The 55634-nt window shown below is 54.8% G+C and overlaps 3 protein-coding genes across 34 annotated transcripts; 1 reads left to right on the top strand and 2 right to left on the bottom strand.

Moving 5' to 3' along the window:
* Positions 1–2827: 2827 nt before the first annotated feature.
* Positions 2828–11101, bottom strand: SH2B1 (SH2B adaptor protein 1). 5 transcript variants are annotated; one of them, XM_059154098.1, is made up of 10 exons: positions 10999–11101; positions 8041–9053; positions 7651–7752; positions 7316–7407; positions 7023–7198; positions 5056–5268; positions 4659–4870; positions 4351–4522; positions 3791–3890; positions 3463–3615 (listed from the first exon to the last, which is right to left on the bottom strand). In XM_059154098.1, exons 2-10 carry the CDS (start codon positions 8977–8979, stop codon positions 3597–3599), a joined length of 2025 nt encoding a protein of 674 aa, XP_059010081.1. In that variant the 5' UTR covers positions 8980–9053; positions 10999–11101; the 3' UTR covers positions 3463–3596. The 5 variants fall into 5 exon arrangements, with proteins under 5 accessions (XP_059010077.1, XP_059010078.1, XP_059010079.1 ...); XM_059154097.1 differs by having other exon boundaries at positions 3476–3615; positions 4295–4522; XM_059154094.1 differs by lacking the exon at positions 3791–3890 and having other exon boundaries at positions 2828–3615.
* Positions 11102–21819: 10718 nt separating this feature from the next.
* TUFM (Tu translation elongation factor, mitochondrial) lies at positions 21820–25067 on the top strand. The gene is made up of 10 exons (XM_059154567.1): positions 21820–21948; positions 22050–22244; positions 22547–22713; positions 22897–23001; positions 23088–23252; positions 23396–23528; positions 23613–23717; positions 23834–23985; positions 24082–24201; positions 24703–25067. Exons 1-10 carry the CDS (start codon positions 21906–21908, stop codon positions 24874–24876), a joined length of 1359 nt encoding a protein of 452 aa, XP_059010550.1. The 5' UTR covers positions 21820–21905; the 3' UTR covers positions 24877–25067.
* Positions 25068–26841: 1774 nt separating this feature from the next.
* ATXN2L (ataxin 2 like) lies at positions 26842–39278 on the bottom strand. 28 transcript variants are annotated; one of them, XM_059154549.1, is made up of 24 exons: positions 38860–39274; positions 37173–37209; positions 36929–36985; positions 36773–36844; positions 36277–36427; positions 35396–35520; positions 34461–34552; positions 33845–34045; positions 32842–33017; positions 32567–32680; positions 31698–31910; positions 31538–31609; positions 31008–31078; positions 30537–30832; positions 30388–30457; positions 29763–29909; positions 29566–29638; positions 29285–29472; positions 28890–29019; positions 28682–28803; positions 28307–28519; positions 27920–28163; positions 27612–27648; positions 26842–27499 (listed from the first exon to the last, which is right to left on the bottom strand). In XM_059154549.1, exons 1-23 carry the CDS (start codon positions 39156–39158, stop codon positions 27617–27619), a joined length of 3195 nt encoding a protein of 1064 aa, XP_059010532.1. In that variant the 5' UTR covers positions 39159–39274; the 3' UTR covers positions 26842–27499; positions 27612–27616. The 28 variants fall into 28 exon arrangements, 25 of the variants coding, with proteins under 25 accessions (XP_059010532.1, XP_059010533.1, XP_059010534.1 ...); XM_059154550.1 differs by having other exon boundaries at positions 26842–27367; XM_059154551.1 differs by having other exon boundaries at positions 26842–27344.
* Between the last annotated feature and the right edge of the window lie 16356 nt (positions 39279–55634).

Raw genomic sequence — 55634 nt, 5'->3', positions numbered from 1 at the left:
AGACCGAGACGGGCCGCCAGGGTCAGAGGGAAGTCTGAGGAGCAGTGGGGAAAAGGGACAGCGGGGAGCCGGCCCGCAGCAGCCAGGTGGGTGGGGGCCCAGGGCTGGGTGCAAAGCCACGAGTTGTTGCTGAGCGGCTGGCCCTGGTGTCAGCTTCCTTGTCGAGCAGCTGCTCCGAGCCCCCCACCCCCACCCCTGCTCCTAGATGGGGGCGTCTTTGGGTTGCTACCAGGGCAGCTGCTGGAGGAGCAGACAGACGGTGGCCTGGGCTGTGGGGCAGGGGAGGGAAGGAGCGTAGGGAAAGGAGAGAGTTTCGGTGAGAGTTACTAGTGGCAGGTGGGGGGGGCTCCAGTCCTCCCGGCATCTAGGCCTTCAGCTTCCGAGAGGGACAGTCAGAGGAGTGTGGGCCACTGAAAGGCTTCTCCGGGCTGCTTCCCCCACTGGTGCTCAGGTTCCTAAGCAGATGATGGCAGGGGGACAGCGAGAGGAGGAAGGGGAAGCCTCGCTTTTGGCTAGCAGGCAGGCCAGGCCCGCAGGGGGGGGCGGCACTTAAGGATTTAGCCCCCCCATGATTGTTCCCTCCTCTGCCTGGACCTGGGGGGGAAGGGGAGCTTCTGGGGTGAGTTGAGGACACGGTGCTCCATCCCTCCTCCTCTGCATGGTTCCCAGGAATCCCTCCCTGGAGCTGGGACCTGAGGAGGGGGCTCAGACAATGGAGGCCACGTCCACAGACACCTCCCTGTGGCCCAGCACCCACCTTCTTGGGCCAGAGTCTGACTCAGCATCTGCCAAGCCTTTTGGTGCTCTCTGCCTTCTCCCTGCCACCACCTGCAGGACTGACCGGGGCACCGAAAGGAGCAGGAATGCCCAAACATGGAGAGGGGGAGAAGACTGGAGGGGTCCAGGCTTCAGGGGAGCTGCGAGCAGGACTGAGGCCAGGGGGCAGGCTTTACAGGACGCTGCTGCCAGCGGGGGCCCTTTAAGGTGACCCCTCCCACCTCCCCCAACTTCCCAGTGGGGAAGCTGGGACCTGCAGGACCTGCAGAAGGCTGGCCACCAGCGAGGCTGAGGGTGTGGACTGGGATGGAGGAAGGCACTGGTTCTCTTGGATCCCTCCCCGGGGGTCTCCAAGCCCACAGCTGGAAGGTGTTCCTCCCCTCCTAGGAGGGCTGAAGCTGGGAACAGAAGCTTGGTTCTGAAGGACAGGGACACAGGGCCTGGCTGGACCTGACGGGTCCCAAACTTCAGCTCAACCATCCTTAAAGAGAGGCTTAGAAGGAAACAGTCTCTTAGGCTTCTCTGGCCAAGACATGCAAATCTTGGGGTGGGGGGTGCTCCTCGGCCCCCTCCCCCCCACCTTCAGAAGGCAAGTCCCTGAAGCTGGCAGGGTTTGGGAGGAAGGGGAGCCTCACAGCACCAGTTGCTGCTAGATTAGGAGGAGATCAGGTCCTGCTTACCCCGGGGCGCCACAGCCTTCACTCACCACCGCCTTTTCCAGAACACAGCACCCAGCTCCCCAAACCATCCCCTCCTTTGCAAGGCCAATTCTATCCCCAGTCTCCTGAGATCATGGTTTGAGGGAGCCCCAGGGATTAGACAACACTGGGAGAGCCAGCCGGCTTCCCGAGCTCGCCCCCAGCCTGGGTGGCCTGTGAGCCCAGCTGTCTCCTGTCCGTCTCCCAACAGGACGCAGGGCCCAGAATAGCAAGGTCATAAGCGTGGCTAGGGCCTCCTGGAGGTGGGGACGGTGGCTGAGGGGCTTGAGAATATAGGCGCCACGCTGCACTGGGAGGAAGCTGAGAGGCGGCAGTGGGTGGAGGTTAGAAAGGGGGAGGTCAAGGGAGAAGGGCCCCTTTAGAACCCGGCCCCTCCTTGTGGGCACCCACCACCCGTAGAGCTGGGAAACCCAAGGGTGCCCCCCGTTGGAAGAAGGCGCGGCTGCAGGTCAGTTCAGAGAGCAGAGCCGGGGCTGAAGGGGGGGGGGGTGTGCCTCAAGGAGGGAGAGATGTTGCAAACTCATTCCCACGGGGCTGGGAAGGTCATGTGAGTGCAGTGGGCCAGTGGGGATGGAGCAGATGTGGAGTGTGGAAGGCGGAGCTCGTGAGGCTGGATCTCTGGATTTTCAGGAGAAGCCGGTCAGCTGAACTTCTATGTGAAATCCCAGTGGAAACACTATCCAGGCCAAGCAAATTATGTGTGCAGCGCCAACCCAGATAAAACTTCCCACTTGACAGATGAGGACAACTGAGGCCTAGAGAGACGAACACCTTGCTGAGGCCAAACAGCAAAGCAGAGGCAAAGCCAGGCCCGGAAGCCAGCATCCTCTGTTCTCTACCGTCCAGCTTCCCAGCTTGGCCCCAAGAAGGGGGGCAGCCAGACTGCCCTAGGGCCCCTCTGCAGTCGGGCTCTGTGGCCGCCGCATTCAATCTCTCCCAGTACAGCCGCTGCGCCCCAGCCCTGGCCCCACAGTCTCTCTGCCTGTTTTGTGCCTGAAGTAGGAAGCCTTCACTGAAGAATTCTGAGCAGGAAGGGGCCTCCGACGTGGTCCGTCCTGCTGCTCATGCTCGGTCCCATTAAGAGAACTTGGCCGAAGACCCTGGGAAGCGCTGTTCGTTGGGCTCCGCACTCGCCGCTGCGCCAATAGCACAGCCCGCAGGAGAGCCGGAGCTGAGAGCACAGCCCTGGAGGGCAACCGCGACTTGACCTGACACAGCCTTCCAGCCTCTCCGCTCCCAAGGGGGCAACACTGAGCGGGCTGCCTTCCTGACCCACCTGTCCCGGCCCCCACGGCAGACACGCCAAGACACGCCACAGCCCAGCCCAGCCGTCCGATGGAACTGAGATAAACCCTTTTATTTATTTATGCTTCTCCATTTTGTTTAAAACAACAACAACAACCACCTTAAAGTAACTGACAGCCCTTCCCCCTCACCCTGCTTCGGGCTGGGGGTGGTTAGTGGGGAAATGGCCCCCAGGGGTGGGGCTGACCGTAAGAGCCCCTCAGGGAGGTAACGGAGCCCAGATCCCCTGCCCAGGGGATGGGGCACCTGTAGTGTATGGACTGGGGAGTGAACAGGGCTCTCGAACCTCTTCTTGTACCAACGCGGATGCCCTTGGCCGTCAAGGGTCAGGAAGCACGTGGGGAGGGGATTCCTACCGCTGCTCTGCGTCCCCACCAGGCACGATGTCACCAGCTAAGCGCTGGGGGCCAGAGGGGCGGAGGACCAGCGGGGCAGGCTCACACGAAGGAGTACTGGTTACGAACGGCTCGGGGATGGGCCCCTTCGTCTCCGCCGACCCCTAGTGGCGACTGCTGGAGCTGCACCGTCGGGGCGGCCCCGGGGTCCCCACCAGAGCCAGCGCCGCCCTCGGCCGCGGTGCCTGGTGCTACGGCCTCTTCCAATTCAACCACGGGGACCAGCTCGACCACGGGGACCAGCTCTTCCTGGACCCCTCCACTGCCCGCTTTCTCTTTCTCTTGCCTCTCTTTGGCTGCTGTGGCTGCTGCTGCCGCCACTTCTGGCGCCCCCGACGCCTCTTCTGCCCCAGGATGTGGGGGATCTGTCCATGGAGGGGGTTCAGGGGGCTGGGGTGGGTCATGGGAGGTGTTCGGTTCTGGAGACAGGAATGGTAAGAAGACAGGCTGTGGAGGGGGCCAGCTCTTGCGACTGGCCTCCCCTGCACTTGTTCCCCCGGGAGCCATGTGCTATCTCCCCCACATCCCGTCTCCTGAGCAACCCCCCGTCCATGGAAGATGGATCATGGGCGGCGGTGAGAGGAGCACACTTACACACAGTCACTCGCTCCGGAGGGCATGAGGGTGGAGGAGGCATCGGGGTAGCATCGGTCTCCCTCGCACACCCCTGCATGGCTCCCGGCCTGCTCCCGGCCTGGGGGGGGGGGGGGGCAACGTGGGGACAGGTGGGACGTTGGGGTGGGGAAAAGGGAGAGATCAGACAGGGACATCAGACGTCAAGGGAGGAGGGGGGCGGGGGATCAAACCAAGCACCCCAAGAAGGACAGGCCCGAGGCAAGACTGCAACCAAGGGCAAAGACGAGGCCGAGGAAGATGAATCCAGGAGACACACGAGTGATGGAACACAGGGTCCGATGGAATGGCGATGCACCAACCCAACTTCCTCCCGGCTCCGGCTCGGAGCCGCTGCCTCCCTACGTGCTCAGTGTCCTGCCTCCCCTTGGAAAGCCCCACCCCCAGGGGCCTCCACTGCCCTGCTCTCCCTTGCGAGGCTTCTCCTCCTCACAGCCCCCCGCCCCGTCTTTCTGGCACACACACCTCCTCACTTCTTGGGTGCACGGGCACCTCCTCCCCTGCAGACCTGCTCTGCTCACCCTGCTGCCGCTGGGAGGACACGACATAGCTGACAAGAACAACGTCACTGGAGCCTCCAGACTCCAGAGGGATGGGGTGCACCCGGAAATGCTCGAGCATATCGAAAATGGACTGGAACCACAAGTGCTGGACCCGGCACTGACCCTCCTCGTTCAGCGACAGGCGCAGGTGCTGAGGGCAGGGCGAGCAAGGTGAAGCAGGAGCCCGCGCCCCTGCCCCTACCAGAAGCCTCCTCCCCGGGACGGCCCCGCGCCCCCCGCCCCACTCGCAAGCTCTGGGCATGGAGCACAGCCTTTCCCTCACTCACCTTGGCCTTGCCCTGGAAGTTGAAGGTGAGGACGTACTCGCCCCTCCTCGTCTCACTCTGCCGCACCAGGAACACCCCGTGGGAGCCAGCACCGCCCGCCAGCACTAGCTGCGCGGCCTTGAGTCGAGAGAGCATCCCGTGGAACCAAGGGTGCCCTGAGAGGGGCTGGTCCCCTTCTCCTCCCTCTGACTCCCCCTGGAACAGGAATGATCCTTCAGGGAGGAGAGAGGGAGGGAAACCGGGGTGTCAGGGAGGCCTCCCCCGTCCTGGGAGAGAAGCAGCCTTGCTTTCCCGCCAGCTGTCACTTCCGCTCCCCTGGGTCCGGTCCCTCAGGATCCTGAGACCAGAGTTTCGGGAAGGCGGGCCCCTGGGCCTGGAGGCAGACGCGGGCGCTCACCTCTGGTACCTGCGGCCGTTTCCGGAGTGTCCAGGGGCGGGTAGGGGGCTGAGAGGGGGTGAACGGTGCCCGCAGGGGGCCCCTCTTCAATGGGGATGCGGGGGGGCAACTCTGGGGGAAGCAGTTCCATGGAGTCAAAGTGGGAGGCGGCAATGGAGGCGGAGCTGGGGGAGATGGACGCTGAGGGCCGGTCTGCAAGGCCCCCATAGGCCCCTGGAACAAAGGGGGGGGAGGGCAGAGTTGAGAACCGGAGACACTACCCTGCGTGCTGGCAGTCAGCGAGCCGAGGCGCCGGCCCCCTTCCTCGGCCAGGGGCCCATCGCTCCGACCCACGACCCTGGACAGGCTCCAGGCACTGAGGGGCTGTGGAGTGATGAGGTCACCCCGGGCTCCGAATGGGCCCCTGTTCTTTCTGAATCAGCTGAAGTGACAGCAACTGTTGCAGGGCGTGCGGACGATCCCTCAAGGACTCGTGTATTAAGAAGCATCCTTTTTCGGCTTACAGGACAAAACCCCCAACGCTCAAAGGCATCAAAGACCCTCCTCCTACTAATTGGCCCAATCCAACCACCCCGAGCACCTCGATTGGTCTGTAGTCCCAGAGCCTCCACACGGGCCTGATGGTCCGGTCCTGCCCTCCCACAGCTCCAGGGCTCTCCCCACCTCGCTTCCTCCAAGCCCTGTTCTTTTCTCTCGCCTCCCCTGGGTGAAGCCTGTCTGTCCCACCTTCCCCGATGCTCCTCCTCCTCTGAGCTCCCAAGGCGCTTCCTGCTTGTGCTGCTCAGAGGACCCCAGGCACAGGCTCTCCGCTGCGGAGTCCTGCTTTTCAGAGGGAGTGAGAGCTTCTCAACTCAACTAGACCGGGAGCCCTCAGAGAGGGCAAGAAGTGCGTCTTGGGTGGCTCTGGGTTCCTCCGTCCTGCCCCAGAACCTAGCACAGGCTCGGGAATGCACTCGGGCATTCCCAAATGTCTACTGTGTGGCAGGCCTGAGCCCACAAGAATGGCGTAGCTACACGTGGGGTGCAGAGAGCAAAGGGGGGGTGGGGAGCGAGTGGCCCAGTGCTGGTCTTGGTCAGGGGCCGCTGGAAAGCCACTGACCCTCCTTGGTCTTAGCTGCCTGTGGGGCCTGGAAACGAGGGGATGGAGCCCATGGCCGGTGAGGTCCACCCCGGCTCCAAGATCCTTCAGTCCGCGTGTTTACTCGGTGAGTACGGCCAGGGGGCCACGCACCAAGAAACCGAAACTAGAACAGAGGAGCCGGACAAACGGGTACTGGCGTCTGGAAGGTGAGCGGGGCCGGGTGGACGCAGGTCCCTGGAGTGCTGGGTGGGACTGGGCCTGCACACGTTAGGCCGAGAAGTGAAGAGTCAAAAACATCTAATAGTGGGCGCCTGGGTGGCTCAGTGGGTTAAAGCCTCTGCCTTCGGCTCAGGTCATGATCTCGGGGTCCTGGGATCGAGCCCCGCATCGGGCTCTCTGCTCAGCGGGGAGCCTGCTTCCCTTCCTCTCTCTCTGCCTGTCTCTGTGCCTGCTTGTGATCTCTCTCTGTCAAATAAATAAATAAAAATGTTTTTAAAAAAGAAAAAAAAATTTAAAAAAAAAAAAACCCAACCATCTAATAGCATCAACATACGTACAGAGACGCAGAGTAAAAGCAAAACAAAGGTGTGAACGAAGTGTTCCAGAAGCCTGGGGAAGAGCCGTTCTCTCCCGCCAGCATGGAGATCTGCCCGGGGCTTGCGGAAGAGGAGGAGAGGCCGGGCACGGAAGGCCGGGCGGGCATTGGCGTGGGGCTCGCGCCAGGTGGGGACGGGGATGGTTCTGAGCCGCCGACTGTGGCGTGGCACGGCGGGAAGGGGTGGGCAGCTGAAGGGCAGGAATGGGGGCGCGGTCGCAGTCGGGAGAGAGGGCCTGAGCCTGGCGGGGGGGCTCTGAGGTCCACAGCCCTGCAGAGTTCCATCCTTACCCTGTGACAGGCGGTCATTGCTCTCGCTGGCTCCCAGCAGCAGATCCTGGCTGGGCAGACTCTCTGAGTGATTCAGGCAGGGCAGCTCCAGGCTGTCCGTGTTCTCCCTTGTAAGGAATGAGGTCCCAGGGGCCAGGGGGAGGGTCATGGGGCGGGGACTGGTGGCAGGGCAGGGTCTGTAGAGGGGCGGGGGAGGGGGGGGGGGAGCGGTGAGGAAACTCAGCAGGTGAACAGCCCAGGGCTGCTCCCCAGCCCCTCCTGGTCCCCTCGGTGACAGCAGGCAGGTTCCTCACCCCGGACTCAGGCATTCCTGGATGTCAGACACCCAGGCCTTCACGTGTAAAGCATCGGCTGTCTCCAGGATGTATTCTGAGGGGCCTTCCACCTACGAGGCCAAGAGGAAGCCCGCAGGCCACGTCCAGGTCCAGAGGCCGGAAGCCACCCCTGATGAGAACAAGAAGATCCTCCCCCTCTTCCCTCCTCCCAGGGAAGCTACAGCCCCAGGGACACACTCTCAAGGCAGTGGACCCACAGGCACCTCCTCCTGTGAGGTCCCTGGCTTCCACGCACTCCAGGAGCTCCCTCCCCAGCGCGAGCGCTCCCGGGGGGCAGAGCCCAGAGCCCCTACCTTAACCACAAACGTGTTCTCCCGGTCAGGCATCTCCAGGGCCGTGGTTGTCCGCACGTCCGTGATGGTAGAGCAGGGGATGCTGAGCCGAGGCCGAGACGCCTGGGTGGGCCACGAGAACAAGATCCAAAGGCTGGTGAGCAGGGGGGCCTGTCCATTCCCTCCGGAGACGCCGCGCCTTCCCTTCTGTGCCCGAGGGAGTCGGACCAAGGGTCTCAAGGCTACTCTGTCAATCCCCCCCGAGTCAGGAGCTAGCTCCACACACCCAGGTGAGCGCGGACGCAGAACTAAACCCATCCCCACCAGAGCGAGCCAAGCTAAGCCCGGGGGCTGTTCCACGCGGGTGGCTCGGTCGCCCGCTCCCAGTCCCCCACCCTCCGGGGGGCTCACCTTGGGCGGCACAAAGAACTCCAGGCGACTTCCTCCTCCTCCTTCTCCTTCACTGCGGAGCAGCAAGCGACACTTCTGCCACTGAGGCTGCCCTCCTCCCCCTGAGGTCGGCCCAGCTGCCCCTCCTCCCCGGCCTACTCCAGCTGGGTCGGGGGCTGCCTCTTCAGCCCCCATGAAATTCAGCAGCTCTTCCCTCTGCACGGTCCCTGCTCCGTCTTTCAAGGCCCCCCCGCCCCGACTGAGTCTCAGCCGCTCGAACCGGTGAGTCCATCGGTCCCCAGGGGATGTTCCGTCACTAACCAGTCCCCTGCCAACGGTCCCGGCCCCCCCAGAGGAGTTGGAGTTGCTGTTTCCACCCAGGACCGGGGGGCCCGATGAGGTCTCGAGGGTCCCCGCTGGGGAGGGAGGGTCCACGGCCCCCCGCCACTGCAGGATGCCACGGACTGAGCCGCGGACGGAGCGACCCACTGAGCGGAGGGAGAAGCGTTTCTTGAGCTTCGGCTTCGAGGAGGTCGTCGAAGAGGAAGAGACCGAGGAAGGGAGGGGGCCGGCCAGGTCCTCGGATGATCGAGAAGGGCCCAACACAGCCAGGGGCCCACCCACCCTGCAGCTCTCAAGGGACAGGTCCTGTGGCGGGATGTCCACACCAGGACTCAGGGGCGCCAGGATGGGTGGCGAGAGGGAGCCGGAGGCCCGGGCCACCTCGGCTTCAAAGTGCTGCAGGAAGAGCTCAGCAAACCGGCGGGAGAAGGCGGCCTCGGCCCCCGGCCCCGCATACTGAGGGTGGGAGGCCAGGTAGAGGCGAAAGCGGCGGGCAAAATCCAGGGCGGCGGCCCGGGCGTGCGACTCGCAGAACTCCCGCCAACTAGGAGGAGGGGGAGGGGGCAGCGGGGGAGGAGAGGGGGAGGCCCCATCCTCCGGGGACGGGGATCCATTCATGATGGCCCCCAGGAGGCGGACCGGGGGAGCCTGTGGGGAGGGGCGACCAGAAGACACGGGGCGAGCGGCAGCAGCTGCGGAAGGAAGAGAGGCACATACACCGCGTCACTGCTGAGGTGGGAGCGGGGCGAGCCCCACCCCCAGCCGACTCCCCACTCTGGTCAGGACGCCTTGGAAAGCCACGGGGAACAGCACACCGCACCCCTTCCCTCTCCCAGATCCTCACGCCCCCCCCTCCACGCCCCAGTCGGCACCTACCCTGCTGCCTGCCCAACCCCACTGCCCCCGGCTCTGGTTCCAGGAGTGACAGACCGCCGGCCGTGGAGCACCTTCCTCTAAAAAGGAGCCTTTATCGCGCACGCCACCTCCCTTCTCGAAAACAGGTCCTTCAAGCTCTATCACATGCTTCCCATGTGCTGTTCTTACCTTTCCCTGCAACAGGCTTTAATAAGCTTGACAACAGAGGAGGAAGCCGAAGCCCAGAACTGGACTCCGAGCCTACGGTTTTGCCCACTGCATAGCGCTCGTCCCCGGGGCCTGGCTGCCCCGGCCTCCGGCACAGCCCCTCCCTGCCCCAGCGCTCGGGGGAGGTAGGCCTGTAGTGCTTACAGACCCTGCCTCACGGGTCCTGAGGTCCAGCTCTGAGGAGGGAGGCTCCTCAGGATGCGTGAGGGATTGAAACCGCACTCGTCCTGAAGGCAGACCCCAGGGCCCAGCACCCCTACACTGTACCGTCACAGTGGACAGAGCCTCGAGATGGCCACCGTCCGATTCTTTGGGGACCCTTCAGCCTGGGGCCCAGAGGCAGGAGCACCAGGCAGGGAAAGGCTATGGGCTGGGTCAGAGCAAGACTCCGTCGGCCACAAAATAAATAAGACATAACAGGGAGCTTTTCCACTTCCTCTTCTTTCACTGGGGAGTGTGCCCTAAAGGCTGGTTAGCCTGATGGTTAAGGCTATGGGCTCTGGAGTCAGACTTGGGATGAAATCCCTGCTCTGCCACCTATTAGCTGGGTGGCCCGGAGCAGACTGGATGTCCTCTCTGAAGTGCAGATTTGTCGCTGTCAAGCGGAGCTAATGATCCCTCACCCCTAGAGTCACTGGGGGAATCAAATGGAACATGTCAGGGCTCGACACAAAGTAAGCACACAATGGACCACCGCCGTTAATACTATCTTTCTGGGTTCCGAGTCTTCCGGGAGAGCAGTGAAAGCAGAGGAGGCTTCCCAAGAGCTTACAATTAGCAAGTGGCAGAGCTGGGCGGGACATTTACCACCCATGGCTCTTTTGTTAGGGTTCCTCCCCCATAGTATACTGGAAGATGACTGGGACCCGGACTGGGGGGCGGGGGGCCGGGGGCGAGGGCAGCTCAGGGAAGTCTCCCCCAACCTCAGACCGACGATCAGCGACCCCTGCCCTGCCTCCCTGGCCTAGACCCTACCCATTCAGACGGCTCCCACCGCAGGGACCGTTCCCCACCAACGAGAAGAAGCCAAGAGATGCAAGAGTCATGGAACACAGGGGACCCGAGCCAAGAGGTGCAGACACAGCAGAGACCGATCTCCAGGCAGAGGCCCACCCAGCCCTCTGCACCACAGGCAGACCCAGCCCCCTTCTGGCCCGCTGACCCTGCGGCTCCCGAGCTGGTGACTCAGTTTCTCTCCTGCCAAGCAGGACCCAGACCCGTCTTCCCGGTGCACCTGCCTCCGGGCTCAGATCTGAAATCCCCCGAAGGGCGGGTGGTGGAGGGGGCAGGCTCCGCTCCCGGCTCCGACCCCCCCGGGCCCGGTGGTCCGCGCACTCCGACCCGACCCTCCTCCCCGGACGCGCTCGACCCGCCCAGTCCCCGGGGCCGCAAGCGCCTCGGGAGCAGCCGGGGCCGCGGCGCTCTGCGGGGCCGAGCCCCCTCCTGCCTCTGCCGCCCCCCTACGCCCGCCCCCACCCAGACTCCCGGGCGCCGGGGCCGGGTCGCGAGGAGGGAAGAGGTACTCGACGAGGGGGGTTCCGGTTCCGGTCCCACCTGCATCTCGGTCCCCGCGGTCGGCTCCGGCGGCGGCGGCGGCGCCCGCTCCCTGCCCCTCCCCCCGCCCTCCGCGACGGGCGCGCAGGCCGCGTCTGCGCAGGCGCCGGGACCCCTGTTTCCGTCCCCGCAGGAAGCGACCATAGAGAAGAGCGGCGGGAGGGAAGGGCCCCTCACTCACTTCCGCCCGCCGCCCGGGGCGCGCGAAGCCTCGGGGCGCCCGCCGCCGGGGGCGCTCGGGGGGCTCGGGGGGCTCTGCGGCGGCGCCTCCGAGGGGCCGCAGGGGCCACCGCGGCAAGGGGACCCCCCCCCAGGTGCCCTCCCGGAGACAACCCGGCGAGGAGACGCCCGCTGAGGGGGTCGAGTGCCGACGCCCCCCGTCGTGGGCCCGAGTAGCCCCCCGGGGCCGACACCAGCGAGGGGGAGCCCCTGGGCGGGGCGCGCCGCCGCCTGAGCGCCTGGCCCCGCGGCCGAGGGGTTCGCGGGGCGCCGCCGCCCGCGAGCCGCGCGGGGAACGACGCCCTGACCTTGGGGGGGGGGGCCGCGAAGAGGCGGAGCCTGGACCGGCGACCCTGGCGTGTCTGAGCGACGGGCTGGCGGCCCCGGGGGCTTCGTCCGAGACGGGGAGGGCAGGCGGTCCCGCCGGCCGCGCTGGGGACGTCGGGGCCGGCGGGCGCTCGGAGCCGACCCGTGAAGGCGTCACGGCCGCGTGCGGACGCTGGGGATCGCTGTGGTGTAGACGTCGTGGACACCGTGAGCACGAGGAGGTGCGGACGGCCGGCCGGCCACCCGGCTGCAGCCGCCCGAAGGGGTAGGGGAGCCTGGGCTGAAGCAGTTGGAAAGGAGCGGATCGAGCGCTCTCGGGGACTGGCGAGTGACCAGCGCAGAGCTGTGCGCGGCCTCTGCTTCCCTGCTCCGGCCCCTCCGCGCCCGCGCGTTTGGCGGCACCGGCGGGGAGGCCCGTCTCCGTCTCCGTGGCCAAACGGCTCTCCGGGGCGCCACACCGAGCCCCAGCAGCTTCGAACTCAAGAAGGGACCTGCTGCTGTTCTGAGGCTTCTTGCAGTAAAATGTCCAGAACTGACCCCGGCTGGTTGGCTTCGATCAGATACTCCTCCGGGAACACGACAGACTGGACACGGATAAATGCCCCGACTCGCCCAAGCACGGCGGCTCAGGGCTGAGGCTGCCCGGTGGAGTCGGAAACTTCACTGAGGAGGGCAAGTTGGGGCCCAGGCAGCCGTCCTCCCGCGCTCTCCCCTGTGCTAACCGGCCCGAGATCGCTCTCAGATGGCCCAGTTCGGGGGAAGATCTACATGAAAAAGACTAATTCTGTGGCCCCTTCCCGCCTGCCTGAAGCCCTTACACACCCTTTCTCTGTAGTTTCCACTTTCTGTGATTTCTGCCCAGTTTCTAAGAGAGAGACACAGTGGGGACTAGAGGAAGGCCACAGTCTGGGGTTGATGAGTTAGGTTTGGAAATGCGTCTAAGCTGTCCAATAAAACAGATGTTCTGTGTTGACACGCTCCAGGATGGTAGCTCCTGGGCACTTGAAATGTGCTGGTGGGACTAGGGATTTAAACTTGAATTAATTAAAATAGCCACATGTGGCGAGTGACTACTGTGTTAGAGCAGGGGCGGTCTGTGGACAGCTAGCCGGAGCTGTCCAGCAGAGAGAGCTGCCGTGTGAGCTGCATAAAACAGTTTGGGGATGATCAGAAGTGAGAGTTGAAGCTACTGGTTGAAACCATGGACATGATCGAGATTGTCCAGGCAATTATCTGTAGAAGGAATAGGGCCCAGGACCTAATTCTGGAAAACAATCCACACTTATCAGGTAGGCAGCCAATGAGGAGTAGAAAGTGCTGAGATGACGTCTTGGGTCAGGTTTCCCAGAAGCAGACCTGGAGGTGACGTGTGTGCAAGTGACTTCGTCAAACAGTGCTGCCAGAAGAAATTGGTAAGAGAGTGGGAGAAGCAGGAGAGGGAAGGAGAGAAAACCAAACGAGTGATTCCAGGCAAAGAGAAGTTCAACTTGATCCTACAGGGGAGCCCTAGATGAAAGATGCGTGTCAGATTTGTCCAGAAACAAGGGAGCGGGGCATTCCCTATACCTACAAGCCTTAGCTGTTCACCAAGCGACGCTCCTGGAGATGTCAGTTCATCAAGACAAAGCTTCCTGGAGTGTGAGGGCATCCCCTCGAAACCAGAAAAATAAATCTGGACACGGCATTGGAAGAAGAACCACACCACAAAGACAATGGGGTATGGGAGTACAGAGCATGCGCGTGGGGGCACTTGGTCAGACACCTCACGAGCAAATGATTATAAAGGGACCCGTGGCATTGCCGCTGCCTCCTGTTTTAAAACATCGGTGATGGAGGCTGTGGGGTCGCGAGTGGACGTTCAAAAAAAAAAATTCTTGAGATGTTTTTGGTGCCAAGAAGTGCATTTATTGTTACATGGCGACAAAACTCGGGCAGAAAGAGCCTTAGCTTTGCTGTATGAAGCTGGTGGTTATATGCATCGTGTTCAAAGTGGAGGGGACATGCAGGGAATATTAGATCATAAATGTTTTCTTCGAATTTCTGCCTGTAAAACTACTTTCGCAAGATTCCTCTGGTGCTTATCATTCAGTTGGATGTTAACTATCGGTGACACGTACAGACAGTCATGAGACCCTTTACAGTGTAGCAGCCAGCACGTATTTGATCCTTATCAGAGCTACGCAGGCTTTAGGTCATCTTTCTGGGCTAAAGGTGAATATTTTTCTGCTTCTATCCCTATCAACTAACACTGTTTAGGAACTTTAGTGAGAGTAGCTGTTTAAAGATTTTGTTTATTTGACAGAGACACAGCGAGAGAGGGAACACAAGCAAGGGGAGTGGGAGAGGGAGAAGCAGGCTTCCTGCTGAACAGGGAGCCCGATGCGGGGCTTGATGCCAGGACCCTGGGACCATGACCTGAGCCGAAAGCAGATGCTTAACCAATTGAGCCACCCAGGCGCCCTATGGTGAGAGTGGTTTTAAGGAAGTGGCAGAAGGGGCGCCTGGGTGGCTCAGTGGGTTAAAGCCTCTGCCTTCAGCTCAGGTCATGGTCCTGGAGTCCTGGGATCGAGCCCTGTATCCGGGCTCTCTGCTCAGCGGGGAGCCTGTTTCCCTTCCTCTCTCTCTCTGCCTGCTTGTGATCTCTGTCTGTCAGATAAATAAATAAAATCATTTAAAAAAAAAAAAAAACAAGGAAGTGGTAGAAGCAGAAGCCAAATGGTAGTGGGCTGAGGAATAAATGGAAGGTGATGAAACGGGAGGAGGAGCCAAAGTATTAACGTAAAAGGGAGAGATACTTGCTTCTCAGGAACAGGGTATGTGACAGGATGCTTTTAGCTCTCAGTAATGAAACCCTTCACCCACTCCCAATGTCGGGGAGCTTCAGCGTGAAAAGAGGGGGCGCTTTCTGGCTGACAGAATTGAAAACCCAGAGGTAGAATGACTTCGGGCGTTTGAGCGTGGTCTCGGTCTCTCAGCTCTGCTTTCCAGATTGTCCCCTCACAGGTGGCAAGATGGCTAGCAGCAGCCCCAAGCATACACCCTACTAGCTCCACAGTCGTAGTGGGAAAAGATCATAGCCTTCCCAATGGCTCTGGCAAACACAACAGGACTGAGTCTCATCAGCTCTGCCTGGGTCACCAGGTATAATGAAGAACTTGGTTTTTGTCTCCGCTTCCTGGCGCATAACTTTGAAAGTACTTGGAAGTTACCAAGTGATAGAAGTGCCCTTTAGATCCCACCCAAGTTTTAGCTCATGAGGTCACTAATGGCAAGCCCGTGGATAGCTTCAGGACAAGGGCTGGTCACCAGAAAGACGATCCTGGTGACTAGAGGGTTGCGGTTTTTATTTTACTTTTTATTTATTGACATATAATGTATTATTAGCCCGAGAGGTACAGGTCTGTGAATCGCAGGTCTATACATCTCACAGCACTCACCATAGCACACACCCTCCCCAGTGTCCATCAGCCGCCACCTTGTCCCTCCCCCTATCCCCAGCAACCCTCAGTTTCTTTTGCGAGATTAAGAGTCTCTTACGGTGTGTCTCCCTCCCGATCCCATCTCGTTTCGTTTTTTCCTTCCCTGCCCCCAAACCCCCCACGTTGGCTCTCAAATTCTTCCTATCAGGGAGATCATATGATAATTGTCTTTCTCTGATTGACTTATGCTCAGCATAATACAGAGGGTTGGGATTTTTAAAAAGATTTATGCATGCATGTATGTTAATCTCTACACCTATCACGGGGCTTGAACTCCCAACCCCTGAGACCAAAAGTCACATGTTCTTCTGACTGAGCCAGCCAGGCACCCCCGAGGGTTGGGATTTTGAGCTGCTTGTCCAGGGAGAGGAGGGGGATCCAGAGATTGGGTTCAGTCACGTGGCGATGACGTAATCAGTCACGCCTAAAACACGAAACCGGGTCTCCCAAACCTCACTCTGTCTCTCTTCCTTGAGCTGTTCCTGACTTGTATTCTCGACGCTAACTGTAATCATACGTATAGTGTTCTGCATTCTCTGAGTTGTTCTAGCAAATTCTCACACCTGAGGGGGCTGCGGGGTCACGGGAAACTCCCTGATCTGGAGCAGGTTGGTCAGAACCGAAGATGATGGGGTTCCCCACTTGCACCTCTCCTCTGAAATGGGGGCCGTCTGGGGGGGACTGAGCCCTTAACCTGTGGGGTCTGAGTTAACTTTGGGCCCTCAGTGCCGGAACTGAACTTGAGTACACTAGTACTCGACAGTGTGATCACAGGGGATAGAGTTTGCTGACTGGTGAACCCTGGCTCAGAGGCCAGTCGGAGACCGGGATGGGCGGAGCACAGCAGAGGCAGCTCTTCAGAGGATAACCGGGGTCTCTGACAGAAGGGGAAGTGGTTGCTTGTGGGATTCTACTGGAGGCTCACCGCACTCCATCCCCAAGAGACGGGGATTTCTCCTCTTTTGTCTCCTGGGATGTCAAATCCAGCTTTGGTGCTTTGGTCAGGATCCCCTGCCCCAAATCCAGGGCTGGCACGGGGGGCAGGAGGGGAGGGAAGCAGAGAGGAGACTGGGGTTGTGGTCCAGGACGGGCTGGTGCTGACCTGGCTCGGGCACTACGGTGGGGTTAGTAGCAAGGACAATAGCTGAGGAGACACTGCCAAGGCTGGCTCGTGGGGGAAGAGCGAAGATTGCCCTGGAGCTTCCAGTACGTCCGTTGAGGGGCGTCGAGGACAAAGTCCTGAGCCCGAGTGCCCCAGCTACTAAGTTGCTGACCAGCCTAGTGCTCATGTCAAAGACACCAGACCCCATCCTCTAAAGAGCAGCAAGAAATCCTAGAAAATCATCAAGTTTAACTTCCTCACTCCAATCCCCATTTTATAGATAATAAAGCAGAGACTTCAAAAGTTACGGTGGTTCACCTTTATTTTCAACGTGATTGTGAATACAAAATTTGCTTTCCACTGAAAACATCAGGATACTTAACAAGCCCGACGTATAGGCTCAACTGAGATAATTCAGCACATAATTCCTTCAACCAATACTTCTTCACCGGAGTGTTGGTTAGGCCCTGCTCAGAGTCACAAAAACAAGCTCTTACTGCCATGACCTGGTGAGACCGGGAACAGCAACAACCCCACAAACCAGCCAACAAGCTGGTAAGATAATAAGGTAATTTTAGAAATTTAGGTGCTCTCGGGGCACCTGGGTGGCTCAATGGGTTAAGCCTCTGCCTTCGGCTCAGTTCATGATCTCAGGGTCTCAAAATAGAGCCCCCAGAATAGAGCGAGAGTAGAGCTCTCTGCCCGGCAGGGAGCCTGCTTCCTCCTCTCTCTCTCTGCCTGCCTCTGTCAAATAAATAAAATCTTAAAAAAATTTTTTTAGGTGCTATGAGGAAAACCAAAGAGGACCAGTGAGGAGAGGGTGACGGGGGGCTACTTTAGATAGAAGAGGTGACACTGATATCGGAGGTGGGGCTGAATGATGGGACAAACAGCTCTGGGAAAGGCTACAAGGAAGAACAGGCCAGGGAGAGGGAAGAGCATCTACAAAGATCCTGAGGTAGAAACAACTGGGGGATGTTTGCAGACCACAGTGGCCGCCGTGGTTGGCAGCGAGTAAGAGGAGAATCATACTGGATGAGGTCACAGAGGCGGGCCGCAGGGAGGGGTCTGGATTTTTATAGAACAGCTTTACAAGGTAGAATTCCCCTGCCATACGGGTTGCCCATTTAAAGTAGGAGCTGGGGTTTTATTCTAAGTGTAGTACGGAGTCACGGGAGGGGGGTGTGTGTGTGTGTGCATGTCAATTTCTGATCCAAGCTTAACTAATTAATTACAAATTGAAAGGTAATCTTTATTTTTATTTATCTATTGATTTCACTAATCTCTACACCCAATGAGAACCTCAATTTCACAACCCTAAGATCGAGAGTCACATGCTTGGGGTGCTTGGGTGGCTCTGTTGGTTAAGTGTCTGCCTTTGGCTTAGGTCATGGTCCTAGAGTCCCGGGATCGAGTGAGGACCCTGCTTCTCCCACTCCTGCTCCTTCCTCCCTCCAATCCCCTGGCTCATGCTCTCTCGCTCTCAAATTAATAAAAATTAAAAATCTTAAAAAAAAAAAATTGCATGCTCTACGGACTGAGCCAGCCAGGTGGCCCTCTGATCCACATTTTCAGGGCTGATCTTTTTTTTTTTTTTTTTTTTTTTTTTTTAAAGATTTTATTTATTTATTTGACAGAGATCACAAGTAGGCAGAGAGGCAGGCAGAGAGAGAGAGAGGGAAGCAGGCTCCCTGCTGAGCAGAGAGCCCGATGCGGGGCTCGATCCCAGGACCCTGAGATCATGACCCGAGCCGAAGGCAGCGGCTTAACCCACTGAGCCACCCAGGCGCCCCTTCAGGGCTGATCTTGACTACTGTGTGGGCATGGGTTTGCAGTATTGAGAACAGGAGCTGGGGAGCCCCTGTAGAGGCTGTGAGCTAGCCTAGGTGATAGAAGATCCCACACTGAGCCACAGGGTCAGCAGTGGAGACAGACAAACAATGACATCCAAGACATACTTTGGACAGCAAACCAGCAGGACTGGGTAAGTGGATTAGACACCAGGGTTGAGGGGAGGGAGAAAGGCAGCACTGCTTATTCGGAGGTGGAAGCAGAGCCTGGAAGAGAATGAGGGTCCTGTTTTGGACGTTAGGTCTGTAACACCACTTGGCGGCACCCTTCGATTTGGAAGGCTCATTAGTAGTTCAGGCACAATCATACAGAGCCCGACAGTGGCCCAGGCAGAGGATACAGACATAAAGGAAGTCCAGTCCTGGTCCCACTCAGGCCACTCGGTCTCAGACAAGTGAAACCAAGAAATACGTCTTAGGGTATTCAGTGCCACGGGACAGGTTCTCTTTTAGGAGGTATCTGGATGCAAACAGGCAACCGCGACAGTCTGGCGTAAGGAGTCCAGTCTTCTAAACTCCTCTGTTTTGCCCTCTTCTGGATTTTGGCTTCATCACTGATCAGATATGACAGGCAGAAGCTCCAGGCTTTGCATCCAGACCCAGCCACACCCAGAGTCAGAAGGCAGCCCATCTCTTTGGTGTCTCCTGGAGGGCGAGAGCCCCTTTCCCGGAAGCCCCCAAAGTAGATCACCACTGACCCATCATGGACCCCAAAGAAGTCACACACTCAACCCTAAACAAAGCCCCTGGCAAGGAGACTAGGCCCACAGAAGTAGACGAGGCCTGTCGGGATTTATTCCCGGCACTGGGGAAAGGACCACCTTGAACAAAATCAGGGCCCCGTCCGTAGGAAGATGGAAACATGAGTGTTAAGCAGGAGCTCGCAGACTGCTGGGGGGGACCCATTTCATTTCAACAGCCTCTTTTTAAAGAGTTCCAGATTCTGCACCAAGAACATGTCTTTAACTACAGTCACTCAAAATGCATGTCTGAAAGAGAAAACCCTTTCTCCAAGCAAACGCACAGCCTCCTCGAGTCTGATTGTTTCCCAGTTCCTTCGTGTCCGCCCGCCGGCCCTGCCACCCCACCTGCTAGGTTTCTCCGGCAGCCGGCCTTCCTTTTTCTCCTGGCACTGCCCACAAGTCTCGGCAACTCTGAGCCCACCGTATTGCTACCTCACTAGCGGCCGTGCCAAACTGATGCTCCCACAAGCCACATGCTGGACGTCTGTATTCCCTGTGGCTGAATCCCCGCTAGCACGCCTGCTCTCCCAAAGTTAAAGTTACGCGGCCTCTCTTAGGCTCCTCTGATACCGATACGGACACAGGACGATCTAGGCTTCTCCAGTCAGATGCATTCAAGGGAGGCTTTGAATCTGCCTGACTCTGGGGGCCGGAGGGTTGGGAGGGGGGGGAAGGCCACCTTCTGGAGGCAGAAGCGGCTTCAGTGCCATGAGCAGTAGGTATCGCGGATGAGTCTAAGGCCTGGCCCTTGGTGTTTGGTGGTGGTGGCGGTGGCGGGAACCCCACTTTTCTTCCCACATCAGATCAGTTCCATGGCTTGGGAGCGGTTTCTCTGGCCCATCCCACACTTCTGTAAGCTAATTCAAACCCCTAAACAAATCCTTCTTCTGCGTAAACCAGCCAATGGAAATTCTGTTGTCTGTAAATCAAGACTTCCAACTACTGGGGCGCCTGGGTGGCTCAGTGGGCTAAACCTCTACCTTCAGCTCAGGTCATGATCTCAGGGTCCTGGAATCAAGCCCCGCATCGGGCTTTTTGCTCAGCAGGGAGCCTGCTTCCCCCCCACCCCCTGCCTGCCTGCTTCTCTGCACACTTGTGATCTCTGTCAAATAAATAAAATCTTAAAAAAAAAAAAAAGACTTCGATTACAGACGATACTAGAGTCAACAGCAACAGCTCTACAAAAAATCTTCTCTGTTCGGACTCTTCTGAGAGCTGGGTTTCTTCAACTTCAGTCATTCGTGAACCACCTGCCCCCAAATCTGCCATATGTTGATATTCCCATAATATTATCTACCACATGCCGCTTCTTAAATAGACTTATTTATTAATATTTTTAAGAAGATTTTATTTATTTACTTGAGAGTGCACGAGGGAGACAGCAGAGGCAGGAGGAGCAGCAGAGGGAGAGGGAGAGGGAGAAGCAGGCTCCCCACTGAGCAGGAAGCCTGATGCAGGGCTCCATCTCAGGACCCCGAGATCATGACCCGAGCAGAAGGCTGCTGCTTAACCAACTGAGCCACCCAGGTGCCCCTAAGTTGACTCATTGTCTAATCTCAGTATTTGCCACCCCAGTTTTCTGTTTCAAACAATACACATTCCAATAAATACAGCACGTCTAAAATAGAAAGCATTCGCTCCGTACCACCCGCCAAAAATCTTACATTCTCATAGTGGCCAATAGTGTCTCAGAAGAAATCCCCCGGACTGGAGGACCCGAGGAACAGGATCAAGACAAAGAAAACCTTTAGTTATGGCACAGCCCTTCCTAAGCAGAGATGACCGGCCGGAAGGCCAGGAGGACACACGTCTTAGCAAGTTCTTGCTTTTCTTTGAGCAGTAAATTGGCAGCGCGATGACAGTATCGGGTGGTGGTCAAGTGCACGCTTTTTTCCGAGTTCCGGTGTACTGGGTTCCTCAAGCACCCTGACGCTGTTTTCGCACCTGTGACATGGGAAAGTCCCAGCTCCCGCCACACAGGGCAACACTGGGCCGTGGAATGTGAACCAATAGAAGCATTTGCACCAGGCCCCGTCCATGCTGAGCTCTCGCTTTGTTCCCCAAACTCCTCCGAGCTTGGGAAACCGTGTGAGTCATAAATCAATACGATTTCCCTGTCTGGGCCCAGACCCTCCCGAATCCTCACCGCCAAGGGAAGAATTAGGGAATCTCTCTGAAACCCAAGGCCGTCCGCGGAATCTCCGGAGCTGATGAGCTGGGGAGAGATCAGTCAGGGTTAAATTAAGCAGCTGCTGTTCTCACCCCTGGGTGACAGACGATGGGTGTCAGAGTTACAGGTCAGGTGCTAGCCTCGCACTCCTCATTCGGGCCACACACGGGCCCTGCGCACTCCCCGGGTGCCCCGCCCGGAGCTCGGTGCCGGGGCCCCGGCAGGGACGAGACGGCCTCCGCGGCCCGTGCGGGCGCCGGAAACCGGCCCTGACCCTCGGAGCCTCTGCATCGTCCGCAGAACTGGGTGGCTGGGTGGCTGCGTGCGGCGCCGGGCGAGGGACGGGCGCTTAGTCCGCCGCGAGGGCGGCTCCGGGCTGCACCGCGTCGCCGCGCGTCCCCGCGGGCTGGGAGCCGCGGTGGGTGATTCGGGGTCCCGGGATGCGGCCTCCGTCCCCGCTCACGGCCCCCCGGAGCCGGACGTCCGAGTCTCCCCCGTAAGGTTCCCACGACGGGGCCCGCTTCACCGACCAGGACACAGGCTCCGCGCACAGACGGGTCGCGCTGGCCCGTCTCTCTCAGCCCGGCCGCAGGGGCCCCTCATGCCTCCCGCGGCGGCTCCACGGCCGCCAGACCCGCGCGGGGGGCCGGGGCCGGACCCCACGGACGCCCCCCCGCAGGCCGCGCCGGGGCCGCAGCCTCGGCCTCCCGCAGCCCGCCCGCTCCCTCGGAACCGGGCTTAGCCCTGCCGGCCTCCCGCGCCAGGCGCCGCCCGCACGCGCCGCGCTGGGAACTACAACGCCCATGAGCCTGCGGGGCGCCGCGGCGCGACGGGACGCGCCACGTCACTGCCCCGCGCCGCCGGAGACGGCCGCTTGGCGCCCGTCCGGGTGGAGGGCCCCCGACGTGCCCTGCGGCCCGTCACTTCCGCCGGAAATGACCTCCAGCCGCCCGTGCCCTTTCCTCCTCGCACGCGCGGGCGCCGGGGCCGGGTGCTCGGGGCGCGAGGGCGACCACCATGGCGGCCGCCGCCCTGCTGCGCGCGACGCCCCTCTTGAGCGGTGAGAGGGCGGGGACGGCGGTGGCGGCGCGGGGCCGCGGGGGCGTCGTCGCGGGCGGCCGGCTGGGGCCCGCGCCCTGACTGCAGGCCTCTGCCCGGCAGGTCTCGGGACCCGGCCGGCCCCGCTGCTGCGCGGCCTCTTGCGGCCGCCGAGGGCCCCGGCGCTGCCCGGCCTGTGCCGGGGGCTGGCCGTGGAGGCCAAGAAGACGTACGTGCGCGACAAGCCGCATGTGAACGTGGGCACCATCGGCCACGTGGACCACGGCAAGACCACTCTGACCGCGGCCATCACCAAGAGTAAGCGCGGGGTCGGGCGCGCCGAAGCGGCCGCGGCCGGCGGGGCCTGCGGGCCCGGCCCCGGGGCGGCTGTACGGTGCGGGAGCCCCTTCCCCGGACGCCTGAGCTGGGGAGCCTCCGTGGCCTCTTTCCAGCCTGGGCGCGTGGTCTGGAGCAGGGGCTTTGTCCTCGGCTAGTCGCAGGGCTGGACGGGGAGGCCTCGGGCCCGGGTTCTCCCCGCCCGGCTTGCCTAGTCGCGGGAGGGGCCGGGTGCGGCCCGCCTGCCCCGGGACGCCCTGCGAGGCTGCCCTCCTTCCCCGCAGTTTTGGCAGAGGGAGGGGGAGCCAAGTTTAAGAAATACGAAGAGATCGACAACGCCCCCGAGGAGCGCGCCCGCGGGATCACGATCAACGCGGCCCACGTGGAGTACAGCACCGCGGCCCGCCACTACGCCCACACGGACTGCCCGGGCCATGCAGACTACGTTAAGGTGAGAGACGTGCTGGGACCGGGCGGGGAAATGTTGGGTGTGTGGACAAGTTGGGACACTCCAGGTGCATGCGTTGAGGTCGCGGATGTCGCGAGGAAGGTGGGCCTCAGCGGCGGTGCTGGGCTGGGTGGGTGTGGCGCTGGGGAGGTCCTGAAAGTCTCTGTCTTCTGTCCCCCTCCCCAGAACATGATCACGGGCACCGCGCCCCTCGATGGCTGCATCCTGGTGGTGGCGGCCAATGACGGCCCGATGCCCCAGACCCGAGAGCACCTGTTACTGGCCAAACAGGTACTCGGAGCCCAGGGAGGGTGGAGAGAGGAAGAGCGGGGAGCTGGTCCACGGAGGACACCGCGCCTTCCTCCTGCCATCCGCAGATCGGAGTGGAGCATGTCGTGGTGTACGTGAACAAGGCGGACGCTGTCCAGGACTCCGAGATGGTGGAGCTGGTGGAGCTGGAGATCCGGGAACTGCTCACTGAGTTTGGCTACAAAGGGGAGGAGACCCCGGTCATCGTAGGCTCTGCCCTCTGTGCCCTTGAGGTGAAGGCGGGGTCACGCAGGGGCTGTTACTGGCAGAGGATGGGGCTGGGTGGGCATCCAGGGTTCTGCTCCGAGCCTGGGGAGGGACTCTTAGTAAGAGGAGCAGAATGACAACTTCAGAGTCCTGTCACCTACCCCCGTAGCAACGCGACCCTGAGCTAGGCGTGAAGTCTGTGCAGAAGCTGCTGGATGCCGTGGACACTTACATCCCAGTACCCACGCGAGACCTGGAGAAGCCTTTCCTGCTGCCTGTGGAGTCCGTTTTCTCCATTCCTGGTGAGGCCCGGTTCACGGGCACGCGTCCCCGGCTGTATAGCCCCACCCAGTGTCCCGCACGTACTTCCTGTCCTTTCTTTCCAGGCCGGGGCACGGTGGTGACCGGTACCCTGGAGCGTGGCATTTTGAAGAAGGGAGATGAGTGTGAGTTCCTGGGACACAGCAAGAACATTCGGTCTGTGGTGACAGGTACAGAGAAGACGCTTGGGGACCCAGGGGCCAGCTTCGGGGTGTCCCTTCGCAGATGCTTTGCGCCCTCCTTCTGCACCACCTCCTCCTCCCTGGTCTCGCCTCTTTCCTCCTAGGCATTGAGATGTTCCACAAGAGTCTGGAGAGGGCAGAGGCAGGCGACAACCTTGGAGCCCTGGTCCGAGGCTTGAAGCGAGAGGACCTGAGGCGTGGCCTGGTCATGGCCAAGCCCGGGTCCATCCAGCCGCACCAGAAGGTGGAGGCACAGGTGAGGGCTCCAGGTGACGGGCGGCGCGGAGCCGGACCGTGGCGTGCAGAGGCAGCGTGCCCAGCGGCCACAGCTTGACCCTCGTCGTCTCTCCAGGTTTACATCCTCAGCAAGGAGGAGGGCGGCCGCCACAAGCCTTTTGTGTCCCACTTCATGCCGGTCATGTTCTCCCTGACCTGGGACATGGCCTGTCGGGTCATCCTGCCGCCAGGGAAGGTAATGCTGGGCACAGGAAACGTGAGGGGGTGGAGGAGACTGTCTGTTCGGTGCCCGGTGTACGTGAAGCTAGTGGCGGAAAGGTCTGGCCGGGTGGGTTTGGGGGAGGGAGTCTCCACCTAGTATTCCCGGGGCTGGAGTAGGGAACAAACAACCGGTTAGTGTTCACCCACAGAAAGCTCTCCCAGAAGAGGAGTCTCCCAGTTGAGAGTTCCATCGAACACGGTGGCTCAGGAAGTTTTGTGACTAAGAAAACTGCATGACCCATGGGTTCCTTGACTTAGTTTTCAAGAGTGAGCATTAGGAGTGCCCGTCACAAGGTCTTTCCTGTCTTCACGTAGGCTGGGCATCTGTCCGGCAGCTGGGGTCTCCAGAAAGCATCTCCCTGTTGCGTTTCAGTGTAGTGCACGTTCATCCCTTAACTTGGAACCTTGGTAGGCGGCGAACAGGTGGACGGCTGCCCTGAGGGCCGTGCATGAACCCTCTCTTTGCCCCCGCCAGGAGCTTGCCATGCCCGGGGAGGACCTGAAGGTCAGCCTTATCTTGCGGCAGCCCATGATCTTAGAAAAAGGCCAGCGTTTCACCCTGCGCGATGGCAACCGGACCATTGGCACCGGCCTGGTCACCGAGACGCCGGCGATGACCGAGGAGGACAAGAACCTGAAGTGGAGTTGAGTCTGGACTCGACTCAGACTCTGTAATTGAAGGCTGCACCGGCCGGCGTTGTCGCCTGCTACTGCTGCTGCCCCCTCCCCAGGGCGTGGGCTGCAGCCCAGCCGCGCGCTAGACTGACCCTTCCCCTGGTCAGGAGGGGCCCCGGGGCCTGCTGGGTGAGGTAGGTCAATAAACCGTTCTGTGAATAGTGAGGGACGTTGTGTCATGTGTCTTTTGTCTAAGCTGGAGAGGATGCGGGTAGAACCATGGAGCACCGGACGCATCCCTGTTTCTCTGTAAGAGCGTTTGGAAAAGCTCCGGTCTTACAGAGGTCAGCACTGCTGTGACAACTTGAGGAAAGCTGGTCTAGCGAAGTCGGTGTGGCTGCCTCACGAAACACTGGTTGGACCGTTGGCTGTCCTGGGGGGAAACCTGGGGACTCCTCCCTCAGAGCAAGCATGGTTCCGCTGCGACGTCAAACCCCCATCCTGTCCTCAGTGGTTTGGAAGCCCGTTCATGCCCACCTGCCCTTGTCTTAGGCTCCAGGATACCGGAACTGTGTCTCCCCTCTAGAACCAGCAGCCAACACTTTGTGAGGACCCTGGTTTTAAGAAGTCCGTTTCTGGGCTCCACGGTGATTCCAAACACGAGAGCGAGAAGTTGCAAACCGAAGTGTGCATTTTAAACGCATCCTGAGATTTAAAATTAAGGACTGTGTCAGATGTGTAGGGAGTAAAATGCTGAAGAGGGGTTTTAAAAACTTGAACTTGACTGGCCAGGACGCTGACCCCAAACAAAAAATGGTGAACTTTTAGCAGGGATGAACAAGCACCCCTTTCAACCTCGCTTCCTAATAAATGAGCACACTCAGCCCCGACCAGCCATCCGGAGCGGGGAGGCTCTTGGGCCTGACCCGAGAGCTGTTCTGAGTCGGTCCAATCTGTGGCTTCAGAGCAGAGGCAGAGAAGTGGGCTCAAGACAGGGACAGAAGAGCTTCACAAAGAACTGTCCAGCAATAAGGCAGTTTTGCTTTTACTCTCCTTAGTGTCTGAGGCGAGGCCAGGTTTTGAGAGATTCCTAAGACCCTCTCCTGAGCCTCAGGACCAGGTCTCAGGAGACCGGTCTCCACCTGCACCGCACACATCCCGAGCCCAGCTGGCTTCCCCGCGGCTGCTTTCTCCATCTCTGCCCCCCGGATCCAACTGCCCCCCTCCAGGAGAGCTCCACAACCCAGCACGCCTGTTCCCGGTTACCAGTGCAGAAGCTGCCCCCGCCACCTCAGCATCCCCACCCATTACCACGTCTTAGACCCTCACCCCTGGAGCTCTTCGCAAGTCTGTGTGACCTCACTTCTCCTGCCCTGCTGTCTACCCATTTCCGCTGGCTTTGGTCCCAGCTGAGGTCCCAGCTGAAACACCCCCACCTAACCCGAGAACCAGCCCCATCCCCTGGATGCCCTAAGGGGGAAATGACCTTCACTCAGGAAATGCAGTAAAAACTGCAACCGGTTTCCTTGGAAATAACCAGACGCTTCTGCGATGTGTTGTTTTACGTCCCACACGTGGTACTTTGTGCCACTTAGCCCCTGGTGCAGCTCTTGCTCCCCTAAGCGAGGCTCAGCCCAGAGGTCTCCCCTCTGCTAGTGGCTTAGTCTGCAGCGCCCACCGGCACACACTGGTGTGTGCAGGCCTTTGTTTCCGGGGCCAAAACCACTCAGCAGCTTCCTGGTGCAGGGAGGTAGAAGACACTCATGAAGTACTCACACGAGCAATAAAAACCTGAAACTGCACCTGAAGGCGAGACCGGCAGCAAGGCGAGCGCGAAGTCCCCGGGACGCTGGGGGCGTGTGGCAGTGGCTGAGGCAGTGACCGGCACAAGCACCCTCGGGTTGACCGCCGCGCTTCCCTGCTGTCGGGGCCGACCCAGGCCTCCCAACACCGGACAGCTACCGTCTTACTCGGTTCTCCAGGGGAAACCAGAGTCAGGTTAAGTTAGTTTAAAATTTTATTTTTTTTAACTTTTTTTTTTTTTAATATTTTTTATGTAATAAAAAGTAAAAGTCCTTGTCCAACCATCCTTGTGGGGCATCTGTCTGTCTGTCTCTCACGCAGGTCACTCAAGTTAATGGGGAAGAAAGAAACAGGGGGCCCAAGTCTGAGGTTATAAATAATAGAAAATAAAAGATCTTCCATCTCCAGCGGGGGATAGACCAGGACGGGCAGGCAAGATGGGGCGGGGAGGGGCAGGGGCAGAGCAGGAACCCCCCCACCCCCGATGGACCCCGGCCCTGCCCACTCCGAGGCCCCTCCCCTTCAAGGTGCTTGGCAGGAGTTCCCCAGCTCCCCCGGGGGAAAGGGGGTTGGGGGGGGTGGGGCTGGGACTGGTCCGAGCTGCTGGGGGAAGAGACATAGGTCACTCTTCCCTCCACTCATGGAGGTCTCAGGTCGCGGCCAGGACAATCTTCAGTTCCCCGGGGGTTGGAAGGGGAGCTGCTGGGAGGGATGAGATTGAACTGGTTGGAGGGGAAAGAGAAGAGAGCAGGAGCGTTAGAACCCAAGCAGCTGTCCCTCCATCCAGTGCCGTCCAGTCTGGGGTGTGGGGGAGCGTCTGGGTAGGAGCGGCCTCCGCAAGGTGTCTCATGGGGCTGTCAGAAGCACAGATCAAGCGCTGTTTCCCAGTGAGCCGGAGCCCTTACTCGTGCGCCCAGCTCAGCCCCCCACGCCCCAGCCTGGCCCTGTCTGCTGCGCTGACCTTACCTCGGCTAAGTCAGGAGACAGTCGGGGTCACTGAGAGCTGGGGAGGCAGTGGGGAGGGGGGCTGCTGGATCACAACTGAGCGAGGACGGAGGGAAGCAAAGGACAGAGCCGGGAGCAAGCCCCCCGCGGCGGCGGCTGTGGCTTCTGCCCGCCCTACACACTTCACAGACAGGTGCGCGTCGGCGGGCGCCCTGTGGGCCGGCCCTGCCTCCACGACCCTCACTCCCCTCCCAGAACCCGAGCATCCTGCCCCACCGGCAGCCCGTCGGCTCGTCCATGCCACATTCCCCCAGCTAACGAGAACTCACGAATCCTGTCATCGGCTCCTCCTGGAAATCCAGGCGCCTGGCCGGGCTGCTCACCTTGGGGGTGTCCGATGTAGGGGTAGGGTGAGGGTGTGGAAGCTGAGAGTGCAGGCACCCCACTCTGGGGCACCGCGCCTTGGGGGGGGCCCCCATGGCTCTGGGGTGGGTGCAGCAGCATCACCTGGGGCGGGTGGGGAGCCCCAGGGTGAGGGGGCGGGGCTGCTGTGATTCCAGTTTGGACATGGGCCTGCGACGAACAAAAGACAACCGTGAGCACCCCAGAAGCTAGACGTGGGCTCCGAGAATCCCGGTGTTAGGAGCACTCAGGAAGGAGCACCAAGGAGTCAGAAAACAGGACAGCCCCAGGAAGCAGGTCCCTCGGGTTCTTACCTGGGTAACGTGGGCCATGTTGGTGAAGCCGTGGGGCAGCTGCTGGTGGGCATGGATGGCATACACAGCGGCTGGCTGGGGGAAGCTGCTCTGAGGGGACTGGGCAGAAGGTCCCGGTGGCAGAGAAGGCGGCGTGCCTGTCAGGGCCCCTGGGTGGTACAGATTCTGCTGTGGCTGTCCACTGCCCAGGTGTGGGGCCTGCCCCGCCTGGTGCTGTCAGGGGGAGAGGAAGGGTAAGTGCCACCCCAGTCCTCAGGGACCAGGCCTACCACCCACTGAGCCCGGTCCTCTCCCACTGGGGAACGACCCAACTCTATCCCCCTCTTGCAGCCACCCGTTCCTGCCCCGACCGCTCAGCTCTCCCGTGGCAGGCACCTGGACGGGACTGGGGGCCGCATGCTGCGACTGCGGCTGGCTCCCAGTAGGCGTGGTGGCCGGCTGCGGCTGGTGGGCATGGAGCTGCGTGGCGTGGTGTGGATAGGACTGGTGAACAGTGGCTAGAGCGGGAAAGAGGGACAATCAGTGCTAAGCACACCAGACGGGGCTAAGGAGCAAGGTCTGAGGAGGATGACACAGAACTCACCATAGAGGGCTTGGGCGGTGGGCTGCTCTGCAGAAGGGTACTGAGGGGTGGAGGACGACACGATGGCCTGGGGATGGCTCCCCGACGTCAGCATGCGTGGGTTGCTCTGGAGCATGGGGGCAAACACCGGCTGGGGGGGCAAGGAGAGAGGCGGTCGGACGGCCTGCCGCCTGAGGACCCGTGCACAGCACTACGCTGTCCTTGTCACAGTCCCCCGGTCGCCCGCTCACGACCACCCCAGCCAGCAGATGCCATGGGATCTCTGCTTCAGAGGACAGCGGTGCCTTGCTACAGGTCCTACCAGAGCCAGCACAGACGCCGGAGTCTGGGTGATGAACACAGGGGACCCTCCACTCTGTCCTCCAGCCCCCAACACCAGCCTCCGCCTCAGGTACCTGCGAGGGGTAGTGGGCCATGGGCTGCATCATGGCGGGCTGGCCGGGGAACTGCTGCGGCGTGTAAGGGATGTAGGAGGAGTACGGCGTGGCAGCCACCAGGGGCGGGCCGGCGGCGGCAGCGGCCTGCATCATCGGAGGGGCTGAGGCTGGCTGGTGTTGGTCCGAGCGCTGGGGGGGCAGGGAGCCTGGCGTGTGAGGGGAAAAGGACCGAGCTCCAGCTCCATCTGCCGGGACGCAACCAGGCAGCTCTGCTGACCAGCCCTGCCAGCTCTGCTCACCTTTTGCTCCCCGGTATTTGCCCTGCTGTCCAGGCACAGAGTTGGATACAGGGTACGGATACATCTGAGGGGCCTAGGGATGAGAACACAGACCAAGCTGAACGGCTAAGCTCACAAAGAACCTGAACAGGCCGGACCTGGTCCTCGGCCGCTCAGCCCAGCCTCGTCGCCCGGGGCGGCTCAGCCCCTGCTCTCACCTGGACAGCCGGTCCCATATGGATCTGAGGTATGTAGGAAATGTACTGGGGGCTGTAGAGCCCACTCTGGCCTGCTGTCAGCACCGGGATGGAGGGAGTAGAATGAGTCCGGGGCCCCGGAGAAGTGGGGGTACTGGTGGATTTATTCTGTAAGAGACAAGGTGGGGACACGCACGTCTGGTTTCTGTACGCCTCTCCTGTGCCTGGGAGAGCAACACAGCAGCACGCTGCCTGCCAGACACGTTCTACCCGGCATCCTGGTGAAGCCTTCCACTGGAGCCCCTGGGACAGGTACTCACAAATTTTAGGTAAGGAAACCAAGACAGAAAAGTGAAATGGCTTGACCGTGATCAGCAAGCTTTTTTTAAGTACAGGAGTTCAAGCCAAATCGGGGGCCTGAATGAATCCCGTGCTCACAACGACCCCACCATATGTTCCCCAAGCTGAATGCTAAACCTCAGGGAGAAACAGGTAACACTCACCAGACACACCATGACCCCTCACCCCCAAGGGACACCTGTCCTCCCCAGAGCGGGCCAACAGCCAGAGAGCCTCCCTGTGCTCGGTCACCCCACTTGCAAGCCTCCCTCGGGGGAACCAGCCCTCACTGCCCGGCCCGTCTCACCACAGACAGCAGAGGCTTTGTGGGATTGAACTCCTTGGCATTGGGGTTCAGTGTGGACTTCTTCACTTGTCTGAGGGCGAAAAAGAAAGTCAGTCCTCGTGGCCTGCTCCCTCCCCACCGGACACACCCCCCGCTCCCCACCGACTCACTCGGCGACGGGGCCCTCATCCTTGTCGTCTCCCTTGAGGAGGCCCACCGGGGGGCTGCCAGTTTGGCTTGGGCAAGATGGCAGGGGCTGCTCGGGGCCCTCCGTGCCTCCCGCCGGCGGCAGCGGTGGCTTGTCCTCCTTATCTGACACGGACTCCGTCTTCGCGGAGCCTGGGGACCCCACGGGCTCCGAAGCCGACAGACCGTCAGCCTCCTTCTCGTTCCCCTTGGCCTCCTCCTTCACGACCCGGGGAGGAAACGGATCCAGGCCGGGCTCAGGGGAGCCGCTGGACTGCAGCTGGAAGGAGAGCGGAGCACCCGGTCCGCGACGGTCCGGCCCGGGCCTGGCCTCCCTTCTTGCATCCGTGCTCGCTCATCTCTTCAAACCCACCCGGTCCCAGGCCTGCGCTGCTTCCTAAGCCCCTCGCCCCTCTTCATCCGAACACGCTAGCGCACGCCCAGCCTCCGCTCACCTTAAACTGGGCCCCAAATCTCCTCAGTTCTTCCAGCTGAAAGCGCTTCTGTTCATTCTGAAGGCCAGGAACTAGAAGAAACAGGGAAAAAAGGAGGAAAGACACTTTCTTAAAAAGTGGTGGCTACCATGCCAGTTCCCCAAATGACAAAGGGGGAGGAAAAAAGCTCTTAAGAATCCCACAGAACTAAAATGACACAACTGACCAGGCACGGTTTCTGAACCCCCACAATTCTTATTACTGATTACTAAGTGCTCCCCTCATCAAAAGGACATCACGCCTCAGAAAAACAAAAACAAAAGAAAGGGGGCGCCTGGGTGGTTCAGTCAGTTAACCACCTGCTTTTGGCTCAGGTCATGATTTCGGGGTCCTGGGATTGAGTGCCCACTGGGCTCCCTGCTGAGCTGGCAGGGAACCTGCTTCTCCCTTTTCCCCTGCTGCTCCCCATTTATACCTGCTCTGTCAAATAAATGAAATCTTAAGTAAAACAACAAAAACCCAACAGCCCCCCCCCCCCACCCAATTCTCACCTTTCCCAGCTATCCGGGACAGCTCCTGGGACTCCAGAGTCCTCCCAGGTTCCTTGGCTGGAAGTTCTTTTACTGAGCAAGAAGAGACATATGCCTGAAGGTCTTCTGTCCAGAACCACACTTCATATTGTCCACAAGCCCTCAACCACCTGGCTCTTACCATCTGTGGGGGCCAATGAGATCTTTGGAGAAGCAGGGGAAATGGAGCCTACTCCAGGATCCACGACCGATGATGTCACAGGGATGGAAGCCGAAGAGGTCGGTACTGCTGAGCCCATGGGGGCATCAGGACAGGAAGCGGAGACTGGGGCAGGAGCAGCCGACTTGGGAGAGCGCGGGGGGTACATCCGGCCCACTGGAAGGAAAGGGAAAGCTGTGCGATGTTTACTGCTGTTCGGTGAGGAAGCGGCACAGGGAACCCACTAGAAAGACCGAGGAAAGTTTACCCCCTTTCTTACATGCAAGGTCACAAACCTACAAGCCCAAAAGAGCAAGGCAGGTAACACAGGCGGGTAAGATACGTTCACGGGCAGCACAGAAGACTGGAATGTTTACAGAGGCACTCACAACATGGGCCAGCAAACCAGTGTTCTGCTGCAAGACACATTCAGTGTTTGCAGAACTTTCTCTATTTCCAAAGAAACTGGGAATTTTCTATGCCTCCTGTTTCAGAACGTTGACAACTAAAAAGCTGCTCTTTTTTTTTCTTTGAAGTAAGCTCTGCGCCCAATGTGGGGCTTGAACTCGAGACCCCAAGATCTAGAGTCACCTGCTCCACAGACTGAGCCCACCAGGCGCCCTGATTACTAATAAACAAAAGACATGCGCCAGCCGACCCAACCCACGGACAGCTGCGCGGGCACTGCTACACTGAGGGAAACAAATTCTTCCCTGAAAAGCATAAATCCAACCAACCCCCCAAACCTCTCTTTTATTTTAAAGCTGTCTCCCATCCCAGCACTCCAACAACTGACACTTCCAGTTCCCCACGAGTTTCTAGTTCTCCATAGAACACTGCGGGAATTTTACCTGCAGGAGGAGGCGCAACAGAAGCTTCTCCAGAAGGCCTACTGCTGGGTGAAGACAGAGTCTTGGCACCACCTCTCAGGGGCCGCTGTGCCTTAGGGGACATGCGGGAAGGGCCTATTTTTTTTTTTTTAAGATGGGAAAAAAGAGGCAGAGTATCTGCTATTACATTATCACCAACGCACCACCCTTCCAGACCGCCCATCCTTCCCACGAGCCTTCCTGCTTCCTTCCTACCCTCTCCCCTACCCCCAACGAAGGCCCGCTTCAGAACTCACCTCCATTGATACCACGTGTCTCCGAACCCGGGCCGGGGCTGCTACTGTCAAGGTGGTGAGGGCCACGAGGTGGCAAAGAGCTAAGGCCCGGTCGGCCACCACGGGAACTACTGCATCGAACTCCTCCCCGGGGACCTTCCCGAACTCGCTGGGGTAGAGGGATGTACTTTCCCTCCCTAGGGGGAGAGTTCAAGTAAGGTCAGTTAGTCACAGAACCCACACATTTTGGAAAAATGAAGCCTTTCCTTCTAAAGTGCATGTGCATGCACACACAGGCACGCACAGGCACGGACGGGGACACACACACACACACGTGCGCGCGCGCGTGCGCGCGCGCTCCAGCTCTCTGCACTATCCCCACATTAAGATCTATTCTGGTTAAATGTTCTGTAGTTAGAGGCTTATGACCTTTTGTGTCAATCCTGACCTGACCAACCTGGTCAAAGTTTTACGATTCTACCACTCCTGACCTATGAGAGGAGGAGTATCACGTGGTAGTTCAAGGTATAGCTTTTACATGTCACTAAATAGTGGGTATGCTTTTTGGTTTTTTAAAAAAGATTTTATTTATTTGACAGAGATCACAAGTAGACAGAGAGACGGGTAGAGAGAGAGAGGGGGAAGCAGGCTTCCCACCAAGCAGGAGCCTGGGATCATGACCTGAGCTGAAGGCAGAGGCTTTAACCCACTGAGCCACCCAGGGGCCCCTAATTTTGTTTTTATAAAGGGAGAAATGAAGGCATACTTATGGATGAATACACAGAAGAAAAGAAGACTATCAAAACTCAAAAAAAATTTTTTCTACCATAGGCTTTAGCTTTGTTACCTTGGACAAACTATTTATTTGCTCTAAGCCTCAGTTCTTAAACCTGAAAACTGGGAATAACTCTGTGCCAACCTACATTTACATGGCCGTGAAGGTTAAACAGGAGTGTACAAGGCTCTTGGCCCAAGCCCTGGCCTGTACACAGCCCCGACAGAGCAGGCCGCCCCCAGCAATCACCGTGCCGCCAAGCCGGGGCTCTCCCGGCCCGAGCCCTGCCGCTGCACCGCGCTGTGCTTCTCCTCCTCCGTGCGCCCGTCGTCATTCTCCATGGCGATTCGCAGGCGGTACTGGGGGCTCGATTCAATCTCCCGAGCCAACTGGGCTGCACGCAGCTCCCGCTGACGAAACTCTTCTGAGTTGTCCTTCTCCAAGGGCACCCTGAAAGGACCACCACAGACCACCACCCCCGTGCCAGGGGACAAGAGAAGAAAAAGGAGAAACATCTTTTGAGTCCCACCAGCAGCGCAGGTGTGCAGATGTTTAGCCTCGTCAACAACTCAGCGTGCATGTAACGGGCAATCTGTGAGGCTCACGTCGGGCAACAAGGCCCATGTCTGAACCAGGGCACTTCTACTCGCATGGAAGTATGTTTTAAGTTCTAGAGGAAAAGAATGGGCGAATGGACGAGAAAGCAGCTAATCCTCCCCACGAGACGGCCTGGTACTTTGAGGGGACAATGACAAAGGCCGACCAGAAGTGGGGAGAGGGCGACCCGGACTCCCAGCAAAGCGGGAACACATGCCACAGCCCCGTGCCTCAAACTACACCCTCTGGGAAGTACCAAGAGACTCACGTGTACGAAGAAAGACTGCTGTCATATGTAGTCTTCACACCATAGTTCTCCTCGTTGAACTTGAACATTTCGTTGGGGTCCCAGCCGTTGGACTGAGGGAGGGAGGAAGGAGAAGGTTTTACAACGCAGTAAGGAAAGCAGCAATGACCCGGCATTCTCCCCCACAAGGTTGAAAAACACACAAATCTGCCCAAACCCAGAGTGGAAACTAAGAACAAGGGTGGCAGAAATATGAACTAATCCTTCCGACTGCGGCACGGACTGGCGGCCACTCGTAACACCAAAGTCTTAAGACCTGATGAGTCCATTTACAGGTGTATGTTCTGGAAAATTTTGGTATATATTACATGGGGACATAGTTTAAAGTTCAGTAAGGCACTATTTTTAATAGCAAAATAATGGTAACAGATACCGATCAATGAGGAAAAGGATAAATACATTTTACTGTGACTCATAAACCCATACATGTATGTAGAACTTGACAAAACAGGTGAAAGCAATGACTGGATCTATATACCAATATGAAAAAAAAATCAAAAACAAGAATCAGGGAAGGTAAAATTCTTGTGCAAGTTAAATACACCACAATACTGCATTAACTCATGAGAAAACTTAAATGTTTCCAAGTCCTTGATTTGGGAAGGACATGGGTCTACTACACAATCCACAATCATGTCTATGCTTTGTTAAATTGAAGGGGAAAAAATCTTGAAGCAAATGTTAATAGCTGTCAATTGCAGATAGTGGGAAAATAGGTATTTTTGTTTTGTTCTTTTCTATAGCTTTTCATTTGGAATCGGACAGCCATCAACAGGCCATAGTAAAAAATCCTTTTCCCCGCTCCCCAGAAGCAACTCGTGTTACAAGAGCGACATCTCAGTGAGCGGCCGGCACTCGGGCAGCAGCATGCCCGGCTCTCAGAGAAGGGGCCGTACCATGTCCGACTCCAGGTCATAGTCATCGCTGTTGCTGTCGCCCCCTTCCCAGCGCTGGAGCACCTTCTCTTTGTGCTCCCCGTTCACCTTCGAGTTCATGGCAATGGCTGAATCAGTGAACTTATCTGTGGGGGTAGAGTCGAAGATCAGGAGTCGGCGGATTATTCCACAGCCTCTTCCAACACCCCCCCCCCCCAGTAAGTAGTTGGGAAGCAAAGGAAGCTGTGGGTCAGGGGTGGGGGAGAGGCAGGGTGCGGCGGTACAGCCCAAGAGCCTCATCTGAACACTGCAAGAGGACCAGGGCGCCTGGCTGGCTCAGTGGGTTAAGCGACTGCTTTCAGCTCGGGTCATGGTCTCAGGGTCCGGGGATCGAGCCCCAGGCTTGGGCTCCCTGCTCCGCGGGGTCTGCTTCTCCCTGACCTTCTCCCCTCTCATAAATAAATAAAATCTTTTAAAAAAAAAAGAGTTCACGAGGACAAAGGAGTTGAAAGTGAAGCAATGGAAACCTGAAGGACCACCACACTGGCCGACTTCATCCCCCTGTATCTTAGACGTCAAGACATATTCTCAAGAAGAAAAACCTAGGTGTGTGGGTGGCTCAGTCGGTAAAGCGTCTGCCCTCAGCTCAGGTCACGCTATCAGGGTCCTGGTACTGAGTCCCAAATCGGGCTCCCTGCTCAGCAGGGAGTCTGGTTCTCCCTCTACCCCTCCCCTTGCTCATATGATCTAATACTCTTGTTCTCTCAAATAAAAAAGAAAAGAAGAGAAAAACACAGCTCTCCTCCTCAGAAAAAAAAGATGGTGAAGGGGGAAGGAAACACTCCAGTCCTCACGTAAGTGCTCTGCGCCCTCTAGTCTGACAGAAAGACCCAATACGATACCTTTAGTAGCATAATTGAAGTCAACATTTCGGAAGTGGACGAGCATGACATCGCTTGGCTTAAACACCATGGTGTCCACAATGTCTTCCCGACGAGGGCCACCTGCTGGCTCAGATGCTTTCCGGTGTACAGCGTCTACTGCTAATTCAAACTAGAAAAGTCCCATTTCCAAACAGAAAAGGGTCAGTATCAAGAAATGTGAAGGTGAAGAGAGAGGACTGTTCCTCCTTCACCCTTTCTAAGCTCATCCCGACACCACACTGGCACACAGTCTTCTCAGTATCAGCCCAGGACTAAGTATGTTAGTGTTAAAGTATTCAGCCTTCCAATCCCAACCCACATTTCTTATTGCTTCTAGCGCTATTCTGAGACAGGCCTAGAGAAGTGAGGAACGCGACGCTGTCCAACACCACTCAGCGCACAGCTCCGATTAGCCTATCTCATTCTCCTCCCCTTTCGTGAGATTCCAAAGCCCAGCTAATTTGAGTGCGCTAACCTTGGAGCTCAGAGTCTTGAAGATACCTTCGTAGGTGGTGCCATTCTTCACCCTCACATCACAGGTGGAGCCCTGAAGAGTGGGGAGAAGGAAGAGTCTCCAGCAAACTGGTGCATCACGTCCCTCAAACAAACTAGGGGTTAGATACCCACTTACCACAACAGCTGTAAGAAAATGCAGCATTCTGGAATTGTTGTAGACACCCTCGAACACCTACCAACAACACAGAATTAAACAGCCAGTCAACAGATCACCCTCCTTCTGAATACCCACACTCCACTCACCCACTTTGCATGTGCTGGGTCCCTCCTCTTCTAAGCCCCACTGACTATTTGTGCACATGATCTGTCTTGTATGCTACATGGACCTCTGTGCTTTGAGGGTGGGGAGTGGCACTCACCGGAGACTGTGGGGGTCCCTTTCCTGTGCTCTGTCCCCTATGAGAAAGAAAACAAGAAACTACTTAAACACATTTTAAAAAAAGATTTATTCATTTGACAGAGATCACAAGTAGGCAGAGAGGCAGGCAGAGGGGGCAGGCTTGCCACCAAGAAGAGAGCTCGATGCGGGGCTCGATCCCAGGACCCTGGGGCCATGACCTGAGTCAGGAAGGCAGAGGCTTGAACCCACTGAGCCACCCAGGCGCCCCAGTTAAACACATTCTATCCCTCTTAAACACAGTTCATTTCAAAGATCTTGGTATTCCAGAACCACATACCCCGTGAACAGACACTTAAGGACACGATTTCCAACTCTCGCCTTGCAGAAGAAGAGAGGTCTAGACTGCGGAAGCCCATGAACCCATTTCCACCAAACGCTCCGGACACCGAGCTCACTCAACAATGGTGGTCCATTCGACACCACCTCTCAGTCTCTCCGAGGGGCCAGGGCCCCGCGCTTCCGAGAGAGGACGCTCCGGTAGTCGTTAGCCAACAATCCGCCCTCGACCGAGAGGCGAGGGCCCAGGGACCGCCGGCTCGGAAGCGCGCAGCTCGGGCACACGACCTCTCAGACCGAAAAGACCATCACGTTCCCCCGCCTTCCGCCCCGAACTCCGGGAGGGGCCGCTCCCCCTACAACCCACCCTCTCGACCTTTTTAAATCGTCCAATGCTACCCGCTCCAGCAGGGGTCCCCGATCGCCCGCGGCCCAGCTCCCCGCTGGCTGATGTAACCGTCGGTGGAGGAGGGCGACGAGGGGGCCGTTGGCGGGGCTGGGGGACGGCGCAGCCGCAAAAGCCATCCACCGGGAGGTCTCGCCCGGTCTGCGCTTGCGCAGTGAAGCCCAAGGGCCTCCGAGTCCCCCTCCCGCGGCCGGCACGCACTGCGCCTGCGTGCACCGCCGCTCTCCATTGCACGGAGCCGCACACCGACGGCACCGAGCGGGGTGCCCTGCACTCCTACACCGACGGCAGGCGAGCCCTCCACGCGCGCTCCCAAGCCCTGCCCTGCCGCTTACCCACGGCTGCCGAATGCCCGGGTCGCGAGGCAGAGCATCCGCGCGCACGTACGGGGAGCGCGCGCGCGCCGGAGGTCCCCGGCCCGCAGGCGTCCGGGCCCGCAGGCGTCCGGCCGGCCCTCCTTCCGCCCCCCGCGCCCCGCGCCCCCTCCTCCTGGCCGGAGCGCGGAGGACGACGTAGCCACCCGCTCCCAAGTCCCTCCCTCCCCATTGGCCAAACTGTGGGCCGCGCGCCCCCCTCCATTGGCTGCGGCCGGGGCCCCCTTCCCGCCGCTGACTCCCCATTGGCTGCGGCCGGGGACCGCGAGACCCTTCGCGGTAATGGAGCCGGGGACCCCGAGCCTCGTCGCCCCCCCGATCCTCGTTCGGACGGCGCTGGCGGGATGCGCCCCGCCTGCCCGCAAGGCCGGAGCCCCGGGGCCCGACGAGGGCCAAAGGGCCCGGTGGCAGCCCCGGGACCCTTTCCCTCTGACCGGTTAGGACCCGCGGGGACCCGGCCCCAGCCTCCCGGGGGCTCCCCAGTCCTCCCGGCGCCCCGCAGAGGGGGCCGGGCCAGGTTCCCGCCTCGCGCGGCGTCCCCGGGTCCCGGCCGCTGGGCCGCCCCGCGCCGCCCCGCAGCCCGTCCTCACCTGGCGCTGCCGACGGCCGCCGCCCCCGGCCTCTCCTGATGCTGCGGCTGCGGCGGGGGCTGCGGCGCCCCGATGCCCTCGGCTCCCCGGCGGGGCCCGCTCCCGGCGGCGGCGGCAGGCCCCAGGCAGGGCGAAGCGGCCGCGGGAGGCCCTGCGGGAGCCGAGGTGGGGGCCAGGGGCCCCGCGAGGCCGCCGTTGGGAGGGCTGGCGCCCCCGGGAGGCCGGCGGGCCACGGCCTGGGGCGTGGGGGGCGGCGGCTGGGGCTGGGAGGTCTGCTGTGGCGGCTGAGGCTTCAACATGATGGCAGCGTCCGGACGGGGGGTCGGGGGGCGGGAAGGAGAGCGGAGCCGGGGCGCGGCCCCCGCGGGAGAGCGCGGGCGGCGAGGGGGCCCGGGGAGCCGGGGACCCGCCGTTGGCGGGCGGGGGGGCGGCCCCGCGAGGTCGGGGGTGGAGGGAGAAGACCGCGGCGCGAGGCAGCGCCGCGAGGCGGAAGGGGAGGGGGTCTCGCGGCCGGAGGAAAGCGAGAGGGCGCGAGCCGGCCTGGCGCGCGTGCGCGTCGCCGGGGAAAGGGGAGGAGGCGGCGCGCGCGGGCGGGAGCTCCCGGCGGGGGAGGGGCAGGGCGGAGGGCGCGGCGGCGCCGGACGGCCGCGCGCGCCGGGGCGGTTGGCGCCGCGCAGGAGAGGAGAGCGGGAGAAGAGGCGACTCTCGCGCCCCAGCCCTGGGCGGGGAGAAGGAGCAGCGCGGGCGCTCACGCGCGCCGAAGATTTAGGGTCTCTAGGTCTCAAGCAGCCCCAGAGGTGGGCGGCCGCTGGCGCTTCACAATGAGCGTGTGAAGCGCCGGGGGAGGAGCCGAAGTAGCCGCGAGGAAGGAAGAGCCGGCCGCCCCGCCCCCGCCGGTGGCGTAGCGCCGGGATACCTCCGCGGTCGGGTGAGAGGGCGCACGCAGCGTGCGGTTCCTCCGCCAGGCGGGCGCCCGTGGGCGGAGTCTGAGTGCAAAGAAATCCCGGCTCTAAACACGCGACTGCGCCGTCGGTCTTCTGGCGGGTTTCAGGACACGCTCCTGTTGACCTTGTGTGCTTCGTAGGAAAGGCTGATGGACGTTACAGTTCCCGGTTTGAAACTCTGCATGTTGCAGGTAAATCTGTGCTAAAACCGAAATCATTGTAAGATTCAGTGGTTTCTCCATGCCCCAGGATGAACCCTTCAACTGTGCTCGCAAAGAAGCTGAAGACACAGTACCTAAGGTCTGATTGAGATTCTTCATTCAGCTCTGCAACGAAGCCAGCCTTCACTCATCCAAAATCACTTGGGCATTAGGACATGAAGCTGGATGCAATGGACACGACCGTAATGCAGCCTCTTCCTGCCCTCCCCAAGTGCCAGCTAGAGGCAGGCTCCGGCGATTAGATGAGATCTACTAGGTCACCACAGGGCACCATGAGAGCGGAGGGGAGAGACCCCGAATCCAGCGCTGGGTGATGAATTTCTAGGCGGGGGACGTGACAAATTAGGAGAACGTCAGCGTGCCAGAAGTATAAAAGTGGTTGGAATAGATGAGGCTGGAGAGGTAAGGACCCTGGGACTTGATTTTAGAGAGACTTGGACATGGTCCTCTAAGTCCTGGGGAGTCTTTCTCCGCCCGCAAAGAGGTCAGATTTGCATTTTTAGAGATTACTCTGCGGTGAGAAGAAGGGAGTAGAGCAGTGATGAGTCTGGGTTCTTAATCACAGTGAAACTTCCAATAGCTCCGTCTCCCTTGGCTCCAGGCATTAGCATTGGAACCCTTCCCAAACCTCTACCACAAACCCCTACATACGTAGGTCTTACTTTATAGGAAGTATTCCTTCAATCCTCTCTCACTCCAGGCTTCTATGCTCCTTTTAGGCTTGGCCCGAAAATTTACCCCCACCTCATTCTAAGAGCTCATTTAATTCTCTGTCAGCTCCCTGTGGGTTGGGATCTCACTGTTACTGTTCCAGCAGTACCTAGCACAATGCGGGTAGTCCATCAAATCCTTGTGACAGGGGCTCCTGGGTGGCTCAGTGGTTTGGGCCTCTGCCTTAGGGTCAGGTCGTGGTCTCAGGGTCTTAGGATCGTGCCCCGAATTGGGCTTTCTGCTCGGCGGGGTGCCTGCTCCCCCCATCCCCTGCCTGCTTCTCTGCCTAGTTGAGATCACTCTCTGTGTCAAATAAATAATCTAAAATTTAAAAATGAAAAATAAATCGTCGTGAAGAGAATGGATTTGAGTGGTGTCTTAAAGACCATGTCTCCTGGATGCTTAAGTCACACAATTCAGTGTTCTCCTGGGACTCCCGCCACCCGTGTGCCCTGCCACCTCATTCTGGGTGCTTTTTCTCCCCCACTCACATTCTGCTCCGACCCTCAAATTCTAAGTTTTAGCCTCACGAAACTCCCACTTCCACGACACACTTTGCTCATTTTCAACTCTTCTCTTACAGGTGCTATTTCTTCACTTACCTTCTCATTCTTCAAGGTCAGGGGTCAGCCCTTTTGAACATCCTGTTACTGACTCGCTCCTCCAGGCTCCCCGAACACTGGGCTGGTTTTGCTTGTACGAAGTCTGCGGTTCTAAAGGGCAGGGATTATATTTACCCATTTTCCTGTCCTTCTAGAGCTCTAGAGCTCAGTGGCTGGCACGCGTCACTCAAATCGTTTGGTAAATGAATGGAATGTTGTCTTATACGCAATTCAGAAATTATATATATCACCGTCATTTGATATGGACTGATTTCCAGGATATATTATTAAGTGAAGAAAGCAAAGTTTATAGTCTGAGCTATGCTACCTCTTGTTCAAGCAAGAAGGGAAAATAAGGAAACAAACGTATCTGCAAATTTTGGCAAAGAAAAACACAACAGTGGGTGCCTGGGTGGCTCAGTTGTTTCAAGCGTCTGCCTTTGGCTCAGGCTGTGAACCCAGGAGTCTTGCCCTTGGCTCAGGTTGTGATCCCAGGGACCTGAGACGGAGCCCTGCGTCAGCCTCCCTGCTGATGGGAAACCTGCTTCGCCTCCTTTTACCGCTCTTCCTCCCACCCCCACCGCCCCAGCTCGCTCTCTCTCGCTCTCTCTCTCTCAAATAAATAAACAAATAAATAAAAATCTTTTTAACAAAAGGAAAGAACAACATAAGTGAAAACTCACACTAATAAAATTGATTCCCTATGAGGGTTCGAGATAAAGGAAGCTTCCTTAGTTGTTGTTGTTTCACATTCTGGTGAAGCAAACAATGCAATACAGACATAAATAAAGGAACCTAACTCTATTTTAGATGAATAAATGCACCCCCTGGAAGGGAGAAAAATAGAACCAATTCAAGTCACTTTGGGGTACCCTCTGTTCTAAAGAAAAGAAGAACTGCAGGGGTGCCTGGGTGGCTCAGTGGGTTGAACCTCTGCCTTTGGCTCAGGTCATGATCCCAGGGTCCTGGGATCGAGCCCCGCATCGGGCTCTCTGCTCAGCGGGAAGCCTGCTTCCCTTCCTCTCTCTGTGTCTGCCTCTCTGCCTGCTTGTGATCTCCATCTGTCAAATGAATAAATAAAATATTAAAAAAAAAAAAGAACCTCAAATCTTGAGTTATCTTAGTAAGTTTGCAATAGTGGTAGCGGCGTGGCAATTCTGGAATTATTCTGAGTGTGGGGATTGAACGTGCGAAGTAAACATACAGATGTTGCTGGGAAGCAGGGAAGAACAAATACAGAATGAAAGACGTGAGCAAGAACTTAATGGGGCTGGACTGGAACAGGACACATCAGTGTTATAGGAAAGCTATAGGGGCTGGAAGATGATAGATTGATTGATCTACACATACCTAGCTCTCAGATCTTGGTTTCTAAATATTCCACAGAAAATTCCATGGTCCAAGGCCCCTTGAGGGCTGCTTCCTGATTCCAGCTTGGGCGGGAGCAAGGAAGCTACCAGGAGAGTTTGAAATATTTTGTTGTGCCAGAAAATAAGTGCTAAAATAAAGTATTAGGGCATTAAAGAGACATGGGAGCCAGCTTAAAGAGGCCAACTCTGACATAATTGTGTATCGCAGTATGGAAGTATAATAATAGATTATAATCCATTGAACAAAAGAAGAATCCATGCATCCAGACTCTTAATTGGTATAAATACGCACGCACACACACATAAAGAGTAGAAACATACAGGAGAAATAACAGGACTGTATTCTTCAAAACTGCTCCAGGGCACGAAGGATGAAAGGTTGAAGAACTGCTCTAGGTTGAAGAAGGCTAAAGTCACTAACAATAAATGAACTGGATCCTGGCCTAGATCCAGAAATGAACTGCTATAAAAGACATTGATGGGGGGTGTGCCTGGGTGGCTCTGTGGGCTGAGCATCCGACTCCGAGTTTCGGCTCAGGTCACGATTTCAGGGCCCACGTGGAGCTCCATGCTCAGTGAGAAGTCGGCTTCCGCCCCTCCCCCCATGCACGCACTCTGTCTAAAATAGATAAACAATTAAAAAAAAAGACATTCTGGGTGAAATTGACGAATTTGTAATATAGACTATAAAACATTCATGATAATTTCCTGAGTGTGATAACTACTTTTAGTTTTTAGTAAAAGTATATTCTTAGTAAATACACATTGAAGTATTACGGGGCAAGGGAATATGATAATCCAACCTGCTCTTTTGTTTTGTTTTCTTTTTTAAGATTTTATTTATTTGACAGACAGCAATAACAAGTAGGCAGAGAGGAGGAAGCAGGCTCCCTGCAGAGCAGAGAGCCGGATGTGGGGCTCAATCCCAGGACCCTGGGCTCATGACCTGAGCTGAAGGCAGAGGCTTTAACCCACTGAGCCACCAAGATGCCCCTGTGGTGGTCTTTAAATGTCCCTGTAAGTTTGAAATTATTTTCAAAATAAGGAATTTACATATAAATAAGTAAAAATTATTTGATACTCCTAAAGTAAGGGAAAGGAGTAAGAGTAAACCACCTAATTATAGATACTGAACGCCCACAAACTCATTGATAAATTAGGTGAGTAGTTTTCAGCTCTCCAGTGTTCCCTGAGGCAGCACCCTAGTGTTGACTGCATTTTATCCAAGTGTATCTGAGTCATTCCAGTTTGAGGCTCAAATGATACCAGGACCCCATTCACGCAAAACAAGGCCATATTCCTCACTTAAGACACGTCAGAGAGTGTCTGGGACCACAAGCGGGGACATTCCCTATAAAGGTCAACTCGACTGCATCTCCCCAACATGCATCCTACAAGGACAATTTTCCTTCATAAATGCCAAAACATTTTTCTTTTCCTTTTTAAATTTTAATTATTCATTTGACAGAGCAAGAGAGCACAAGCAGGGGAAGAGGCAGAGAGAGGGGGAGAAGCAGACTCCCCACTGAGCTGGGAGCCCAACACAGGACTTGATCCCAGGATCCGGAGATCATGACCTCATTGATGCTTAACCATCTGAGCCACGCAGGTGCCTCAAAACATTTTTCAAGAAGAGGCCGCATCTGGTAGCAGAAAGAACACAGGCTATGTCCCAGGAGACAAAAATTCTAGCTCTGCCTTTTTCTCTTACTAGTTCTTCCAACTTGAGCAAACAATTGGACCTCTGCGACCCTAGTCTCAGTGTAAAAGGGGAGGCTGGAACAGGCAGAGGAGGGGTCCCAAGCTCAAATGTGTACACGGCAAACCTGGTAAGAAGAGGAGAGGAGCAAGGAGGCACCCGTGACAAATTGGAGAGCGCGCATCTGTCTAAATGGGGGACCCACTTCTCAGCTCCAATCAGCTTCTGCCAGGATAGCCAGAGATCTTGACATGGAACATTCTCCAAACAGATCGCACTATTAGGCAGCAAAACAAGCCTCAACAAATTCAAAAAGATCAAAGTCATACCGTGCATATTTTCTGACCACAACACTATGAAACTAGAAATCAACCACAAGAAAAAGTCTGGAAAGAGCACAAATACATGGAGGTTAAATAACACGTTACTAAACGGTGAATAGGTCAAATAAGGAATCAAAGAAGAAATGAAAAAAAGCTACATGGAAACAAATGAAAACGAAAACACAAAATCTTTGGGCTGCAGTATGAGCAATTTTCAGAGGAAAGTTTATGGTGACACAGGCCTACCTCCAGAAGCAAGAAAAATCTCCAGTAAACAACCTGACCTTATACCTAAAGGAGCTAGAAGAAGAACAACAACAAAACCCCAAATCAGCAGAAGGAAGAAACTAATAAGAATTAGAGCAGAAATAAATGATACAAAAACTAAAAACAAAAAACAATAGAACGATCAATGATCTGTTCAGATCTTTGAAAAGATAAACCTCTACCCAAACTCATAAAAGAGAAAGAGAGAGAGAGAGAGGACGCAAATAAACAAAATCACAAGTGAAAGAGGAGAAGTAACAACCTACACGCCACAGAAATACAACAATTATAAGAAAATATTATGAAAAAATATATGCCCACAAATTGGACAGCCTAGAAGAAATGGATAAATTCCTGGAAACATATAAACTTCCAAGGGTCCTGGGATCAAGTTACATATCTGGCTCCCCACCCAGCAGGGAGCCTACTTCTCCATCTCCCTCTGTCCCTCCCCCTGCTTGTGCTCTCTCCCTTTCTCTCTCTCTCTCAAATAAATAAATGAAATCTTGGGACTCCTGGGAGGCTCAGTTAAGCGTCTGCCTTCAGCTCAGGTCATGATCTCAGGGTCCTGGGATCGAGCCCGCATCGGGCTCCCTGCTCAGCAGGAAGCCTGCTTCTCCCTCTCCTGCTCCCCCTGCTTGTATTCCCTGTCTTGCTGTCTCTCTCTCTGTGTCAAATAAATAAATAAAATCTTTAAAAATAATAATAAAAAATAAATGAAATCTTGAAAAAAAAAGAGAAACATATAAACCACCAAAACTGAAGCAGGAAGAATAGAAAATTTGAACAGGCCAATTACCAATGATGAAATTGAATCAGCAATCAAAACATTCCCAACAAACAAAAGCCCAGGAATAGATGGCTTCACAGGTGAATTCTATCAAACATGTTTTTTAATTTTTTTAAAAATTTATTTATTTATTTTTCAGTGTAACAGTATTCCTTGTTTTTGCACCACACCCAGTGCTCTATGCAATCCGTGCCCTCTCCAATACCCACCACCTGGTACCCCCAACCTCCCACCCCCCCGCCCCTTCAAACCCCTCAGATTGTTTTTCAGAGTCCATAGTCTCTCATGATTCACCTCCCCTTCCAATTTCCCCCAACTCCCTTCTCCTCTCTAACTCCCCATGTCCTCCGTGCTATTTGTTATGCTCCACAAATAAGTGAAACCATATGATAACTGACTCTCTCTGCTTGACTTATTTCTATCAAACATTTTTTAAAAAGATTTTATTTATTTATTTGACAGACAGAGAGAGAGCACAAGCAGGCAGAGTGGCAGGCAGATGGAGAGGGAGAAGCAGGCTCCCCGCTGGGCAGAGAGCCAGCGTGGGACCCGATCCCAGGACCCTGGGATCATGACCCGAGCCAAAGGCAGATGCTTAACTGACTGAGCCACCAGGTGCCCTAACACGTTCATTATTTGCAGATGCCATGATACTATATGCAGGAAACCCTGAAGACGTCACCGAAAAAAATGACTAGAACTGATACATGCATTCAGTAAAGTCACAGGTTACAAAATCTATGCAGAAGAATCTGCTGCATTTCTATATACTATTAATGAAACGGCAGGAGAAATTAAGAAAACAGCCTCATTTACAATTGCACCAAAAATAATAAAATACCTACGATAAAACTCAACCAAAGAGGGGCGCCTGGGTGGCTCAGTGGGTTAAAGCCTCTGCCTTCAGCTCAGGTCATGATCTCAGGGTCCTGGGATTGAGCCTTACATCAGGCTCTCTGCCCAGCGGGGCGCCTGCTTCCTCCTCTCTCTCTGCCTGCCTCTCTGCCTCCTTGTGATCTCTGTCTGTCAAATAAATAAATAAAATCTTTAAAAACAAAAACAAACAAACAAACAAACAAAAAAAAAAACCTCAACCAAAGAGGTGAAAGACCTGTACTCTGAAAACTATAAAACACTGATGAAAGAATTTGAAGATCCACCTGATACCAGCACAGGTCAAACTTCTGCCCATTCAAGTCTTCAAGGATGGTGTTAATCTCTGCACTTCTGCTTAACTACTTTTTTTTTTTTCAGAAGATTTTATTTATTTTGAGGGGGGGGGCACAAGCCAGGGGGAGGGGCAGAGAGAGAAACAGGTTTCCCGCTGAGCAGGGAGCCCCATGTGGGGCTCGATCCCAGGACCCTGAGATCATGACCTGAGCTGAAGGCAGATGCTTAATGACTGAGCTATGCAGGAGCCCCTGGTTAACTATCTTAATAGGATGTAGGGGTTCCAGGGGCTTTCACTTAGCCCTTCCTGCCATAATGTCCTCCCTCTCAAGTTCCAAGAGCCAATGTGGAGGTCCTGTCAGTTGCCATAGATGTCTATCCTAATTATTAATTTTCTAATTGGAAATAACCACAGGTTGGGACTGTGGATCAGCTGAGCCCCGTGTGAGTTGGACTTGAGCTAAAAATCCATCTATTACCTGACCACCATAAGCCCCCACCTTGACTGGTGAGCCATCGTGCAATTGGATCCCCCAGGAATTGGCATCGATTCAGTATCTAGTAATTCTCGAAAGTCTGGGTATTTTCTTTTCTCTAATGCACATTCTAGTAAGCAGTCCACAGTTCTTTTCTCAAGGAGACTCAATCTCCGTCTTTTTAAAGATTTTATTTATTATTTATTTGACAGACAGAGACCACAAGCAGGCAGAGAGGCAGAAAGAGAGGAAGGGACTCCCCACTGAGCAGAGAGCCTGATGCGGGGCTCGATCCTAGGATCCTGGGATCATAACCTGAGCCGAAGGCAGAGGCTTTAACCCACTGAGCCACACAGGAGACCCTCAATCTTCTTCTACTTTTTTTTTTTTTAATAAAGATTTATTTATTTACTAGAGAATGTGTGTCCAAGACCAGGGCGAGGGGCAGAGGGAGAGGGAGAGAAGCAGACTCCCTGCTGAGCCCAGTGCAGGGCTTATTCCTGGACCCTGAGATTATGACCTGAGCTGAAATCGAGATCAGACGCTTACCTGGCTGAGCCACCCAGGTGACCCTGCAATCCCCTTTTTAGAAAACCTTTATCTGAAGGGTTGGGGGAGAGAATGCGGTGGGGTAGGGCAGAGGGAGAGGGGAGAGAAAATCTCAAGCAGACTGCACATGGAGCGCAGAACCTGAGGCAGGGCTCATTCCCATGACCCTACAACAATGCGATCACAACCAGAGTCCAAACCAAGAGTCGGCCCCCAGCTGACTGCACCACCCAGCTCCCACTCCCTCAATATCCCTTTTAATCAAGGTGCTCTGAATCTATGCTGACTTAGGTCTAGAAACTGGGAGAGAGTCCGTGGCTTTCCACTGTAGGGACTCAAGTTAGATATTTTGGCTATCAGAGCAAGACTCCGCCCCCCCCCCCCCCATTATATAGATCAAGCAACTGTTTAGTAGGGCCGTTCATCTATTTGCTCTTAGGAACATGGTGACCAATGAGCCACCACCCAAGTCGGCTGTGGGCCGACGTATTCTGATTACTGGTATGTCCCTGCTGCCCTGTCCAGCGGAGGTACTGATCCTATCTTTGGTGATAATACACAGTCATTTAGCCTCTGCTACTCAGGTTCCCATTATCCTCACGGCAATCAGGCCTCCCATGTGATGAACCTATGGCATGGTTAATCGGAGCAATGACAGAGCTTTCCAGTAATGCTGGTGCTTTCCTCACCAATGTATTTCTCAACACCTTAGTGGAGGAAATGTCTTCTAGGATTTCTCGTGGAATGCAGTTAGGAGGTAAGTATGTTGATCGCACGTGATAAGCCTGCTCCAATATTCCTATCAGTCTAAGCCCTTGGAGTCTTTGTTCCACAACGAGGAGGGAGGTCGGGCATCTCAGCTTCATCATGGTAGGCCAGTGTTGAGTTTGAGTTTCAGTCAGCGCACTAAGTAAACTGTTAGAGCCACATCCAACTGCATGAGCCAACACGTTAAACCCAGACTGTCGGGGCGCCTGGGTAGCTCAGTGGGTTAAGCCTCCGCCTTCATTCAGCTCAGGTCATGATCTCAGGGTCCTGGGATTGAGCCCCACATTGCATGGGGCTCTCTGCTCAGCAGGGAGCCTGCTTCCCCTTTTCTCTCTGCCTGCCTCTCTGCCTCCTTGTGATCTCTCTCTCTGTGTCAAATAAATAAACAAAATCTTTTAAAAAATTAAATAAAGCCAGACCATCCAGCAAGGGCACCTACATCAAAGAATTTGACCCAACCTAGGCTATATTTTCTCACTTGGCCTAATACCCTTAGGATCCCCTTCCATACATATTCTCCAGATATTTTGCTGATATATATTTAGCAAAGTCTTATAGCCCTTTTGCTACATAACTTATTTCCTCCTGGGTAATAGTGTGTGCCTAAATCCTTTGGGTTCAGCGAGATTTGATCTTGTTATGGATCTAATGGCGACAAGAAGTGGTTGTGATTATGATTGTTCCTCTCCCAAGGAATCTGTCCCAGGGGAGGTTACTGCAGTTTTCAAGCAAGGAACACTCGTCTCCCCAGACACTGGAAGGCAAGCTATTTCTACTGGCAAGCACTCAGAAAACAGGTATTCACGATTTTCAGTTTCATCCTGGTTCAATAGGGGATTCTTATTCCAAGTTTTGGGATCCCATTCTTTCTCTAGCAGTGCCTAGAACCGCGTATAGGAAACTTGTGAGACTGTTATTGTAAGGCACTGCCTCACACAATTCATTTCTAAAATCAGTTTAATTAGGGTACAATTAAAATATAGAAGTTGAACATACTTAAAGGGCAAAATTTTATATATTTTGATATATTAATATATATATTCATATATCCATCACCACAGCAGAGATAGTGAGCGTATTTTTCATGCCAAAAAGTTTCCTTGTCACCATTTGTAATCTCTCCCTCTCTGAACTCCTTTGTCCCCAAGCAACCATTGGTCTGCTTTCTGTCACTTTGGATTATTTGCATTATCTACAGCGGGAGCCGGCACATATTTTTTGTAAAGAGCCAAATAGTAAATATTTTAGGTGTGGACAATAGGCAAAAATGAAGATATTATATAGGTATTTGTATAACAAGAGAGATAACAATTTCTTATTGGTGAGATTAGGAATAGAATAAGAATTGAGCACAATTTTTATTATATAACTTTACTATTGAAGTTTCTGTAACATTTTGTCTACCTGATGTTCAAAGTTAGTGTTCCCTCTCATCAAAATTTATCACAAACTGGGGTGCCTGGGTGGCTCAGTGGGTTAAGCTTCTGTCGTAGGCTCAGGTCATGATCTCAGGGTCCTGGGTTTGAGCCCCATATCGGGCTCTCTGCTTAGCGGGGAGCCTGCTTTCCCCTCTCTCTCTCCCTGCCTCTCTGCCTACTTGTGATTTCTCTTTGTCAAATAAATAAACAAAATCTTTAAATAAATAAACAAATATATAAATAACAAATTTATATATTTGTTATATATTCAACAACAAACAAATAAGACATAAATAAATAAATAAATAAATACCACAAACCTTTATCTGTTAATTCTGATTTGTAACATGATGTTTAAAAATGTCTTTCACACAGATAGCTACTGCCAAATACAGATGTCAATCCATGAGTGTATGATTTTACTTAATCACATTCATCATTTGAAAAACAGTTGTAGAATTCTATTAGATTTCTCATTCGATAGTTGCTTTTTAGCATGTCACCACATTGCAGTTTGGTCACTTCCAAGTGAAAGTTAAATGGAATTGCTTTAATCACACAAATGGATTTTGAAATACGAAACTTTCTTTATACTTGTATTGAAGTCCTAAAATTGCTGCTGGAATTGTAGTTTGAGTTTGGAAAATATAAGCAGCTGTTTCAAATTTATTGTTTTAACTTTTTACACTCTGTGTATAAAGCAGCTTGCCATTAGTTTTAATTCCAACAATGTTGTCGAAATTGCTTTACAGCAGTGTAAGGTATGTATGTAAGTAATATTTTGCCTTATAATTTTAGGTTGAGTTCATTAAGAAACATTGTCAAGTCTGCAACAAAAGCTAGTTACCAAAACAATTCAGTGCTTGACAGTAGTAACTAAGTGTGGTTCTTCATTCAGAAAAATTTCAGTCTAAAACCTGAGTCCAAAAAAACCCCACCAGAAGGTTAATATTGCTAAGACATCAAATAGCTTTGTGGTAGGGTAAGTCAGAATATTCAGCTTCTATGCCTAGTAAAAGTTTATAATGGTAAAGTCCACAAGAGCAAATTAAATTCATACAGCACATTCAAATCATTTCTGCAAAGTACCTGTGGATGAAATACAATTAATAATTCCAGGCTTTAAACACCTTACATTTGTCACAAGCTTTGTAAATTTGTCCAACTAAGACTTTTTCTACTCCACATAGATTTTTACCACCATCAGTGTAACACATCTTAGCAGATTCCACTTCAGTTTCTAATGAATTAGTGTTTCCTCAATTTCTTTAAAAATATTTTTTCCTGTCATTCTTCCACCCAGATTATTCATAGAAGTTAATTCTTGAGCGATGTCTGGGTGTCTCAGTCAGTTGAGCACCTGACTTGGTTTTGGCTAGGATCATGATCTTAGGGTCCTGCGATCCAGCCCCACACCGGGCTCTACACTTAGCAGGGAGTCTGCTTGGAACTCTTTCCTCCTCCCTCTCCCTCTGCTGCAACCCCACCCCCGCTTGTGTTTTCTCTCTCTCTGTCGAATAAATAAACAGAATCTTTCTCTTTAAAGATTTTATTTATTCAACAGGGAGAGAAAGATCACAAATAGGCAGAGAGGCAGGCAGAGAGAGAGGGGGAATCAGGCTCCCCACTGAGCAGAGAGCCCAATGTGGGGCTCGATCCCAGGACCCTGTGGTCATGACCTAAGTGACCTGAGCCAAAGGCAGAAGCCCAACCCACTGAGCCACCCAGGCGCCCCTATAAGTAGAATCTTTAAAAAGAAAGAAAGAGACAAGAGTGCCGGAACAGTATAGTCTATTTCCCAAATACTTAATTAAACTATTGTAACTCGACAGCAGCAATAGACAATAAATAAGATAAAGTGTGTATTTTTAAAAAAATATTTTGTTTATTTATTTGTCAGAGAGAGAGTGCAAGCAGAAGGGCCAGCAGTCAGAGGGAGAAGTAGTCTTCCCACTGAGCAAGGAGCCCGATCTGGGACTTGATCCCAGGACCCTGGGATTATGACCTGACCCAAAGGCAGAGGCTCAACGTACTGAGCCCCCTAGGTGTCTCAGTGTGTGTATATTCTTATAAAACTTGATAGACACTGAAGTTTGGATTTCATATTATTTTCACATGTCATTCTTTTGTTTTTTTTTTGTTTTGTTTTGTTTTTTTGCAGCCAACTAAAATTGTACAAATCATTCTTAGTTCACAGCAAAAACAGGTGGGAAGCTAGATCTGGCCTGCAGTCTGTAGTTTGCTAACCTTTGATCTACACACTGATGAATCACAAACATATATCTCAAGCCATAGCCTATACCCTGAATTTCATGCTTACATATTCAAGTTCCTACTTCACATCTCTATTTGGATCCTATGCATATCTCAAAAATAAGCCATGCAAACCCAGAGACCTAGTCATTTTCCCCCAAAATTGTATCTTGAAAGATTCCAAAAATATAAAATCACTGAAAGGAATTAGTGAACATCTGAATACCCACAAACAAGATTCTATCATTAACATTTTACTAGATTTGTGTTATCCACATACGTGCCCATCTATCCATCCTTCTACTGATGTAGTAATCAATCATAGTTTTTTTGTCATATAATTTTTCAATGCATTTCAATGTTAACTGAATAAAATCAATACACCTCACCCTAAATATGTCTGCATGTATATTATTAGGTAGAGTTCAATGGTTGTTTCACAGTCTTTTTTTTTTTTTTCCTGTCAAGATAGGCATAAGTCACATACGTTTTAGAGTTCTATGCAAGTGGAATCATGCACTTTTCACTGTTTTTGATCTGGCTTCTTTCATTCAGCACAATTATTTTAAGATTCATCCATGCTGTTGAATATCAATAGTTTCTCCCTTTTTATTGTGGGGTAGTATTCCATTTTATGTTACTATCACAATTTGCTTATCCATTCACCTGTTGCTGGATCTTTGGGTTGTTTCCAGTTTTTTGGCTTTATAAATAAAGTTTCTATGAACAGTCATGAGTAAGTTTTTGCATGGACATAGATTTCTTTTCTCTAGATAAATACCTAAAATTGTAATAGCTGGATCATAGGGTAAGTGTATGTCAACTTTTTAAGAAACTACTGAACTGTTTCTACTGACAGTTTCAGTTTGCTCCACATTCTTGTTGATGCTTGATATGATCAGTCTTTGCATTATAGTTATTCTGATAGGTATAGAGTGCTATCTGATTGTGGCTTATTTGCAATTAAACCATATTTTCATGTTCTTATTTTCCATCCATATACCTTCTTTGGTCAAGAGTCTGTTCAAATCTTTTGCCCATTTTTTAATTGGATTGTTTGCTTTTCCTATTGAGTCTTCAGCGTTCTTCATCCTAAATCAGACATAGGCTTTGCAAGGATTTTCTCCCAGTTGAATGCTTATCTTGAGTGCCTTTTGGGGCGCCTGGGTAGCTCAGTTGGTTAAGGGTCTCACTGCAGCTGGAGGCAGCTGGAGCTGTGATCTTGAGGTGCTGGGATTGAGCCCCGTGTCAGGCTCCCTGCTCAGCGGGGAGCCTGATTCTCCCTCTCCTGCTGCCTCCTCCCCTGCTTGTGCTGCCTCTGTCTCTCCCTCTTAAATGAGTAATTTTTTTTAAAACTACCTTTTGAAAAGTATACTTTTTTATTTTGGTGAGGTCTAACTTAAGCATTTTTTTTCCTTTAATGGATTGTCCTTTTGGTGTTGAATCTAAAAAGTCTTTGCCCTAACTGAAAGTCATGAAGATTTTCTCCTGTGTTTTCTTCTGGAAGATTTATAGTTTTAGAGTTTATATTAAGGTCTAGGATGCATTTGGAGTTTTTTTTTTAATTTTTTTTAAAGATTTTATTTATTTATTTGACAGAGAGAGATCACAAGCAGGCAGAGAGGCAGACAGAGAGAGAGGAGGAAGCAGGCTCCCTGCTGAGCAGAGAGTCCGATGCGGGGCTCGATCCCAGGACCCTGAGATCATGACCTGAGCCGAAGGCAGCGGCCTAACCCACTGAGCCACCCAGGCGCCCCTGGAGTTATTTTTTGTATATGGAATGAGATATGGATCAAAGTATTTTGGTGGGGGATATGGATAAATTATTCCAGCATAAATTGTTGAAAGTGTACCCTGGCTCCATTGAATTACTTTAGTGAATTTGTACAAAAGTCAGTTGTCCAGGGGTGTCTTGATGGCTCAGTCATTAGGAGTCTGCCTTTGGCTTAGGTCATGATCCCAGGGTCCTGGGTTCAAGACCCGAATCGGACTCCCTGCTCAGTGGGAAGCCTGCTTTTTCTTCTCCCACTCCCCCTGCTTGTGTTCCCTCTCTCACTGTGTTTCTCTCTGTCAAATAAATAAAATCTTAAAAAAAAAAAAAGAAGTCAGTTGTCCATATGTGTGTGTGTTTATTTCTGCATTTCCTATCCTATTTAACTGATCAGTTTGCCTGTCTTTACAAGATTAAATTATTGTTTTTTTTTTTAAGATTTTATTTATTATCAGAGAGAGGGCACAAGCAGGGGGAGTGGCCCCTGCTGAACAAGGAGCCCAATGTGGGATTCAATCCCAGGACCCTAGGATCACAACCCGAACCAAAGGTAGACGCTTAACCAACTGAGTCACCCAGGTGTCCCAAGATTACATTGTTTTTGATTACTCTTTTTTTTTTTTTTTAAGATTTTGATAGAGAAACAGCGAGAGAGGGAACATAAGCAGGGGGAGTGGGAGAGGGAGAAGCAGGCTTCCCCTGCTTCCCGATGTAGGGCTCAATCCGAGGACCCTGGGATCATGACCTGAGCTGAAGGCAGATGCTTAATGACTGAGCCAACAAGGTGCCCCAATTACTCTTTTATAACAAGACTTGAGATCACTGTAGTGGTAGCTCTCTACTCTGTTCTTCTTTTTCAACGTGTTTCGACTATTACAGGTCCTTTGCATTTCCATATACAGCTTGTTAATTTCTACAAAAAGTGTTGGGATTTAGTGTGGGTCACATAGACCAAAAAGAATTGCTATCTTAACAATATTGAGTCTTCTAATCAATGAGTTTGCTGAGATTACTCATTTTTCATTCTTTGTGGTTTTCAGTGCACATGTCTTTCATATCTTTTGTTAGGTATCTCCAAGTATTTCATTGTTTGGTATTTTTGTAAATGTTTTTTTAACATTTTAATTTTTAATTATTTTTTGCTAGAATACAAAAGTACAACTGTTTTTTTTTTTATTTTGATATTGTGTTTTATAATCTTGCTAAATGACCTTAGACAAGGACCTGGGAGTTAAAGGACCCGAGTTTGTCATTTTCCCTCTGTAAACAACCAGTGCACTTGGTATATGTGCTGCCGAAGCGAGCACCAACCAGTGCACTTGGAAGGGCTCGTCCCACCATACAGTTCTCATTACTGATACAACAGTCAAGTGGAGTAGCCACCTGTGTGCCCAAAAAACACACGCTTTAGTTAATACGTACTCATCAGATAAGCCACAGGTG

This window comes from Mustela lutreola, chromosome 17 (genome assembly GCF_030435805.1).
Source record: "Mustela lutreola isolate mMusLut2 chromosome 17, mMusLut2.pri, whole genome shotgun sequence".
Classification (NCBI taxonomy): domain Eukaryota; kingdom Metazoa; phylum Chordata; class Mammalia; order Carnivora; family Mustelidae; genus Mustela; species Mustela lutreola.
Note: the sequence above shows the minus strand (reverse complement) of the source record. Positions and strands in the feature narration are given on the sequence as shown.

Coding starts and splice junctions, on each gene's coding strand:
- SH2B1 (XM_059154094.1), bottom strand. CDS start 8,979: ATGAATGGATCCCCGTCCCCGGAGGATGGGGCCTCCCCCTCTCCTCCC. Junction 7,753..8,040: donor AGTTCTTTGTGCCGCCCAAG/GTGAGCCCCCCG, acceptor TGGCCCACCCAG/GCGTCTCGGCCTCGGCTCAG. Junction 4,871..5,055: donor AACGGCCGCAGGTACCAGAG/GTGAGCGCCCGC, acceptor TCCTCCCTGAAG/GATCATTCCTGTTCCAGGGG.
- TUFM (XM_059154567.1), top strand. CDS start 21,906: ATGGCGGCCGCCGCCCTGCTGCGCGCGACGCCCCTCTTGAGCG. Junction 22,245..22,546: donor GACCGCGGCCATCACCAAGA/GTAAGCGCGGGG, acceptor CCTTCCCCGCAG/TTTTGGCAGAGGGAGGGGGA. Junction 23,002..23,087: donor ACCTGTTACTGGCCAAACAG/GTACTCGGAGCC, acceptor TGCCATCCGCAG/ATCGGAGTGGAGCATGTCGT.
- ATXN2L (XM_059154563.1), bottom strand. CDS start 39,158: ATGTTGAAGCCTCAGCCGCCACAGCAGACCTCCCAGCCCCAGCCGCCG. Junction 29,473..29,565: donor CAAATACCGGGGAGCAAAAG/GTGAGCAGAGCT, acceptor CTCACACGCCAG/GCTCCCTGCCCCCCCAGCGC. Junction 28,164..28,306: donor ACATGGCCCACGTTACCCAG/GTAAGAACCCGA, acceptor TGTTCGTCGCAG/GCCCATGTCCAAACTGGAAT.